Below are 72089 nucleotides of genomic sequence, written 5' to 3'. Positions count from 1 at the left end.
TGGCTACTCTTCTCCTTTGGGCAGAGGTTTAGCTAAGGTTTGGTTCCTGTGACTTCAGTCTTGGGCCTTTCCTCTCTTTAGTATGAGGCGAGTCCGGATGACGTCCGTTGGGTCGGGTTTCCTTACAGTCGCCCGGCTACAAAAGGCAACTTTGTCTAGGGCGGTTGTCCGTTTTTCTCCGCGTTGGACTCTGTCTTCAGACAGGGACAGACGCGCTCTGGGTTTCTGGCCAAACTCAGGTAGGCTCTTGATTTGGCTAGGAAGTTAACTGCCTGTTTTTTCCCTGAGAACTCTGGTTTCGGGAGTCTTATGGCTGGCTGGCTTCACGGTTTACGTTTACCAGTCTTGGTTTTCTGCTTTAGGTTTTTGATTCACTCTCGATTACCTTCAAGCAGACTGTTTTGGGAACATTCTGGCTTTTAGCCATTTTGTTTATGGTTGCCAGTCACATCGGTTTTTGACCACCGTGGGTCCTCACTTCCGGTAGCTTACGCACAGTCGTAAGTGGCTGCTGTCGGGTGCTACCTCTCTCCCTGCGTTCGCAGGGACTGGTAGGGGATGACTGGCGACCTTCTATTGTGAGTTTTCTCTTCGAGGTGGACTCTGGTACGTAGTGCTTGGATGTCTCTCTCTCGCTCTTTCGTGGGGATTGGTCACTCTTATTTTGAGCTGACTTCTTTCTCACAAGCCTTTTGGGCTTTACTACATCCCAAGGTTTGCAGACTTTGGCATGGTTGTCTTAAGGTCACCGCGGGGGTTCGTCCTTCTCAGTTGAGGGGACAACCTTACGCACGGATCTTCTCAGGACATTAGCATTTCCTTCCAATAAAAGGGGGGGGGGAAGCTTGTCTTTCCCTTGGCTCGCCAGGGTTATTAATCCAAGGCTTGGGTCTATTCCTGTGCTGTTTTTTACGGCTAGGAGATTGGAAGAAGTGCTGAGCACAGCTTTCTGGATCTCTGAGGTTGTCTCTTACGCTTTTGCCTGAGATACTTCTCGGCTGTCAATCAGGACTTTCCTCGGTTCCCTCACTGCCTGTTGGCAGTGGGCCAGCCCTGCCAAGGGCTTTTTGAGTGGGTTAGATTTTCTTTCCCACTGGGACCGCCCTGATTCTTTGGCAGCGGTCCAGGTTTTCGGCAAGGTTTTTTGAGTGAGTTGGATTTTTCTTTCCCACCGCCTTGTTGTTGCAATCTGCTACATGTGATTCGGAGTAGGAATATGTAATTTAATCGAAAATTTTATTGTAAATTTTCATTTAATAAATATACCTACCCGAATCACATAGTATATTCCCTCCCGCCAACCCCGCTTTTGATTTGGAGAATTTATTCTTTAGGTCGAATGATAGGAACCACGTGTTCAGTAGCAGTGGTGACGTGGCATGCACGAGGGGAGGTAACTCCCCGGGTGTATGGGCATTACCATGACTACGTTTACACTTTTGTGGTTGGGGTTGCTTCCCTTAGACGGTTAGCCTGTACAGAACCTAGCATCTCCGATTGTGTCAATGCTACATGTGATTCGGGTAGGTATATTTATTAAATGAAAATTTACAATAAAATTTTCGAAACCCATTCTTCAAACATCAATCTCCATGAGACGCACATGCCAAGCTTGTATCGCTCACGTGACTTCCGGTTACCAGCAATCGTTCCCACCCGGCCTCGGTACCAGTGTCAGCAGTACACCTGAGACTGCATCGTAATGAGGGGTTAAAAACAGTGTCAGTGAGGGTATGTTCACCCAACTCGACACAAAATCGAAACACCTCGTGGAGGCATGGGGCGGGTGGGGAGAACATGGACACACCACTCACCGAGGTTGACTCAAGTGCTGGAGAACGCAGCTGTCGTTGTGGGGCGGTCCTTAAACACACTGGCCAATAACACTTCAAACTCTTGTGTGAGTATAGGAACCACATCCGCTCCATCGCAGCTGAGTAAATATCATTCGACTTGTGCAATAGGTATACAACCACCAGTCCAGTGGCTTTAACACAATCGTTTTCATTCACCGTTCTGAACGCTGAAAACTAAAACTCAAGAAAATTGAACTGATGGATGAAAGGGAAAGATACATGTTAAATTTAATCATGAATCTAGACAGTAGACATCTCACAGCTGACAAACATGACAATATCGGCACCTTCGTTATAAGTATGAGAATAATCTATCAATCCTTGCAAGTCGCAGGCAGTATTAATTTAACTGCATCAGATCAGCTGATTTTTCGCGTTTGGTGTCTCGTACACTGAGACATTTTGGAAATATCAAATATCCAAGCTTTTGCGTTCAAAAATACACATCTGGTGACTTTCTTTCTTTATTTGGTGTTTAACGTCGTTTTCAACCACGAAGGTTATATCGCGACATCTGTTGACGATCTTGTGTATTTTTTCTAAAGGTGACACGAACCTCTTGGATTTAACGGGAATCTTTCGATCACCCGATTACATGCGTTTGCGCACTACGTGATCAAAGCATGTATGACATGTTTCACCTAAACATTACGCGTTCGATTACTAGGACAGGCTGAATCGATCAAGAATGCGGAACTAATTAATTCTGCAGGAAGCCTTCGGGCTAGCACATCATGCAAACATAGTTTAAAATCTGTGCAGCGCTTCCAGAATAGTTCACCACGTTAATAAAGACTTGTGAATGTCAGCATAGCAATATGAGCAACAGTGGATGTGATAGACCAGCACTACAAACCATTTGAAGCATTGTCACATTGTGTGGCCACGAGTGCGTGTCATCTTTTACATCACCAAATCCATGTTATCCAAACATCCAATCGTGTGTGATTAGAACGCTTTTTACTGTGTTCCTTGTATAGTAATGTTCTCGCGTGCGTGTGTGTGTGTGTGTGTGTGTATGTGTGTGTGTGTGTGTGTGTGTGTGTGTGTGTGTGTTTGTGAGTGTGTGTGTGTGTGTATTTGTTTGTGAGTGTGTGAGTGCGTGTGTGTGTGTGTGTGTGTGTGTGTGCTTTCCATTTTGAGTGCTTTCCATTTTGCCAAACAGGGCCAATAAACGATGTTTGGGTATAAATGTCGGGTTTGTATGGGTTGTGAAAGAGTGAATACCCTTGCCTTTTCAGGGACAAATTGATTTTCACGTGCTCCTGTCCACGTGTTTCAGACACACCCCTCGCTAGTGATTGGCCCGTGCAATGTTTGTCCCCGTGAAAGCAAGGGTTATTTTTAGTAATGTACACCCATAATACTTACATTAGGACTACGTGTGTGTGTGTGAGTGTGTGTGTGTGTGTGTGTGTGTGTGTGTGTGTGTGTGTGTGTGTGTGTGTGTGTGTGTGTGTGTGTGTGTGTGCCAGTGTGTATGTGTGTTACATCTCATACATTACCGAGATGTAATGTTCCTTAGCAAAAACAGTGCTCCGCCTAAAACTAAATATCTGGCGGGATTAAGTTGGCGAGCTAGGAATATATCATTGCATAATCACTATTTTCAGGGAGCCAGCGTCCTCGTGAGTATTTGCCTCCACCAACATGAGAGGTTTCCATACGAATTTCGCGTGCAAACAGGAAGTGCCACCCACAGGTTTACCAAAACTACCGTTTAATCCCATCGAGGTTTTACCCCGCATTTCACATTTCACGTTTATCCAAGCCTGTTGGCGATGTCCATCTCCGGCACAATTTGATCATCTTCTGTCCAGAAGAAGACCATTTTTACGGCGCGTCAGCTCCAGCCAGAGAGTCCTTCCAAAACAATTATCGTTTATAATGAAAGCGCCCACAGCCGAGATTGATTTTACCGTTTTCTTTATTTTTCCTTATGTAACAGCTAACCAGTTTACAGCATTATTTAGACATTCCATCTGTGTTATGACTTGCCTCTATTTTCAGCTACATCATATAAAGAAAACATCTTAATTGTGAACTTCAAAAATGTTAATAACGGATAATACGGTTTACTACTGACTTTGTTGACGAGCCGCAGGAGCGGCGAGTCATATGGTCTCGGCTCGAAAGCTGTCTGTGGAGGCTGCGTGCTATAATTAGCTGACCTGCTGCGCGAGCAGTCACTGCAGAGTTTTGAGATAACTTTGTAACACGTTTTATTTTATGCTCCTCAAGAATACAACTTTGGGCAACGTGCCACGTAAAACTACACGCAACAAGGATTCAGTAGGTACCAAACATATGGCATTCCGTTTGTCAAATAATTATTTGAATACTTTTTCATGTTTTTTTCACCAGTTTTAGCTAAATAATCATTATTTAGAAGCTCATGTGCTAAATAAGTAATTGTTTATAAACAATGTAAAACAATTCTAAATAATTTTTTGTTTACGTAAACCATTCATTATTTACCTAAACAATTCATTGTTTACGTAAATAATTCATTGTTTACGTAAATAATGATTTATTTACGTAAACAATATATTATTTAGACTTATATTACATTGTTTATAAACAATCAGCAATGTTTCTAAATAAATCATTATTTACGTAAACAATGAATTATTTACGTAAATAATTCATTGTTTACGTAAATAATGATTTATTTACGTAAACAATATATTATTTAGACTTATATTACATTGTTTATAAACAATGAGCAATGTTTCTAAATAAATCATTATTTACGTAAACAATGAATTATTTACGTAAACAATTCATTGTTTAGGGAAAGCAGTTTTCATTATTTAGGGGAATCAAGAATTGACTTCTAAGCTTCATTTTTTTTCTTTGTGTATATACTATAATTCAATACAAGGTATCTCCAAACATTATTTATCAGAAAATGTTCGTAAATTTGTTTATTTTACAAGCTGAAATTGCCGTACGAAAAGAACTGAATGCGAAAACAAACAAAAGGTGAAGGTCATGACCGGGAGTGTTTAGTGTTTGCATTCTCTCCCTGGAAGTTGTTGAAAAAAAGTTTTCCGTCCTAAGTGTTCTGTTCTGTCTCAACAAAAACTGTCTCTTTCCATTTCTCTTACTGCATGATTAAACTTTTTGTTATCTGTAGGTTACACAACACACCACAACTTGGTATGAGCTCTGACGCGATGAACGTCACACAGTCGTGTGCAGAGTTGTCCGGCCTTGCCCCATGCATTCCGGCGGAACTCGCGAGAAGGCAACACGCGAAATCTGCACTCTGAATCTCCCGCATTTATCGACATGGTCTCTAGTTGTAGTGTTAAACATTGCCATAACAGACAAGATAGAGATAGGGACAGAAGATTCTTTTCTGTTCCATTGGTTGTCAACGGAAAGGGCAAAGAGACAAGGGATTTGACTGCACGACGCCGGCGAGAATGGTTGGCACAGCTTCAGCTGAAGAATTTCAACAGCTAGGAGATCTATTACGTGTGCTCTGATCATTTTGTCAATGGTAAGTACTCATGCTTTTGTTCACCTGCCTTGGTTAGTCTGTGTTTTATGCAAACTGTGTTGTGATGGTAGTGTGCGGACAGTCGGTCAGTCCTGCACCGAGTGCAGTCTATGACTGAGTGAGTCAGTCTTACACTTACTCTCAGTGTAACAACTTAATAACGTCCTTGTCCGATTGAAACCTCGTAAATCGATTTCGAGTGTTTCGAGAAAAACACAAAAAACGTCTTTAAAAAATAACTTGTCATCAAAATAAGCCAATTTTTTTTGCACATGATCTACGAACACAAACAAATTACTGTGTGTAATTAAATAGTGTTGGTCACAATTAAAACGCACTATATTTAACAAAATTGCAAGATACGAGTTTTTCTTTTTTAAAACCCGACCAAACTTGAAGACTTACAAGGTTTTATAACATAGCCAAAGAACAAAAAAGACAAAAACATTTTTTAATACGCAGTAAACACACAATCGTTCTTTTGTCACAATGTTCATTTGTTTTTTGATTGTACAAACCGATGTATAATCATTCTTGTGTAAAATGTCCTTGCAGTCTCCTTGCAACCTTGTCAATTAACACACAAACAAAACCAAGTGTAAACTGAAGCTTATCAGTACATAACATTCTTTGCTTGCAGGAAAGCGTAAAGATCCATACAGGAGCCTTTTTGTATGCACAGAAAACAGAGTATTCCTTGAAAACAATGAGATATCTTAGTTTGAGTGCAATTGTCATCTAAATGTCCTTGAACAGCTAGTAGTTCTATGCAGGATGACCACTCATGAGAATGCAGAGCTTAACGACCATAGGGTAGACCATGTGTATTGGTATGAATCTAAACCTCCTTGACATGCTGAAGATGCTGCCACTTTATGTCTTTGATGGTCAGCCGTACTCAGTAGAGCTGGGGGATGATATCGGGCTCACCATGTGCTCTCCTTCTTCTTTGTGAAAAAGGCCACCACTCCTCAGAATAGATGAGCTTGTAGCGACAAGTACCGTCAGGCAGGTACTTCGGACTGCGAATATCCACCAATTATGGATCCCCAGAAATGTCTGAGATCAAGAAAGTCCTTGAAGAATGTGTGGGCTACCTGGAGAACTTTGTAAGGTTGCCTTTTTCTTGCAGAGGTGATGACTTCCACGTATTCGGCAGGCCAGACTATCTGCCTTCTCCTTAGTTTGTTTTTGATAGCTGGGTGTACAGAGTCTACTTTCATCCAGGTATGACCTTTCTCAGGAAACTTTTGGAAAACGACTTTTTCTTGACTGACTGCAAAGTAAAGATGGGCGTTTCCCAAGACTATTAAACTGCGGTTCTGGTACCCACAGCCGTCATTGTAGATAATGATTGCCTTGACGGTTGTTTCGCCAACTGTTGCTTTTGACTTCTCTTTTTGACTCATCCCAAAAGTAGCAAGTAACCTCTGTGTCACTCAAGTTGTACAATGTGAAGACAGTAGTGGCAGCACAGCTTGGCCTTGAAGTATTTGTCATTTGCTTATATACATAGGGCCAACAAGTCGACCTGCAGATACATGGTGAACACTTGGACATCACCATTCTCTTTAGCAACCCTCTTGTCAATGTTCTGTTATTTGCAAGCTTCGTCTTTGCATTGAATGTGCATCTAGTACACATGCTATGGGATGTTTCCGTACTTGGATTCACAGCAAACGTTGCATTCATAGTTTTTGGGGTTGGTGAATCACAATGTTTGGTTTGCTTCACTACTTCCATTACTCCTGGAAGATAGTGATTTTGTTTCCAAGCGAAATCTGCACCATCAATTGACTCCTGCTCGCTCATGCGGAGCTTGCACCAGACAGAGCAAACATGACTCCTAATGCAAACAAGTCGAGCAGATACAGTTTTTGTCATGCTTTACAGTTGTTGGGTCAATGCAGTCCACATGAAACTGACCATGATAATGGACACAGTACACCCACGAAACACAATCAGAGTCCATACGAACAGTGATGTCATCTATGATAAGTTCCGTTTCGAAATTCCATGGTATAGAACTTTTATTCAGGCACACACAGCACATCAACCTAAGATCTTCAAGCGAAGAGAATTGGCTTTCAGGTGTGAAGGACCCACTGCCAGACATGACGGACTGCATTCAGACACTATAACACAACTTCAGTACGTGACATATGCATACCTGCACATCTTCAGCTAACAAATAAGATCAGAAGTTCAGGACTGAACTGTTACATAGTTAAGAGATATTTCAGAATACTTTAACTGCTTAATCTCTCTTTGTAGTTATGCTTTTATACTTAGCAAAGGAAACTACTAACACAAAAATCATTTGAACAATAACTGATGTCGTAGAGTGTCATTTTACTACACAATACGTAATGTGGGCACTTCTAGCTTCATTAATGACTCTAATATTTAATTTTACCTAAACTCTGAGCGTACGGACATGTTACCGTAACCTCGTATCTAACGGAAACAGTTCATTTACCGCCGTGTTTAGATATTAGAAAACTTGTAAGTCGACATACGAGGTTTGCATTAGCCAAAACTGAAAAACACGCGAACAAAAAAAAGCTCGTAACTCAAGTTACGTGTAATTTTGGTTCGCGGTTTTGCCAAAATGATATACGAGGTATTTTTATACCCATTTTTAACTGACTTCCAGCGATCTTAGGATTTCACCACAATAACCAAAAAATAGAGAAAAAATCGTAGATTATATTGATGTAAAAAAGTAGATTTCGCAAAAAATCGAGTTACGAGGTTTTAATCGGACAAGGACGAAATATCATGGTTGCCCAAAACCATGACTTGTGAGAATGCCATAAATATATGTGTGAAATACTTGGATTTGATAATCAGAATTTATTTGAACACTAAATGGTCATTGTTGATACAACTTCATAGTTCAGTTTTAAAGGGTAGATCTGTGTCGAGATTTACTCATTCATTTTGTTTGGGGGACTTATTTTTAAAATAACTCCCAATCCATAATTTACAATATATTTGCCTTTGATTTTTTCTGCAGGGCAACCATCTGTGGGAAGTAAACAGTCCGAGCTGGACACCTACTTTGAAACTTGGGTATGGTGCAGGGACACAGCCTGACAGCCAACAAGGACAGTACCAGAGACTCAAGGACTGAAGGAGAGGAAGAAGCTTGTGGGGAGTGAGTCAACTCCTTCTCACCCTAATTTAGCAGAGGATGCTGGTGATGGCGACGGTGAAGGTACTTCCGATACAGCAGAACTGGCTGCTCCTCTTCCCGAGAGAGGTGACTGTGGCGGTACTTATTGCCAGACTGAAACCTATGACAATTTTGCCTGGATTTCTAAAGATGAAGAAAAGCAGCTACGGGATGAACTTAACAGGCTGGTGCTAGAAACTCGGGAACTTAAAGACGAACTTGCCAAGAAAAAAATGACACTTGAATCTTTGAGGGACAATGACGATACTGTACGATATTTTACTGGGATTTCTAATTTCTTCACACTTGTTACATTATTTGATTTTCAATCAATCAATCAATGAGGCTTATATCGCGCATATTCCGTGGGTACAGTTCTAGGCGCTCTGCAGTGATGCCGTGTGAGATGAAATTTTATACGGCCAGTAGATTGCAGCCATTTCGGCGCATATTTACCTTTCACGGCCTATTATTCCAAGTCACACGGGTATAGGTAGACAATTATTAAATGTGCCTAAGCAATTTTGCCAGGAAAGACCCTTTTGTCAATCGTGGGATCTTTAACGTGCACACCCAATGTAGTGTACACGGGGGGGGGGGTTCGAGGGGGGGGGTTCGGGGTTCGGACACCGAAGAGAGTCTGCACACAAAGTTGACTCTGAAATAAATTTCCGCCGAACCTGGGATCGAACTCACGCTGACAACGGCCAACTGAATACAAATCCAGCACGCTACCAACTGAGCTATATCCCCGATTTTCTTGCACCACATTTGCCAACACACTCGCGCAGAGCACTGACACAGTTTCAAGCTCTCATTCATGCATATACGCCTTAACACACCTCTGCAACACCTGGCATACATCTTTTCTGTGTCAAGAACATCTGCCAGCAAAGTTTTTCACGAGACTGTGCATATCATGTACCACTACCACAGACTGCAGCCACTTGTTTTCTGGCCAGACAGGCAAAGTATAAAGACAAGTATACCGCCACAGTTCCTTCCCTATCCATGGAACAGAGTAGTGTCCATTATTGACTGTTTTGAAATATATTCATTGAGAGACCCTCCAGTGTTGATGCTATAGCGCTAGTAGTAGTAGCCTAGTGCACTCACCTGGTCAAACTACAAGCACAACAATACAATTAACCCTTAGGCTGGTTGTCGCGACATATGTCGCGCTACTTTACGTATACTGTCACCTGGTTGTCATGTCACCTGGTTGTCACAACATATGTCGCGCTACTGGCTCAGTCTGTTTGGTCGGTTCCGATTACCTCCCATGGCTGCGAAAACCTATATGACCGTTTTTGACTCACATGCGAAGCAAAAGTGAGTCTATGTACTCACCCGAGTCGTCCGTCCGTCCGTCCGGAAAACTTTAACGTTGGATATTTCTTGGACACTATTCAGTCTATCAGTACCAAATTTGGCAAGATGGTGTATGATGACAAGGCCCCAAAAAACATACATAGCATCTTGACCTTGCTTCAAGGTCAAGGTCGCAGGGGCCATAAATGTTGCCTAAAAAACAGCTATTTTTCACATTTTTCCCATTTTCTCTGAAGTTTTTGAGATTCAATACCTCACCTATATATGATATATAGGGCAAAGTAAGCCCCATCTTTTGATACCAGTTTGGTTTACCTTGCTTCAAGGTCAAGGTCACAGGAGCTCTTCAAAGTTGGATTGTATACATATTTTGAAGTGACCTTGACCCTGAACTATGGAAGATAACTGTTTCAAACTTAAAAATTATGTGGGGCACATGTTATGCTTTCATCATGAGACACATTTGGTCACATATGATCAAGGTCAAGGTCACTTTGACCCTTATGAAATGTGACCAAAATAAGGTAGTGAACCACTAAAAGTGACCATATCTCATGGTAGAAAGAGCCAATAAGCACCATTGTACTTCCTATGTCTTGAATTAACAGCTTTGTGTTGCATGACCTTGGATGACCTTGACCTTGGGTCAAGGTCACATGTATTTTGGTAGGAAAAATGTGTAAAGCATGTGAGTCGTATGGGCTTTGCCCTTCTTGTTTGTTATTTTTCTCTCTGTTATTGTTAATTCACCAGTGGCTATGTAACATGTGTTAAAGAATTGCACCAGTGTAATATGGTGCGCCAAATTGATATTACTATCGTTAACTGTTATATAGGGTTTTGAAACTATCGTTAACTGTTATACAGTAGAGTTTCGAAACTATCGTTATCTGTTATATAGAGTTTCAGAGTAGTGTCCATTATTGACTGTTTTGAAATATATTCATTGAGAGACCCTCCAGTGTTGATGCTAGTGCACTCACCTGGTCAAACTACAACACAACAATACAATTAATATGGTGCGCCAAATTGATATTACTATCGTTAACTGTTAATGTTATGTAGAGTTTCGAAACTATCGTTATCTGTTATATAGAGTTTCAGAAACTCTATATAACAGCTAACGATAGTTTTATCAAAAGCGCGTTGGTATCGTTCCCAAATGGGAAAACCCTGAAATGCCATTGCAAAACTGTCTTTTTGCTATGAAATGTACATTTTAACTAGAAACATAATTTAAAAAACTACAACATTATTTAGTTAGTGACCGTTCTTCTGTTGTCGTCTTCTCAAATCATTGTTGAGTTTGTTTAATATTAGCTTTATCATTTGTACTTTCGGCCGTACTGTTTTCCACGTGTGCGGTTTGAAGACGGTAGGCCTACTGAATATTCGCGGAAAAGACCATGACGCACTACACAAAACAGTGGGTTTTTTTCAAAACAAACACAAAACAACGTGTTTCCCGAGTGACATCCCCCAAGGCGCGTTTTGGAAAACACTGCATGCTTTCGCATCGTGTACCGTTGCCCACTGCATGCATGCCAGCCGTATGTGTACAAACTGACCCGCACACAGCGTGGTAGCTAGAACGGGTCAAGCTGACACTGACCAATATTTCTGTGAAAACAGGAAGCGTCCTAGCTGTAACGAAGATTTGATTACTTGATTAAACGAAGCAGCGAAATGATGGACTTATCAGACGACAGTTAGTTGAATATGATCTACCAGGGATCGCGCTAGCTTTTTAAAAAACGCGTAAGTCATACGCAACGAAACAAAAAAAACGCGTCACGGACCAATATTTTTGCGTACTACAAAAACACATACAGACACAAACAAAACACGCACGAAAGACTTAAAGACATTCCTTACCTAAATACGGCGAGTTTTCCTGTCGAACTCCGCGCACGCCTGTCGAATAACACCCCTGCTGGCTCCAACCTTCGGGCCTTGCGAGTTTGTTTCCCGCTCTAATACGACTAGACACACTTTCCGCCTTTTGGAAGCGCGAGATGGGAGAGCAGCTAATGTCTGTTTCATTATCCGACAAGACATTATCTGGTACTACCCTCGTTACGTTCGTTTGCGATACTTCGATGCAAAAAGAAACGGACTTTAGTTTTGACGCGCAGATTTCATGTGTGTCGTCACTTCTCGAGCCCTATAGTCAGTTTCAGGATCGGGTGATTATTAAGTCAGAGTAAAAGCGCTGCGTGAAGACAAGAAAAAGTTACAATATTTTTGCGTATGGCTTACGCGGCGCGGCAAAAAAAACGCGTCAACGACTTTTAAAATGCGCCATACGCAAAAATCGTGCGTAAACGCGATCCCTGATCTACTAAATCATGTTGTAGTAATTTAGTGCAAATTCGCTCGAACCAGAGACATGTCTAGAGCTGCTCGAACGAAACGTTCAGCAGCCATTTTGCCGGCATCAAAACATCCGACCACGCCATCGCTATTTTTAGAAACTCTATATGACAGTTAACGATAGTAATATCACTTGCGCGCACCATGCCGCCGTTTTGCGAAACCCTCGTTATCTGTTATTCATAGTTTTAGCAATAGCGCGCACAAACGCGCTATTGATATATTATAACTCTAAATAACAGTTAACGATAGTTTCGAAACTCTATTTAACAGTTAACGATAGTTTTGAAACTCTATATAACAGATAACGATAGTTTCGAAACTCTATATAACAGTTAACGATAGTTTCAAAACTCTATTTAACAGTTAACGATAGTTTTCAAACTCTATATAACAGATAACGATAGTTTCGAAACTCTATATAACAGTTAACGATAGTTTCAAAACCCTGTATAACTGTTAACGATAGTAATACCAATTTTGTGCACCATAAATTAAATACCTAATATCAATTACACCTCAAGGCCATATTTCTTTTATTTCTAAAGGGTGGGGTGGGCTTTCAAGTGACAAGCACATCACTGCAAATAGTGGGTATCTAGACAATATTGTACAAAATGATGTCATTTTGGCCGACAGGGGATATGACATTAATGAACTAGTGGCTATGAGAGGTGCACAAGTGAAAATCCCTGCCTTTACAAGAGGGAAGAGTCAGCTTACAGCTTATGAGATAGTCAACACGCAAACTAGCTAATCTGAGAATTTATGTTGAGCGAGTTATCGGTATTCTTTGGGGAAAGTACACAATTTTGAACTCTGATATTCTGACTGATCTTTTGTTTGCAAGGGAAGAGGAAGAAGTGGTAACACTGGACAAAATAGTCACTGTATCATCTGGGCTTGTCAATGTTTGCACAGCCTAGTGTTCAAACTGAAGGCATTGTTTAGACTAAAGAATATGTTAATTAAACTTACTGTGGTGTCTTGTATCTGATTCTGATGTCTCCCATGAGCAGTAGCAATAGTCTTTCTGTTATTATGTTTTCACTGGACGGAATCTTGAATTTGAAGATAAAGGCATTGTTTAAAGAATGTGTTTTATTGAACTGTGGTGTATTGTATCTGATTCTGATGCAGGTGTCTCACATGAGCAGTAGCAACAGTTTTTCTGTTATGTTTTCACTGGATGGAATCTTGAATTTGAATACACATACATGTATCATGTGTATATATGATCTGACCTGCTGCTATTTCCTTCCATTTCAAGAGCAGATTTCACTCTTTCTATCACACACACACACACACCATTAACATACACTTTGAAATCATTTTGCATAAATGTGACATGTATTGACACAACTGACAAAGGTTGAATTATGCTGATTAACCTCAAAATAGCTCTACACAGGAAACAAGATGAGGAGCATTGCAAAATTAAATGGCCTACACTTGAAATGCGAGCACACATTTAAACTACCAATAACATGCAACTTCAAGCAACACTGAACATACCACTACCAGTATTGCAGGTATGAAGCCAAAGTGAATGGAAGAACACTTTCACTAAATGTTCAAAATTGAAATAACATACTGTGGGCATGTGAGTCATTAACTATTCATTATGATAAATAGACCTGTGCGTTTTTTTGCAGAAATAAGTGTGTTCAATTTTGTTGTCATCAAAACAGAACTAGTTGATAATAGAAACTAACTTTCAGTTCCACTGCCAATTTAAACACTGTATTACTTGACTGTACTGATGCAGAACTACGCTGGACCACACACTCTTATTTGTTCCCTAAATCAAGCAGTCAATCCGTGTCACTGGAAACATTGAACAAGGAGAATGAACAATATACCTGGCTGAATAAGTTGATAATCAAACTGCTCATGATTCTTTGTTATTTACAGCAGTGGATGTAAAACAATCACAAAATAATGTCCTGTATGCATCATAATTTATCTTGTAGCACTTGATTTTGTAGTGTGGTCGGTGATCCTAAACAAAATGTATGCCTACATCTGTGCATGATTTTACTTTAAGAATAAAATGAAACAAGAATGGAACAATTAATGACTTCTCTGTGAGTGTGAACTGTGATTTAAAACATTAAATGCCCTCTTTTCTCTCCCTCTTTACAACTTTACTACTGGCCACTTTATGTGTGTACAGTCATACATGATGTTTGTTTTCCCACACACATGAGCAAGCGAGTCTGGCATTGTCACTGTTTCTTGCTGCGTTTCACGGCTTGTGTTTGCAGCTGCTCCTGGTTCACATCCACTGCTTGTAGAGGCTCAGCTTCTCTGTCCAGCCAGTTTCCAACTAGCTCTGGAAAAACTGCGAGTCTGAACACTTTCAAAGCTTTCTCCACACACATTGCCCAAAAATCACAGTCAGGCAATACTCAGACAATAACTTTATCCACAGTAGTCCACACCATGAAATCGCAGTAGGAGGAACTGGTGATAACAATCTGGCACTGTACTCGACTAAAGTATTGGTGGTCTTTGCGCAGACAAAGCATCCCCTCACTGTTAGATTCCAAACAGAAATGGCGGTCTGCCACAGCACACTCAACAGCTGACTCTTTGAAGGTGAAGGGACGTGTGTGCAGGTTTCTCCAACTCCGGCCATGCAGGTTTCTCCAACTCTGGCCATGAAGGTACAGTGTGCTGACAGTATGTTGCCATCAGAAGTGGCGATGGTCCAAGGAGAAAGTGCTGGTTCATTAAGGCGTTGTGAATGAAGAACCTGAAACATAAATTGAAGATCGCACAAATCAGCATTCAGCTAGGTCAATCGAATGAATATAACTCTAAGACGCACATAATGTCAATGTGCTTTACAACATTAACAATGAAAAGTAAACAACAGATTTTTAACTGAATATGAACATGAAGCTCATTATAATTTAAATATAATATTTTGCAAGCTATTTCAAACTATAAATATATTCAAGACTATCTACAGCTTTTGTCGTAGTCCAGAATACAAACTGAAGCGAAGAATATATCAAAGACAAAGCCTCAACACAATATCCTGAACTGCAACTTACAAGTGAAATCTGCAACACAAGACAGAGAACACTCACGTTCATTCATTATTATATTTATAAACTGAAAGCACATTCTTACCTTTGCAGAAATTACAGAGTTCTGACAGCCATCAGGGCTGTAGCGCTTGACATCCCTCACCCAGCCAGAGACAAAAAGTCGGTAGGAATCCAAACGTTTGTAAGCTTTCAGCAACATGCACTCTATGACTCTTCTTGCCAAGCACAAAATAATTTACGATGTTGATGTAACTCAGCTCTGGCAGATCGTCCGGATTTGCTGACCAGCACCTGGTTGGAATGTCATACGGATCATTCCCGTCACTCTCCAAAATCTTCTGATGGTATCGCCGCCTCTCCTCCAGGGCCTCACATCCATGAGAGGTAGCATGGGACAAATGTCCTGGCCAATGTTAAAGTGATAGGACATTTGTCCTGAACAAAAACAAATCAATAGGACATTTTTTTCCCGTAACAAAACGTAAATATAATTAAACTTGACTAGTTTCTTGGCACGAGGGTAAAAGAACAAAAATACTTTTCTTGGCAAAAAGGTAAGAGAAAATATAAAATAAATTACATCGAGTCAGTGCAGTGTTTCTGTCTCTGAACTTCAACTACTGTGCTGGTTCCTTTCTTTTGCTGAAGAGCATTCGCTTCCTCGTGGATGTCCACTTTTCAACAACCTTCACCACCCTCTGTGACTTGTGAATGTCATCCTTTGGCCCCTCCAGGTACACACACATCAAGCTTGAGACGAAGTTACGCGTGGGGGTGAGGGAGGGGGTAGTGTCTTTCTTCGGCTCCGATGTTTGGCTATCGCGATCGACATTCTCACCTGGGCGATCGGGCTCTAACTGCTCTGGGGCTGGAGGAAGCTCAGTTTCCGTGCTACTGACAGATGATGAGGGAAGGGATTTGAAGTGTAATTTCTTCTGTCCCTTTTCTGGGATCAGTTTTCGTTTAGGCGGCATGTTTGTTTTTTTCGGGGAAAGCGCGAAGGGAGGCAACTCTCAACTGGCTTCGAGCATTCCGAGTTGCGAGCCTTGGAAACTCTTTGGTACTAGAGGCACAAAGTGTCTAATTTCGTCTGCTACACATCGCTTCGCAATACATCGATAAATTAGCATTCAAACTACTGTAAATTGAGAAGTACTGACGATGTCCGGATCAAATGATAGAATAATCGGACATTGACCACTTTGTGACAAAAACAATAGGACATTTGTCCTCCTGCATGAAAAATGTATAGGACATTTGAAAAAAATATCCTCATATGTCCGATGTCCGACGTGGATGTGAGGCCCTGCTCCTCTGGTAACAATCGCTCAGAATATGTTCGCTTCTTGCCCTGTCGCTGTTTCTCCATCTTGCTTTCAAGGCAAGGGAAGTCACTCCAGGAGGCAGTTTCCCGTTTTTCAACGGTTCACAGCTGTTTTTACTTTTCTCTTTGAAATGAAACGATGAAAGGAAGAGAAATGGAAAGACAGGCATGTTGTTGGGACATAAACAGAACAGAGAACACAAGGGGAAAATACTGTGTTTCAACAACTTCAAGCAAGAAAATGCAAACACTAAACACTCCCGGCAGAGAAAACCCTTAATTGACCTTGACCTTTGACTGTGTTTGAGATCAGTTATTTTCGTACTCGGCTTGTAAAATAAACAAAATAATATCCAAACAACAGCTATTTTAAGATAAGAGTGTGTGGAGAGACCTTGTATTCAATTATAGTAATCACTGAAAGACATAAAACTTAGTTCAGAAGCGAATCCTAGAAACCCCTAAATAATGGAAAATGTGTTGGCTAAACAATTCATTGTTTACGTAAATAATTCATTGTTTACGTAAATAATGATTTATTTAGAAACATTGCTGATTGTTTATAAACAATGTATTATAAGTCTAAATAATATATTGTTTACGTAAATAAATCATTATTTACGTAAACAATGAATTGTTTACGTAAATAATTCATTGTTTACGTAAATAATGATTTATTTAGAAACATTGCTGATTGTTTATAAACAATGTAATATAAGTCTAAATAATATATTGTTTACGTAAATAAATCATTATTTACGTAAACAATGAATTATTTACGTAAACAATGAATTGTTTAGGTAAATAATGAATGGTTTACGTAAACAAAAAATTATTTAGAATTGTTTTACATTGTTTATAAACAATTACTTATTTAGCACATGAGCTTCTAAATAATGATTATTTAGCTAAAACTGGTGAAAAAAACATGAAAAAGTATCCAAATAATTATTTGACAAACGGAATGCCATACAAACATGCCTTGGTCAGAAGTAGAATGTAAATGAATCTTTATAAAGAAGTAGGCTACTTCAAACGACAGCCACAGCCACGGTTGGGTTCACGGCATCAAACCGATGCGACTCTCCGTCATATCCTACACGTAATCAATCAAATAGATGACTAATAAACATGTAAACTACATGTATACGTCCATAGTCGGACATAAGAAAGGAGAGCTTCCCCCGGGCCTGTGCATGTGTTGTTCGTTGTGCGTGTGTAAATGTACACAACAAACTGACGACAAAACTGAGACAGACCTCTTTCGCTTCAGTCTTGCAGAATTTAAAGACGAATACAGGTAGAGCGTGCATTATACTAACTGTTTGGTAAAAGTATCAAACGTTTCTTTTTATAAATAAGTGGCAGGCTTACAGGAATACAAAGAGGCGCAAGTTGAAAGTAATGGATATATCTCTGGAAGATGCCATCAGTCCAAGTTGTCAAATGAAATCAAAGATGACAGAAACAGAAGTTTTCCATACAAATGTTGGTGTTTCAAAGGAAGTTTGCATTCTTTCAGATAATGATATAGACGAGGTGGCTGTTTGTTATGAAGTTTCAACAAGCCAACATTCAAATGATTTTACTTCATCTACAGATTTTCTAAATTCAGCACTTCATAACTGTCATTATGAACTTGGAATCAGAGAGAGACCGTCTTTCCATTGTCATTCATGCCATAGATTTTTGTTTCAGAATCAATGTTTCACATGGCGTTCACAAGAGAGCATGCGAAGTTTCCGACAGTCTTTAGGATTTGTAAAAATGGCCGTGTTTTGCTGTACATGCAAAAACTACCTGTCAAAAGGGAAAGTGCCTAACAGATTGCAACAACATTCCTATTTTAAGCTCAGCCACACGCCGACATGGAAGTTCAATGGTACTTTCAAACTTTTTCTTCTCTTCGTCGTATTTGATTTCTTTCTATTTCATAAGTCGAGTGCATATGATTTCGGCTCGTGTTCATCGTGAGATGGACTTAGTTTCTTGTGTTTACGGCTTGTTCTTGCAGTGAATGTGTACATGTGTAGCCAATGCAAGTGCACTTCGCTACCCTAAACACTCTAATGATCGTATACCGAAACAGCCTAGTACAGTACAAACGGAGTCACCTACTCCGTAGCATACGATGATGCGCGCCCTTGCATTCTCTCTTTCTGTACAAAATTTTCAGAAGCTTGTTGTTGAGGAAACTTTGCACAGAAAGAGAGAATGCAGACTTGGAATGAGGCGGAAGTAAGGCGAAAGTGAGAAATCGTGCAGTGTCGTTGTCATTTCACGTAATAGTCCAAAATAACCAGCTTCAAGTTTTACTTTCAATGATTTGTGAAGCTGGCATTTTTTGACTGTGTACGCTTTAACCAAGGTACAAACGCACGTTTGCCATAGCTGAGGTATTTAAAGACTGAAACTGGTAAGACTTCTCAGCTTCGTCCTCGCTCTTCTCTGTTTTTTAAAAATTATTATTTATGTTTTTATTTTCCCCAGTAATCCGACGGATACCGAACCTGTGAACCGTCGAACGCTGAAGAAGAAGAAGAAGAAGAAGAAGAACCTGTGAACACGTGATAGGCCCCTACATTGAGTTTAAAAATAATAGACTTGACCCAAAATGTTGGAAGGATGCGTTCAGAAATGACCGTTTTTATAGCGTCAATAGAAGTGACACAGACAGAGAGACACACACACAGACAAAGACACACAGCAGACAAAATGACAAATATATATATATTAGATATAAGCGGACCGTGTTTGTACAAAGCCCTCAAGATTAAAAACCTTATTTTTCTGTAACGTTGTTCTTTATATCTTTTCATTTAAGAGTTCAATTTTTATATCTGGTGGACGGACGGACAGGGTGCAATTGTCGAGTGTGTCTGCTTTTTGTCGGTGCTTGTTTGAATTTCTTTTCTTTCTTTTTTTTTTTCTTTTTTTTTCTCTCTCTGGTGATATGCTAGTGCAGCAATCTTGATTGCCAAAACTTACTGTTATTGAAGTTGCTAACCAAAGATACGATCAACAGAATAATTTAGTCCTTCTGCTGATGCAGACCTTATGCATAGGAACTTGATTTCTTGAAAGACTTACTCTTCCTTAAACTAATAGGCTACATCAGACAAGACTACATAATCTATTCAGAAGAATGAATCAGACGAACTCCATGCACAAACAACAATACGCTGCCGTCAGCTTGGAACTAAAAGCACTCACGCACATTAGACCGAAAGAGACAGATAAAAGTGGAGGCTAAATTAAGGCCTCGCGAGGTCAAGCGTAAAGTGATGTCAACTGGAAATCTGTCCCCCGCACAGTGATATCGGTGCTGAAAAATAATGCCACCGCGTCGTGATAAATAATGCAATAGCATCGTGATAACTAGTGCAATAGCATCGTGATAGATAATGCCACCACGTCGTGATAAATAATGCCATAGCATCGTGATAAATAATGCCATAGCATCGTGATAAATAATGCCACAGCATCGTGATAAATAATGCCACATCGTCGTGATAAATAATGCCACAGCATCGATATAAATAATGCCATAGCATCGTGATAAATAATACCATAGCATCGTGATAAATAATGCCACCGCGGCGTGATAAATAATGCTATAGCATCGTGATAAATAATGCCATAGCATCGTTATAGATAATGCCACCGCGTCGTGATAAATAATACTATAGCATCGTGATAAATAATGCCACCGCGTCGTGATAGATAATGCTATAGCATCGTGATAAATAATGCCACCTCGTCGTAATAAATAATGCCATAGCATCGTGATAAATAATGCCACCGCGTCGTGATAAATAATGCCACCGCGTCGTGATAAGTAATGCCACCGCGTCGTCATAAATAATGATATAGCTATAGTAAAAATAATGCCACAACACTGGCTCCGCTTGATTGGGATTCAAAGCGGGCGACCAGGCGATCGCCCGCCACGTGACGCGGGCGATTTGATCTAAAGTACCAATCAAGCGCAATCGGGCCATAAACATGGCTGCCAATTTGTTGCTGTTGGACGAGTTGTTCTTTAGTGATGATAGAAGAGATGCGGAGTACGCCTACAATATGGAGTGTGAATGCTTGGAAGTCACACATATATATTGGAAGTCACACATAATTATGTTTGATCTCCGGTTGAAATGGTTTGCAAGATATTGACCAATTGAAGGGACTGGCTGACTGGTCAAAAGCCTCGAATCTTGTGATCTTGTCATTTGACAAGTCATCTGCATGGAATCGTCATCGATTCACATTCAACTTCACTTGAAATTACTTCAATGAATCCTATCTAAGCCCCAAAACACACTTTAAACAATCACGAGTACTTAGATTCAACCCAATAATTAAGCACAGAAGCGTGAACACGGCCTGAAGGTACAACTTTCTCTTCAGAAGTAAAAGATTCACTTACTTTCCACCCGTAGCGGCCATTTTGATCTCGCATCAGCCGATGTGTTTTGGTCGGGCGAGGCGGGCTAGCCCGCCGGCTTAAGCCGGTTGATGACCCGATTGTACTTGATTGAAAATACTTCACCCGGGCGCACCCGGGCGATCGCCCGGATTCCAATCAAGCGGAGCCACTGTGTCGGCTGCGGCGACAGATCGCCCATGTGCGTGCAACAGAAATCAAACTTGCTTTTCAACTTGACACCATTCGCCTCTCTAACACCGCTCTCAATCCCTCCATAGCCAGGCTTGGGGTGTACACCCATTGGAAACCCATTAGGGACACTTAGCAAAAGCACACTGCATCATCCATCATTAGTGGACAGGTCAGATTGGTCTTTTTGTTAGGAACACGAGAGAAAAAACAAGTCGCGTAAGGCGAAAATACAATATTTAGTCAAGTAGCTGTCGAACTCACAGAATGAAACTGAACGCAATGCAACGCAGCAAGACCGTATACTCGTAGTCCACCGCTCACGGCATAGGCAGTGAAATTGACAAGAAGAGCGGGGTAGTAGTTGCGCTAAGAAGGATAGCACGCTTTTCTGTACCTCTCTTTGTTTTAACTTTCTGAGCGTGTTTTTAATCCAAACATATCATATCTATATGTTTTTGGAATCAGGAACCGACAAGGAATAAGATGAAAGTGTTTTTAAATTGATTTGGACAATTTAATTTTGATAATAATTTTTATATATTTAATTTTCAGAGCTTGTTTTTAATCCGAATATAACATATTTATATGTTTTTGGAATCAGCAAATGATGGAGAATAAGATAAACGTAAATTTGGATCGTTTTATAAATTTTTATTTTTTTTTACAATTTTCCGATTTTTAATGACCAAAGTCATAATTAATTTTTAAGCCACCAAGCTGAAATGCAATACCGAACCCCGGGCTTCGTCGAAGATTACTTGACCAAAATTTCAACCAATTTGGTTGAAAAATGAGGGCGTGACAGTGCCGCCTCAACTTTCACGAAAAGCCGGATATGACGTCATCAAAGACATTTATCAAAAACATGAAAAAAACGTTCGGGGATTTCATACCCAGGAACTCTCATGTCAAATTTCATAAAGATCGGTCCAGTAGTTTAGTCTGAATCGCTCTACACACACACACACACACACACACGCACGCACATACACCACGACCCTCGTTTCGATTCCCCCTCGATGTTAAAATATTTAGTCAAAACTTGACTAAATATAACAAGTCGCGTAAGGCGAAAATACAATATTTAGTCAAGTAGCTGTCGAACTCACAGAATGAAACTGAACGCAATGCAACGCAGCAAGACCGTATACTTGTAGTCCACCGCTCACGGCATAGGCAGTGAAATTGACAAGAAGAGCGGGGTAGTAGTTGCGCTAAGAAGGATAGCACGCTTTTCTGTACCTCTCTTTGTTTTAACTTTCTGAGCGTGTTTTTAATCCAAACATATCATATCTATATGTTTTTGGAATCAGGAACCGACAAGGAATAAGATGAAAGTGTTTTTAAATTGATTTGGACAATTTAATTTTGATAATAATTTGTATATATTTAATTTTCAGAGCTTGTTTTTAATCCGAATATAACATATTTATATGTTTTTGGAATCAGCAAATGATGGAGAATAAGATAAACGTAAATTTGGATCGTTTTATAAATTTTTATTTTTTTTTACAATTTTCAGATTTTTAATGACCAAAGTCATTAATTAATTTTTAAGCCACCAAGCTGAAATGCAATACCGAAGTCCGGGCTTCGTCGAAGATTACTTGACCAAAATTTCAACCAATTTGGTTGAAAAATGAGGGCGTGACAGTGCCGCCTCAACTTTCACGAAAAGCCGGATATGACGTCATCAAAGACATTTATCAAAAAAATGAAAAAAACGTATGGGGATTTCATACCCAGGAACTCTCATGTCAAATTTCATAAAGATCGGTCCAGTAGTTTAGTCTGAATCGCTCTACACACACACACACACACACACACACACACGCACACACGCACACACGCACATACACCACGACCCTCGTTTCGATTCCCCCTCGATGTTAAAATATTTAGTCAAAACTTGACTAAATATAAAAAGCATGTGACTGCACGCGCTCATGCAGAATATTCCGTTTTGCCTGCCCCGTGTCCCCTTGCTCCTCCTCTTTTTGTGTTTGTTTGATTGTTTGCTATTGTATTCAACTTTCAATTAGAACAATATTCGAAAAGTTTTAAAATCAGAATTCGTACGTCAGTCGGCTTCGTGTCCGTTTCTTCAGAAAGATGAAACAAACAAACCAATCAAGATCAAAAACTTGTAATAAAGCAAATCCTGTCTGTGACTGTATGTAATTGCGTGAAAGGATGTGCTTCTGGTGGGACTTATTCGGTAGATACGAGACATCAACATGTACTCTGGCATGTCTCGGTATTGTAAAATGTTGTTATATGTTCGGAATTGCGAAAACAAAATCATTTCTGACGAAGAGGAAATGTTGATGACAAAATGTTTTGCAGCACGTCACGGCTATTAAGACTGTAAATCGTTTACCAGAGCATGGTGCAGAACTGTGGTTTGACAGTGAGTCACGAAGGCCTTTTTTTCCATCAAGATGAACAGGTTGATGTCAGAGGATACCTCCATTTAGTGCTCGAGACTTGCATATTTCACTGATAACTGTCAGTAACTTGAAGTAGAAAACGTTGACCTACCTGTTGCCGGAAGCGTCATGTTGTAATAGACCTGTTCCTGCTGCTTCAGTGGGCACGTGCAACACACACTGGTGACATCATCACGACGAAATGAGGTCTACCAGCTAGTAGCCGACCGTCTTTGCGCAGTGTCCGACTGGAGCACAGGTCCGTTGTCATCACCTCACTGTTGTTACAAGGCAACGTGTAGAAAGAGCAGTTCCAGGAACAAACCTCCAACTGCACGTGAAGGCTGGTAAAAGAGATGTGTGGGGCAGTGACATTGTGCCAGTCTCACGTAGCTCAGCCCTGGTTGGAACCCCACACTTTGATTGAGTGCCGTGCACTGCTTTACCTCGCTCTATATATGCCACAGACTTGTTTTACATTTTTTTTCACCAAGTGATCTCAGTGCATGGTGTGACGGCATGAACGAAGGTTCCCAGATCTTCTGTCATCTGCAGTGTGTCTGTGCGGTGATACTAAGCAGGGTGGCTGTGTGTGATACTAAGTGGTATGTACTTGTTTCCCGAGTTCAGCAGACCAGGGGCGGACCTAGTTGTGGATAAGGGGGGGGTTCCAATTTGGAGCAGGGGTCCAGGGGCCGCTCAGGCCCCGGTGGGGTCCAGGGGCAAAGCCCTGGTGGGGGGTCTGGGGGGCGAAGCCCCCCTGATGCTGAAGGAATTTTATTTTTGTAGGTCAATCGGAGGCCTCTCCTTTGAGTTTCTCGTCAGTTTCAAGCATGTTGCATTTGGAAGGAAGGAAAGCACAAGCCCTTTATTTTTTTACTAAAAAAAAAAAAAAAACGGATAGGGGGGGGGGGGGGTTCCGGGCACCCAGGAACCCCCCCCTAGGTCCGCCCCTGCAGACACATAAAAATGTGCATAACTGTGCATTACACAAGATTTGGGACGAAGCACGTGCTGCTGCTGCTAAGCTGCTTATTCAGAACAAAATCTTGCGTACGTAAGAAAAAGAACACGACACCGAAAAGTAAAACTCAGATGTAAGGTTCGCATAAGACACTCTTCAAATCGGGGTTAAAACTGATGAGGATGAGAAAGTTAGGACAGTAGGCCTAAATGTTAGCAAGAATGACGTTTACTGCTCTGACACGTATGCCTTGATTTGAAATAATAATGTCGACCAGCGTTGCGAATTTGCTCAGTTCTTCCGCAAACACACACGTTCAGCTGTTATATTTATGTTGCTTGAAATACATTGAACTGCTTTTGGAATGTATTGATATCATACGTTTTTACAGCGGGTTCCATCGTTTTAAAGTGGAGAAACAGAAATTGAACTTGAAAACATCCAATCAGCAGTTTGAAAAGGCTGCTTTTGCTGAATGAGCACAATCACGGGTTGCAGACGACAGTACTTTTCCCTCAGCGAAATTGGTCCTTGGCGGCGACAATCCCGCAGTCGACGAGAGGCAGACGACAATTGTGGCGGTCCCCATGACTGGCAGTGGATCTGATAGCGCCGCTTTCATTTTGGCATGACAGGATGAAATATGTCTGTTTTGTCTCGCTTGGTCCAGATCCGTTGAGCGCTGACAAATGTGTGTACGTGATTGCTTGCTAAAAAAAATAATACCCACGGTCACGGTCGGCCGACAAACAGTATCAGTAGTTTTGTGTCACAGCTGTGATGACCGTGACAAAAAAACTGAGAACACGAGGCTCTCGTGCACAGACCACAACTTTCGGTGTGCACTGTGTTCACAGCAATGGCAGTGCACGGTATGGGTGATTAGATTGTTGCTGTGCCACCCTTATTGTGACAGTATCGACTGAGCTTGGCTGTTGCGTTCGATCCCTGCCTGCCTCAACCCTGCATGCCTCGCTCTCTGTGATATGTTATTGTGATGCAAAACACGGTCACCTCCTGGCTGTCCCTTTTTGTCTGTCGCCTGTTCTATGATATTAAACCGGTCCAACTTTGTGTCTGTCTGTTTTTATATTTAGTCAAGTTTTGACTAAATATTTTAACATCGAGGGGGTATCGAAACAAGGGTCGTGGTGTATGTGTGTGCGTGTGTGCGTGCGTGTGTGCGTGCGTGCGTGCGTGCGTGTAGAGCGATTCAGACCAAACTACTGGACCGATCTTTAGGCCAAAAAAAAAAAATAGGTCTGTTTACGGTAACCCGACCGACCCTAGTTTTTTCGCGCGACCCTAGACTTTTTTTTGGCATTTGGGGGAAAAAAAAAAAAGTCTTGGTTTTTTTGGCAAAATAACGTAAAAATATTGTTTTTTGGAAAAAAAAAAAAAAAAAAAAAAAAAAAATCCCGACCTACCGACCCTATTTTTTTGGCCTATGTTACCGTAAACAGACCTATTTTTTTTTTTGGCCTTATGAAATTTGACATGAGAGTTCCTGGGTATGATATCCCCGAACGTTTTTTTCATTTTTTTGATAAATGTCTTTGATGACGTCATATCCGGCTTTTCGTGAAAGTTGAGGCGGCACTGTCACGCCCTCATTTTTCAACCAAATTGGTTGAAATTTTGGTCAAGTAATCTTCGACGAAGCCCGGACTTCGGTATTGCATTTCAGCTTGGTGGCTTAAAAATTAATTAATGACTTTGGTCATTAAAAATCTGAAAATTGTAAAAAAAAATAAAAATTTATAAAACGATCCAAATTTACGTTTATCGTATTCTCCATCATTTGCTGATTCCAAAAACATATAAATATGTTATATTTGGATTAAAAACAAGCTCTGAAAATTAAATATATAAAAATTATTATCAAAATTACACAAAATTGTCCAAATCAATTTAAAAACACTTTCATCTTATTCCTTGTCGGTTCCTGATTCCAAAAACATATAGATATGATATGTTTGGATTAAAAACACGCTCAGAAAGTTAAAACAAAGAGAGGTACAGAAAAGCGTGCTATCCTTCTTAGCGCAACTACTACCCCGCTCTTCTTGTCAATTTCACTGCCTTTGCCATGAGCGGTGGACTGACGATGCTACGAGTATACGGTCTTGCTGAAAAATGGCATTGCGTTCAGTTTCATTCTGTGAGTTCGACAGCTACTTGACTAAATATTGTATTTTCGCCTTACGCGACTTGTTTGTTACCTTCTCAAGGATCGGCACAGGAATGTTTTTGCAACAGGTCACAATTTATGCAACGGGTCATCTGTGATGTCAATAGGTGGGAACGTTTCTGTCGAAAAACGATCCATCGCCCATGTCACGAATACTGACTGACTGACTGACTGACTGCTCTAGTTTATGCAAACACCTGCCCACAACGACCACTCCTTCCATTTTTGTCTTCTGCATAATTCACCTTTCCATAGCGACTGTCGTACGACCACTTTTGGTGACGGTCGTTATAAAAAGATCCAACTGTATTAAACAAACCCAAACAAAACAGTAGTAAAGACACACTCATGCAGATGGCTGTCCTGTCTCTGTTCATCCCTTTGTTGCCGGTCTGGTACCGCCACTTTTATCTTGGCACCACCATTCTCATTCTGGCAACACCATTTCCACTCTGGCACTACCGGCCATTCTCACTCTGGCACCACCATTCTCACTCAGGCAACACCCTTCACACTCTGGCACCACCGGCAATTCTCACTCCGGCACTACTATTCTCACTCTCAGTGGCAACACCATTCCCACTCTGGCACCACCGGCCATTCTCATTCTGGCATCACCATTCTAACTCTGGCAACACCATTCTCACTCTGGCACCACCGGCCATTCTCACTCTGGCACTACAATTGTCACTGGCAACACTATTCTCACTCTGGCAACACCATTCCCACTCTGGCACAGCCGGCCATTCTCACTCTGGCAACACCATTCCGCTCATCCTGGCACTTGGTTTGGCACCACCATTCTTACTCTGGCAACACCATTCTCACTCTGGCAACACTATTATTACTCTGGCAACACCATTCTCGCTTTCGTAACACGTACCATTCTCAACTGACCTGGCAACACCATTCTCAACCTGACACTTGGTTTGACACCACCATTCTCACTATGGCATCGCCGTTCTCTCTGGTACCATGCTCCATTCTTGCAACACTATCCTTTCTCCAGTGGCACTGGTTTGGCACGGGTCTGAATTCACCAATATCACTGAGTCGTACTAGTACACCAACGTTTGCACACACGAACACATTGATTCACACAACTCTGGTCAGTACTGGTCTGGAACCACCATTCTCACTCACCGGTTAACACACACACACACACACAACACACACACTCACACACACACACACATACAAACACACACATACATACACACACACACACACAACCATTCTCACTCACCGGTTAACACACACAAACACACACACACACACACACACAGTGACACACACACACACATAAATGTTGACAGAATTGGGATCCGAACCCACCCCTTGGGACCAGCATGTATCACGTTGGACACTGTGCTCGCTTGAAAGATTGAGGAAATTTAGTACACATGAAGTTTTCAATGAGCGAATGTTCATCAAAGAAACAACAAACATGGATCGTTGTATAGGCCACACAGTGATTCCCTCTCTCTTCTAACAGAAAAAAGAGACAAAATTGAGATTAAAGACTCCAACCTATTAATGTTCAAAATTAAATAGTGCTGGAAGAGGAAAACCACACGGTTTCAGGCATTTCAAGGTCTGATAACATAACTTGCAAAATTGTCTCTAAAAAAAAATATACCTTCCAGGTGCGAGAAAACTGTTTTGTATTTTCCAAGTTCACATTTAAAGTATTATTTGTTAGGCTTTGGCCATGTAAAACTTTTCAAAATACTTATTGCGACAATTTTCGGATCTCAACAAAAGCATTCATTCGACATTCCCGTATCAGATCATTTAAACTTGCTATGCCATTCAGTAAATGCACTCGACTTTGCTATTTGGCAACCTTTTCAGATCAACGATTTAAAAACACACACGCACACACACACACACACACACACACACACACACACACTCGCGCGCACATCCGTCAGTACACACGTAAGTACGCACACGGCTCACGCACATACACACACACACTCACGCACACGCGCGCGCACATACACACGTACGTACGCACATGATCACGCATGCACACACACACACACACACACACACACACACACACACTCACAGTCACACATTCGATTCTTGGTGCACGGGAAGCAACCGTCGTGTAAGGGCTGCTATCACATCGAGTTGCTTCCCTTATATAAGCTGCGAAGTCGACGTGCTGCCACTTCAGGCTAGTTGGGCGTGGATAGTCATGGCCGGGGGCCCGGGTAGCTCAGGTGGTAGAGCACTGGACTTGTGATCGAGAGGTCGCTGGTTCGAATCCGGGCCGGGACGGACACGGGTCAACTTTATGTGCAGACCCAGAGACGGTATCCATCTCCCACCCCCGTGTCACCACAATGGCACGTTAAAGATCTTGGTCATTCTACCATAAGTGCAGATGGCTGATACCACCTAAACACGCAAACATCAAAAGCCGTGAGGGCGTAAAAACTCGAATCGTATAAACCAATTCATGTCCAATATAGGCAATTAAGACCTGACGGACAATAAGCCCCTTAAAATTTACTAGATAGTCATGGTATTTTATGAAATCTGTCCACTTTCCAAATGTGCTCATGAGTAAGTATAAAATATGTTCCTCAAAAGGATACTTAATGTTTTCCCATAGACTGGGAAGCGAAACGATGTCAGTGTGTGCGTGTGTGTGTGCCGCATTTCTCAGGATATTAACGGACAGATGTTCATAAAACTTTTCAAATGAATTCTTACAAAAAAAGCTTTTTCATATTTTTGAAAAATGTCTTTAATTATGTCATATCCGCCCTCTTTAAAAATAAATTGAGGCCGCACAGTGGGGACTGCATTTTTCAATCAAATTAGGCCTACTTTCTTTTGTGTATAGGATTCGGTCGATGTGTTTGTTTGTTTGTGTTCGCATATAGATCTCAAGAATGAACGGACCGATCGTCACCAAACTTGGTGAACAGGTTCTATACATTCCTGAGACGGTCCTTACAAAAATTGGGACCAGTCAAACACACGGTTAGGGAGTTATTGGTGGATTAAGATTCTATAAGGACTTATAGAGGGACATATTAATGGTCAAAGGGAAATAACCTTCTCAGTTGATGGCAGTGAGAATGGTAAGGACGGGGGTGTTTTTCCTACCTCGGAGGAATTTCTTGTTTTAAACAATGTTTGACCCGGTCCGCAGGTAACGGGCGCAGTGGCGTGGTGGTAAGATGTCGACCTCCTAATCGGGAGGTCGTGAGTTCGAATCCCGGTCGCTGCCGCCTGGTGGGTTAAGAGTGGAGATTTGTTCGATCTCCCAGGTCAACGTATGTGCAGACCTGCTAGTGACTTAAACCCCTTCGTGTGTACACGCAAGCACAAGACCAAGTGCGCACGGAAAAGATCCTGTAGTCCATGTCAGAGTTCGGTGGTTTATAGAAACACGAAAATACCCTGCATGCCTCCCCCGAAATCGGCGTATGCTGCCTGAATGGCGGGGTAAAAACGGTCATACACGTAAAAATCCACTCGTGCTAAAAACATGAGTGAACGTGGGAGTCTAAGCCCATGAACGAAGAAGAAGAAGACCCGGTCCGGACTATGGGATTGTATTTCAAATTTAAAGCTTCAAAATTTACTAATTAATTCAATTGAAATTTCAATAACAGATTAAACCGCATTATTATTATATTAAAACGTTCAGTCAATCTTTCGGCCTGAAACTAAAAGATCAACATTGAGAAAAAAACAGCCATCACTGAGACTAAAATTGTCAATGTCCTTAGGCTTCGCGAAGCATGCAAACGCAGTTCCCAATTAACCTAATACATTTTCAGAGTAAACATGGCATAATAAAGAATAAGATGAAATCATTTTCGATCGATTACTAACATTTTCTAAATTAATTAAAGCCATATGTACTCGATGACTATACACGCTAATTGCTTTACCAACAGCTGGAGACAGACTAAATTAAGTTCCCTGCAAAATATTGTGGTCTAGGACCCCTTAAATGTTGAGATATTTGGATTTTCATTTTGATCTGGATCGTCCTATTTATAGATTTGGCAACACATGTAACGTTGATGCAAGGGAGAGAACACCGCGGCTTTGTTGACATCCTCACTTTTTCAGAGGCTAGAACAAGCTGTAATGCATGTATTATGGTCCGCGCATGGTGACGTATCGTCATTATATGGTCTTATGGTGCGTTTGACATCGATTGTGGGCAAACTACACTTTGTAAACACGGGAGTGCGTTAGTATGCCTTTAAATGTTTGAGATTTTTAGTGACCAAACTTATTTAACAATTTGTAAGCTTCCACGCTGAAATGTAATTCCAAAGTTTGGGCTTTGTTTAAGATTGATTGACCAACATTTCAAATAATTTGATCAAGAAATGCATGGCGGCGTGAGAGTGCCGCCTCAAGTAGCTTTCACTAAAAGCAGAATATACCGTCATCACAGACATCTATCGACAAAAAGACAAAAAATGGTCTGGGAATATCGTCTGGAAGAATGTGTATGTAAAGTTTCATGAAGATCGGTCTAGTAGTTTTCTCGAAATCGCTCTACTCACACACACACACACACACACACACACATAGAACAGATCAGAAAGAAAACAAACAGATCTTGAAAAACTATTGTCTCCTTCAGACACTCTCCACGGATGCAAATCTATCAAAACGTCTGTACGTATCGTTCCAAAACAGAACGAATGTCTCTGGAAAATATTTGCAGTCCTACAGTTGAGGACAGGAAATCCTGCTAAGCAATGCCAATGACGCTCAATCAATAGGACACTGCCCGTGCGTCTTCAAAGTCCTTAAAAGAGCTGTTCAACACTGCTACCCTTACGCCTTGGTAGCAATTTTTCTGAAACCAATGTGTACGCTTTCTTTCAAATAATCAAAGGAAACGCTGATCATGATACGGATGCTAATTTTGTTTTGCATCCGTTTGGTTTCACTTTTTGAGGCAGAATACGAGTGGACAAAAGAATGATAGAACTATGATAAAAGAATAAGAATACACAATTGAAAGCAAAAGCAATCCAAATTGGCTCAAGCAAAATGTGTCACTGATACCACACACACACGACCTAACCGTGACATATAACACACACGCACGCACTTCCGAGTTTTTTCCTCGTGTTTGCGTGTGTGTGTGCGTGCAGGCGTGCGTGCAGGCGTGCGTCCGTGTGTATGTCTCTGTGTGTGTAGAGTGAGATTGCCTGTATGTGTGTGTCTGAGCAAACTGTATGTGTGTGCTCACTCCGCGCACTTTCCCAATTTTGAAGCTTCCGCGCATGTGAAACTCCCGCGCGTGGTGTATATGTAAGATGCGCGCGTGTTTTAGCAAAATGTGATGTGAAACTAGCGCGCGTGTCTTTGCTCGGTCAAATGTGAGACATTGAGACATTAACAACTGACACTTGTATATCCATGAAAACTGACACTTGTATATCTATATATTGAACACGTCTTTATTACACAGACAAGTCGATAAAAACGAATGAAGACTTAAACCATGCGTATAAGAATATTTTGTTCACTTATTATATAACAGAAATTACAGAAATTTCGGGTGTCTGGTATCACAGTCACAGAGACTGCAGCAAAGGTACAAGAGGGGGGAAGTCACAGCATGGCCGGCAAATTTTTCCAGGCCATGGACTTGACGTATTCCTTCCTGTCGATTTCCCCCGTGTTGTATCGTTGCTGCAGTCTCCCCAGTTCCAGCAGTTTCTGCCTTCGTTGCGGCCGTAGGGACTGTGAGTACGCGCGCAAGTTGTATGAGCCGAACCAGTAATTCGTGCGCGGAAGTTACAACCCGATATTGCGCGGAGCATACATGTATTTTACAAGCGCGGAATTTACATATGCGCGGAAATTACCGGCTGCGACTATTTGGACGGAACTGTGAATTAGAAGTGTTCACAATCGTATCGCTACTGCTATACAGTACATCGGCCCCTAGCGATGTGAGGCCCCGCCGATGAGAGGACACCTCCCAACTAAGGACACTGTTGGCTATTCCTACCTTTTCTATCTCAGTAGACCAATTAAAGTACTTGTATAGCCTACCTAACATGAAAGGCCACCTGCAACGCAGGAACGCTTTTGCTTGGCCAGTCGGAAAGTTTTCCGGCCTTTCACCGAGGCTGCCCACCCCAAAATCACTGCACCCTGTTTACCTGCCCAGCTGATATATAATCTTCGTGTTCGTTGCTTTCACTCCTTAGCGTACAACCACCTCATGTCCCAAATAGATTCTTATTCTGGGGACAAAAATAGAAATTTAGCATAGCATAGCTTTCACTGTGCGCAAAAAAACCACTCATTTCAAAACATAGCCTATCCAGCATGATTTTTGTTCCAGTCAGTTCTCGCAAAATGTCTGCTTGTGATAAACCGGCCCGCCCCCCAAAAGTCCAGTAAGTCCGGTCTCCATTCCCAGTCTATCATACTCTATGTTAAAAAATTTAGTCAAAACTTAAATGTTTAAAACAAATAAATGAAAGCCCGGCTTAGTCAACCAGTGTACACGTACGTGCCCTCAGTTCGGTTTGCTTTGAGGAGGTCAGTATGGCCCCGGGGAATTGGCCTTGCCAGGCACAAAATGTATTTTCCCTACCCCCTTGCTTTTACGAGTATGCACAGCTCAGAATTATCACTACGCATGCACGCAAAACAGAACGGGTTTTGTTCCCAGTCTCCGCCAGCCGGATAATGACACCTGTTCTTAATCATGGTTTGCGCAGAGTTTAATTCGTTTTATATTGATTTTTACCAGGCCTCATTCCACTGAAGCGCTCGACTCGGCACAGGCTCCAGAAACAGTCATCCAGATTTGTTTTTCAATCTGAACTTTGCAGTAGTTCAATCCTTCGAGATACTTTTTAAAAACTTTAGTTGAAACCCGAACAGATCGAGCCTCACTTATTTATGTTATGAATTAACATGCAACTTTTGTTTCCAGATGGAGGAAAATGGAGGTTATCGCTGAAAAGGAAGAAAACTGAAACACAATTTTGTGATAGCGGTTAGCTCGATGAGTACAAATACACTAATTCTATTGTCAAGGAAGGTATATAAATATGTACTCCTCTTTCTCATTTAGCCTGTCATTAATTGGGCGAAGTCGACTACCCGAAGTGTACTTCGCGAAGCTTGCTGCGGCACGGCGAAGCTATAGCACTCAATTTTGGGTAAAAAGACTTCGCGCAGTCTTCGCGAAGTCGACTTCGGGCTCAATCAAGGACAGCCTCAACTTTTTCTTGCATGCTTCATTTACTTCAGGGTAATAGAATATTATGCACTTTCAAGTCCTTTTTTACATCTAACCCTCACCCAAAGTAGGGAAAAGATGTTAATCTTTACACGAGGCTTATGGCATTATAAGCATATAGGCCTACATAGTAATTTTTGTTTATTTCAACCAGCCCTCGCCCGGAGAGGGATTACTCTACCAGATACAGAAAGAGAGAGATAACAGACAGACAAAAAGACAACTGAGATTAGTCGGCGTCACGAGAAAGTCGGACGAAGAGTCTCCGGTTTGTCTGGATACCAAGCAGCACAGATGAGACAACAGACCGGAAAGCTGGTGCCTGTGGATCAAGTGTTCTGGCAACATCAACGTCTAAACAACAAAGCAATGCCTGTTTGTACACGTCACTGACTTGACTGCTACTGCTGAAGGAAACCGCCCAAGACAAAGAGCCAGTTTCTCTCTGCTTGACCGGTGAGAATGGCTCAGACAGACTGTGCTTCACTAACTCAAGTCACTGTATTGCTGCGCACAACTGAGTCATTCCGGTGGATGGCCAGATTCCACTGCCCAGGCTTCCGTTAGTGTTGCCTTCACATCATATGAAAATAAAGTTGCAACAGAAAATTGACACCGTGACTCAGTTTGGTTTCTGTCTAGGCCTTATATTTCGCCAAATTCGGACAAGTGATATTTGTCTTAATACTGAGACGTCCTCCGTCGGGTTTGTATAGGATGTGAAAGAGTGAATACTCTTGATTTTATTGAGGCAAACTTTACACACGTGCTCCATGTCCACAGTGCCGCCGGGTTTCAGACACATCCTTCTCTTGTGACTCGGCCGGAAGGGCTCATGTCACATTGAAAAGTTTGCCTCAATAAAAGCAAGCGTATTTACTCTTCAAGTTCACAACTTGACCCACTGATACAAACCCGCCGACAGAGTTATTTCCGAACATCATCCGTCGTATACAAATGTACTAGGGGGGGGGGGGGGGGCGGCGGCGGGGCTTAACGCACGGTCCTAACATGTAACTAACCTATTGACTAGTATGTATGTGGTGTCCCTAATAGGTTAGTTATTTCCGAACATCATCGTCTATTGTCACTATGCTTTTACCTGGGGCCACGGGGCCCGGCCGCGAGCATGTCACAAACGGCAACTAGTTAGTGATGGGCGGCTTTCACAGATCGGTTTAAAACAATCAGAACAAGCGCGAAAACGTCGGCAAGGAGTCCCGGCAAATTATGTGTAGCCAAGTGCTAAACTGGCTACTAATTCGTTATAATGATTGTATGTCATTCCTGTTTTGTGTAAGTTAAATTTGTATATGCTCTGACACCTGGCGGTCGTAAACTCGCTCAGTCGGCTGTGTCCACTAGGGAACGTAAAATGTTTTCCTTTGACGTCAAGCCGCCCTCCCAGAGAGAGACGCCGGGGTACCTTGGGCCCCAGGTGGTCGTTATGCAATATGCCGCCAGTCTGGACTCGGCGTTTTGTCAAGTGGGTGTCATTTCTTTTGACAGGGTAGATCATAGAAGATGCCAGGTGGCTTGGAGGTTTTAGTCTCCCCTTTTTCTTGTCTTTACTGACCAATGAGAAGTGATGTCAGTTTTGTTAGCTAACTCTTGATTGGTGGCTTTTGACGCCACCCATCCCCATTTACATGATAGCATTTGAGATTTTGGAAGAGAACTGAGAACTATCTCGGAGAGAGAGAACTGAGAACTATCTCGGAGAGAGAGGACGTACTTGTTTTGTACTTTGTTATCATGGAGACATACTGATGTAGATTGCATTGTACTATTGGTGTGGCCTCCCGGCCTTCGGGTTGGGAGCTGTGTTGGTGAGGAGAAGAGAAGAATAGAAAATAAAGAGAAATGTGAATCGACAGACATGGTTTTCCAGTTTCATGTTGCATCAAGTGACTCGTCGGTCTGTGCCAGTGAACTCTTGTCTATCATTCTCTACATGTGAGTGAAAGTCCATTACGAGAGCAAGTGATGTTCGTTCAGTGCAAGACACTAAAGAGGCACCCACCCCCTACTCCTGAACTTCGGGGTTTACTTCTACTAGGTGACTACATTCACCCAACTACTACATCAAGAGGCTACAATCAAATATTATCCTCATTCCTTCCACCCCATCACAAATGGCGCTGCGGGCAAAGATCGTGTTTTGCACAGAATGGACTTTTCTTGTGACTCGTTTTCCATCATGGAGTACGGTAAATCTTGCTGGTGCGACCGACACCGGAATCCTGACGTCTGCCTGGAAGATATTCAACCATGGTCAACATAGTCTGCTTCTACCTGTTCCTGCGGACCATGCCTGTCTTCAACCTGTTTTGCATCGGCGGTTCCTGTCTGTTCCTAGGTCTACACTCAAGCAGATCCTGTCCTGTTTGCTGTCTTCGATCGGCGATTCCTGTTTGTTTACCCGTGTGCTGTTTCCTGATTCCGAAGTGTTACCTACGTTATTTCATCTTAGCGATTATCTCGTAATATCGACGAAGTGTTATTTTGCGGTTGTGTGACCGTGATGGAACTGTGTGGTGCCCATTTGGTGAGTGTGACTATAGCCCTTATTCAACGGACTGTGTATGACGGTGTAGAGAGCCTACAGGACTCAGCCAGTGTATATACTGTACTCGAGTGGCTGTAGCGCGTGCAATCCCATTCTTAGCTAGTGTGACACGTCATATCGGACTTGACGGATACAGACTTGGGCTGGTGACGTTAGCCATGTGGTATTACATAAGACTTTCCTCGGTGTTCGCGGCAGTGAAGTGACGCAAGTGTTGCGTCCACGAAGAGACTCGCAGGTGTGTTTACTGCCGGGTGTTTTGTTGCCGTTTAATTTGTTGATGTTTGATAATGTTCATTTTCATGTATGCTATGCCATGTTTCTTGTATTGGTATGATTGATATTGATTGTTGCGATTATTTGTCATGATGCTTTGAGTGGAATGTGTTGGCGGATGTTTGCGCTTATTGAAAGATTTTTTTTTGGCACAAGCAGATACTACAAATCTGATGGTAATTGCCACCTAGGGTTGAAAGTAATTTAGTGAATACTTGCTGACCTTCAAATAAGGCCCTGTATCATCACTTTCTTAATTGCTCTCTTAAGCGTAAACTAAGTTATGATTTACCTTGTTACCTTTAAATAGGCTTGGTACAGATCATTTGTAATGTTGGATGTCATTGCATTGTGTCAGGTGTATTGTACATGATGTATCATTTTAACAGTGTCAGGTAACTACGTCATTCATTAGTGAATCTGTCCATTTTGTAACTGTTACGTTTTTCACCTAAAATACGTCTTAAACACAGCCTTTACCTCCCTCTCTTCTTTAACTCAATTGGTTTTGATTGATCTAAGTTGTCTTGCATATCGCACTTCATAGACTTTCGTTTGTCCCGCTTTAACTCAACGTCGACCTCAGGTCTTTCCACTGTAGTGACGTCGACCTTAGGTCTTTCCACTGTAGTGACGTCGACCTTATTTCTTATCCGTTGTTTAATCAGCGCGGACGCTGATTGTTAAAAGCTTGGGGGAGATGTAGCCAAGTGCTAAACTGGCTACTAATTCGTTATAATGATTGTATGTCATTCCTGTTTTGTGTAAGTTAAATTTGTATATGCTCTGACACCTGGCGGTCGTAAACTCGCTCAGTCGGCTGTGTCCACTAGTACTAGGGAACGTAAAATGTTTTCCTTTGACGTCAAGCCGCCCTCCCAGAGAGAGACGCCGGGGTACCTTGGGCCCCAGGTGGTCGTTATGCAATATGCCGCCAGTCTGGACTCGGCGTTTTGTCAAGTGGGTGTCATTTCTTTTGACAGGGTAGATAATAGAAGATGCCAGGTGGCTTGGAGGTTTTAGTCTCCCCCTTTTCTTGTCTTTACTGACCAATGAGAAGTGATGTCAGTTTTGTTAGCTAACTCTTGATTGGTGGCTTTTGACGCCACCCATCCCCATTTACATGATAGCATTTGAGATTTTGGGAGAGAACTGAGAACTATCTCGGAGAGAGAGAACTGAGAACTATCTCGGAGAGAGAGGACGTACTTGTTTTGTACTTTGTTATCATGGAGACATACTGATGTAGATTGCATTGTACTATTGGTGTGGCCTCCCGGCCTTCGGGCTGGGAGCTGTGTTGGTGAGGAGAAGAGAAGAATAGAAAATAAAGAGAAATGTGAATCGACAGACATGGTTTTCCAGTTTCATGTTGCATCAAGTGACTCGTCGGTCTGTGCCAGTGAACTCTTGTCTATCATTCTCTACATGTGAGTGAAAGTCCATTACGAGAGCAAGTGATGTTCGTTCAGTGCAAGACACTAAAGAGGCACCCACATGGTGTAGGCTCTTACTCCTGAACTTCGGGGTTTACTTCTACTAGGTGACTACATTCACCCAACTACTACATCAAGAGGCTACAATCAAATATTATCCTCATTCCTTCCACCCCATCACATATGAACTAGTGTCAAATGAAACAAGCAAAACAGAGCGTGCAGAAATGTAGGCTACACATCATTTAAGATGCTGTCACGGAACTGAGGCTCAGTGTTCAGTCAGTCATGGCGAGCCAAATCATCATGTTAAGAGAAACGTAAGTAGACTCTTATTGAGCCTAAATTGTAAGAGCAAGTAGAGGATTTATTACCTGAAAAAAGTAGAAGTATCAAATGTTTTGGGTGCAATGTGGATTTGTTCAGTCAATCTCTTAGTCTAAACGAGTGTCAGTGTCACCATTGCGTCACGTTGTTCAAAATTTAATCTGACTGCATCATTACATTCCTGAAAAAGTTACTTTCATTCCAGTACTGTCAGTTACCGAGTCAGTACCGAGGGGCTGGGCCGCTATTGCGTGGCGGGTCCGGTATTGCGCGGTGACTATTTGTCATTCAACCAATCTCTCACAGTGTAACAGAAATACACAAAGCCAAGAGACACAGCCTAGAGAATACTGTGCTGACAATCATTCAAACGTGTTCCAAGTCGGTTTGATGGCAAAGACTATGTATATTATTAAACAACAAAATAAAATAAAGAGGTGTCACAGAAAGGCCGGGGAAAGAACCATTTCTTATTCCACAAGGTGCACTGGACACAAAAATTGCGTCGCATGTTTTGTCCGTTACTCTGACAACTCCGCTGTGTGAGTCTCAGTTCAGTGTCAACCACAACTTAATTGAAGGCTAGTCGCAACTTTAGGGGAAGAAAATAAAAACAAATAAAAAGAGAGTAACAGTTTTCACTCAATTAGTTTTACTTTATCCCGGCCCTCAACTCCAAATCTAGGGAAAACAAACGCCGGGTTTCTCAACTTCATCTTCTAATCGCATTCAATAAGAGATAAGAGCTTATCGCAATTGTGCTCAAAATCGTTTACCATACAGGTCGAGCCTCGTTCTCGACGCTTCTTTCGGGGCGAGTCGGCGAAGCGAGTGCAGTATTTTTAGGGGAGTCAGTCGACGAGCACACCACACGCAGCATCATGTCGACATGTCTTTTGTGGAAATAGCTGCTACAATTCTAGCTGTGGCTTTGTTCCTTGGATCGTTATTCGACTGGTTCATTCATGCCTTGGCTCTTTCATTTGGGTAAGTACGAATTGTTTTTGAATGATCTACGAGGTTGAAGCGAAATAATACAAAGCTGGAAGACTACAGCGCATCACCACCAGTAATGGCGGAAGTAAAGAGATAGAAGATGACACACACTGCGCATTCTCTGTTCACAATATCGTTCATTGTGGAGTCCTCGGGGTTTGTCTGGTACTATAAGCCAGATCTTTATTACAGATAAGCATGCAATCTGTTCGATGATCATTTGTCTTTTCTACGTGAGAAATGCGAGGACCAGACATACTCACATAGCCGTGTTGTTGCGTGCCGGTTCGATGCATCATCAAGGCTCAGTCTCATTCATTCCCTCCCTGCCCCACCCCCTTCTCGGCTTCAGAGGTCAAGTGTAGGTTCGGTGGCGGGGGATGGACGTTGTGGTATGTGGGGCACGCTGGAAGCTTACACGGTTACCCAGAGATGTAGAAGATATTGATTAGGCCTTAAGAAATATGTTGTTAATACGGTACCCTCAACTTGTTTCTGTGAAGATTTTTTTTTATATAATAGGCTACTGATTTACTGAAAACAATACTTATAGTAAACACATTACAGAAACAAAACTAACCACAGACTTTATGTAGCGCTGTAAGCACACAGAAATTGTTTGAATAACAATAACATTCTGTCAACAGTTTGTCTACCCAAGTACTTTGCTTGGTCAGTTGGTGTCCAGCTCTATCCCATCCCCCTTTCCCCGTCGCGATATAACCTTGAACGGTTGAAAACGACGTTAAACACCAAATAAAGGTGTTAAACCATCTCCTTGTGATGTCAGTATCAGTTCATATTAGTTCCTACTCCTGAGTGGATTATGCCTTTACTATTGATTTACAGTTACACAGGCATGAAATCTGTGTTAGGGAAGGCTCTTGCGTCCGGTCATGTTAGGCGAGGGTTAAGCACAGTAGGTCAGTTTCTGATCCCAAAGTTTATAAGGACTGTTTGTTCTGTTGGTCAAGTGTTGATGTCAAGCGCCATTTGCCGATCAGCGCAATCTTAAGATGGCGCAGAACCATATGACGATCCGCAGAAAGCGTGCCCATCTCGAGATGGGCCAAGCCGTTTTGGACGGCAATCGATCGGCACATTGTTCTGCGCAATCTTAAGATAAGCAAAACAATGACTCGTCGGGTTTAAATAGAACCAACATATTTTGAAAATTGTCGTCACAGACAAACTTTCGTCGGTTTGTTCAGTGACCACCATCTTGGAAATGACGTCAATTCTTCACTTCGTCATACATGACTCGGTCGCAAATAATAAGGTCTGCCCCGTATGTCCTTAAAGGCACTGAACCGAACCCTTTCATGACGTTATTGTATTATTTTTTTCATGTGTTACATTAAATGCATTGATTGTTATAAGTTTGTCTCAATGAAGAAATGAAAAAATAACCCAATGTGAACTCTAAAATATCGCTATTCTGTTCATGCAAAATAAGTCACCTGCAGTTGAGCTTTCGTCTTTGTTTGGACCCTTTTAGTGATAAGTATGTGTGTTTCCAAGTGATCGGCAGATGGCGCAATTCTTGCTTGGTTTGCACAATCTTAAGATCGCACAGCTCTATTCATTTTCGGAAATAATCCATAGATGGCGCGCCCATCTCGAGATGGGCGCGCTTTCTGCGGATCGTCATATGGTTCTGCGCCATCTGAAGATCGCGCTGATCGGCAAATGGCGCTTGACATTGACAGTCAGTTGACCTAAATGCCCCTGGCAGCCCGGGTCACACTAGCTGTGGTACTGGTAGTAGAATTACTACAGTGGGGCAATCCCTTTAACCCACTTTTTCAAACCTGCTGGTGACTCACCAACTTGTGAGACTCATTGAGAGTTAGACTATCCCCTGCTGAGTTCTATCAGTCAGGATATTACCCCCACCTCCCCTCTCTCTCTACACTGAGTAAGGCCAAGAGCTTTGCCTTATTGTAGTACTTTTGCTGTAGTACATGTATAAGTTTTTCACTATATTAATACTGTTTCTCTTTCTAGCTACATGTAAATTGAAACTTATAGCTTTACTGTTTACAGTGTACATGTACTGATGTAGACATGTACACATCATTCACTTGCTTTTAAATGTTTTACGCATGTGTATAATAAGTAACTTAATGATACCACTGAATCTATTACAGTATTAGCAGTTATTACATCATGTATGGTTGTATTTTTATTTGTATGTGACATGTGTATACAAACTAGTATAACATGTATACAGTGAAGTTCGGCATACATACACTATCACCAATAGTGATAGTCCTGATACAAGTCATAGGGATACTGATAGTGATGATAGAGTCAGAGTGTAGAATGCAGCACTGAGATGTATACTGTATTGCATAGAAATAGATTTCTATTGTTCGGTATAAGTTAAGTTGATGTGTTTCTGTTTCAATCTGTTCTTAAATCTCCAGCTATGAAGATCTCATCCGCTTAAAAAAATGTGTTCTCTATTCAGTGTATGTGTTGTCTCAGAGCAGAAAACTTGCATGGCAACTGGCATTCTGTAATTAGTCAAGGAAGGGCACTGTGGTATACATTTCTTTTTAAACTGAGGAACAATTGCTGATTCTTCTCCATTTTCGTGTGTATTTTTTTTCATTCCATGAAGTATTTGTATTTTATGTAAAGTAAAGATGTCAAGCATTGGGTCTAGTACTTCACGGTGAGAAAAATATGCTTTGAATGAGTATGACTGAATGTTAAAAGTATAAGTAATGAGTAATATGACAAGTAGCCTGTAAAATTAAAATCATTTTGTACACTTTAAGTTTTAAAACTCTTACAATTTACATGCTACTTTTTAAATTTAGTTTTTAGTTTTGACTTAATGTTTTAACATTGACTGGGAATGGAGACAAGGGTTGTGGTGTGTGTGTAGATCGATTCTGATAAACTACTGGACCAATCTTCATGAAACTTTACATACAAATTCTTCCACATGATATCCTGAGACTATTTTGTCCTGTTTAATTTTTTCGATAAATGTTTTTGTTGACGCCATATCCGGCTTTTAGTGAAAGTTGAAGCGGCACTGACACTGTCACATCCTATTTTTTCAATCAATTTTGACAAAGGCTAGACTATGCACCCTACGTACGATGTGTCTGGAAACACCTCCGCGCGAAAGGGTTTTGTGGCCAGCACAGCTAAGATAAAGAGGGAAAAAAATCGGCTCGCGCGGCAGCGAGCACTATGTCTCAAGACTGTATGGGATTGTATTTCAGTTTAAAATCTTACAAATTAATTAATGACTTTGGTCATTAACGTTAGCCTAAACCAACTTCTTTTTTAGGAACGAGCTGGACCCATCTCAGCCTTCGGATTAGTGTTAGCGAAGCCTTAATAAGTTAATTGGTACATGACATTAATGTAGTTTCAGGGATGTTGCCTCAAATTCACACCTATAGGACAAATGTCCTGAGCTTTTCAGCATCAATAGGACATTTGACTGCTTTCAGACATTTTAACAGGACATCAATTATAATTTTGTGCAAAACACAAAATCATGTGCACACACACATATGCACCAACATTGTGTGCGTATATTGTTTTATTACTTTTGTTCCAAACAGGACACACACAAAAAAGAAACAAACAAACTGAAAAGCAACCAAACACTTCAGCACTCTTACTTTGATTGGCACACAAACTGCATGATTTCCTGACAGAGCTTTTTCTTGACAGATTCGACAAAACAGTTTGCCTATAGATGGTCCCTTTGCTGTCAAATTTTAACCAACCAGTACTAAACAGGGTCAGCCATGAATAGTTTAGGCCCCCCCCAAAAAAATAGTCTGTTTACTGTATCCCGACCGACCCTATTTTTTCGCACGACCCTAGACTTTTTTTTGGCATTTGGGAAAGAAGAAAAAATCCATAAAAAAAAAATCTGTTTTTTGGCAAAATAACTTAAAAATTTGGCCTTACCTTATCAAAAGACCGTTTGTGTGAATTTCCAGCTGTACCGACACCATCTACAAGTGACGAAACTTTACTTTCCGTGATTGTGGAGGTTTCAGCGGCCACACTGTCATTGGCGCTGTCATTTTCCAGAATTATGCTATTGCTAGCCGTGTTTTCCCATGTTCTTGGCCCTAACGTAGCACACGATGCAGTTGAAACGCCAAACGTGTTCAGCTTTTGCTGTTCTTTGACATGCTTTAGGTTTTTGACTCACATGCGAAGCAAAAGTGAGTCTATGTACTCACCCGAGTCGTCCGTCCGGCCGGCCGTCCGGAAAACTTTAACGTTGGATATTTCTTGGACACTATTCAGTCTATCAGTACCAAATTTGGCAAGATGGTGTATGATGACAAGGCCCCAAAAAACATACATAGCATCTTGACCTTGCTTCAAGGTCAAGGTCGCAGGGGCCATAAATGTTGCCTAAAAAACAGCTATTTTTCACATTTTCTCTGAAGTTTTTGAGATTCAATACCTCACCTATATATGATATATAGGGCAAAATAAGCCCCATCTTTTGATACCCGTTTGGTTTACCTTGCTTCAAGGTCAAGGTCACAGGAGCTCTTCAAAGTTGGATTGTATACATATTTTGAAGTGACCTTGACCCTGAACTATGGAAGATAACTGTTTCAAACTTAAAAATTATGTGGGGCACATGTTATGCTTTCATCATGAGACACATTTGGTCACATATGATCAAGGTCAAGGTCACTTTGACCCTTATGAAATGTGACCAAAATAAGGTAGTGAACCACTAAAAGTGACCATATCTCATGGTAGAAAGAGCCAATAAGCACCATTGTACTTCCTATGTCTTGAATTAACAGCTTTGTGTTGCATGACCTTGGATGACCTTGACCTTGGGTCAAGGTCACATGTATTTTGGTAGGAAAAATGTGTAAAGCAGTTCTTAGTGTATGATGTCATTGCTAGGTTAAGTTATTTGACCTTGACTCTGAAGGTCATGGTCATGTCAAGGTCAAGCATGTGAGTCGTATGGGCTTTGCCCTTCTTGTTTTCGGTGGCATAATTCAGTGCCGTGCGCTTCATCTCTAAACGAAAGCAAATTAATGCAGACACGAGCCTTGGTCAGTTGGAGTTGTCTCCCGTACTCCTAAGTTTAGTGTGCTGTAGAGGGTGTACGCAAACGGTTCGGAAAACGCAAGATCTGCACTGCACAACTTCAGTGCACCTGTACGCGAGAGCACTCAGTCGCTTTTTGAAGATTTCTATCATGAAAGAAAAATTATCAAATAATGCGCTGTCCGAAGGAATGGAGTTCTTGTCGGACAATGACAGCGCTCAATTGAAAACAATAGGACATCTAACCGCCATGCGGCTATGTGAATCGGACATTTGAGCCTTTTAATCGGTCGATGTCCGACGCCTAACGACATCCCTGAGTTTAGGCAAAAGGTGTTGGCTGTTTTTTAGTGTTGATCTTTCAGTTTTTAAGCTTTTTATATCGCTTCACACAACTTGTTTTTAAATGAACTAGCAGTCTGGCCCGAAGCCCGGGAGTTTCTGATCTGTCAGCCAGACAAACACACTTAGATCTACAACTCAGCTCCCTTCTCTCTCTAGCTCTCTCTCTCTCTCTCTCACACACACACACACACCTGCACGTGCAGACACACGCACGTACAGGTTCAACTGATATTGCTACACCCCTTGAGAATAACACGGAATACTGGTATGATAAGAGTTACCTCCCTTCCGAGGGTAACAAAGCATGACTGACCTCCCTTGCACTAAAGTCAGTTAATGTTCTTTGCGTACATTACAGTTTAACAGAAGGAAACGAAACCAAGTGAGATCGGAAAATCGTCTGCGTTTATCGCCGATCATTGATATTTTTGAAAGATCTATTGCTCAATTAATTAAGTAAGTTATAATCCAGCATACAAAATAATGTTGTTGCTGTAAAGTGTGCGCGTTTGTACTTCAGACAATTCATTCTCCCTGAAGCATTTATGGAAACAAAAGTAACTTACGACAAGGCTTTTTTCAATTCCATCTAACTCTGAAATAACTATGGGTTATATTATTTTCTGTGTTTTTATTGGAAAAATGTGTCCTAACCTAAAATCATGTGCCCCAACAAATGATCTTTGGAGTTTCTAATAAAAACACCAGTGCATAGAAGTGAGAAGCTTTGTTCATGTCCCACTTTCAAGCGCCATATTGAGGCCATGCTTCGATAAACAAAAATATTTTTAAAAATCACAAACACAACTTTTTTGACAAACACGTTTTATTTTATCAGACAAAGTTGTCATACATCACATGAAACCATCAACTGAGTCCAAGGCTTTGTGATAGCAAGTTTATAGACCAGCAAAGTTAGTCACTCACTGATTTTGTAACTGTTACCCAGTATCATGGACGTGCACATTGTGCCACATGTATATGCTTTTTCTTGTTTGATCTCTTTTTAGTCAGTATTTGATGGTACTTCACTTACCTTTTTTAAGGGTCCGTCATTTCTACAAGAAAGTCGAGCCACAGCCTGATGAGGAACTACCAGGAGTATCCATCATCAAGCCTTTGATGGGTGTTGACCCACACCTAAAGAGCAACTTAGAAACATTCTTTCAACTCGACTATCCCAAGGTCAGTGTCTGTCATAGTTATTGAAACTTTATTTTTAAGGACAAGCTGCTTGAACTTTAGGTATACAGTTGAACCTGTCTATAACGACATCCCAAGTGACTGACCGAAAGTGTCTGTGTCATGAAGTTATAGACAGGTTGTCACTGTCAGTAAAAAAAAAATTTAAAAAAAATTTATACACGTGTACTTATTGTGCCTTTCATTAAAACACGTTGACACAAGCCCTACACTCAATTGCTTTGTATCTGTAGGAACCTACCTGGGAAACAAAATACTAATTACCATCTAGTAGTTATGATGACCCGTAATTAATGATCTAAAGCATTAGCAATCATTAATTATCTGGTTTACACTTACAGGTAAAGAAAACAGAAAATTGTTGAATGTGATCCATGAAAGAATACCTGCAGTGCAGTAAAGGAACACTTTTGCCTTTTTTGAATTAGATGATTTCTTGACATCACAGGCATCCTTCATTCCTTGTTGCTCTTGCTCTGGTTGTTCATATAGTGCATCATATTTGTTGTGTTTCAGTATGAAATCCTGTTCAGTGTACAGAGTGAGAACGACCCTGCCATCCTGGTTGTAAAGAGTCTCATTGAAAGCTACCCCAAAGTTGATGCAAAGCTATTTATTGGTTAGTACACAGTCAACTCGCACTAAGCCTAAGGTGGTGCCACAGACTGTTTTCAATCAATCAATCAATATGAGGCTTATATCGCGCGTATTCCGTTGGTACAGTTCTAAGCGCAGGGATTTTTTCTGTGATTTTTTTTATGCAATTTATATCGCGCACATATTCAAGGCGCAGGGATTTATTTATGCCGTGTGAGATGGAATTTTTTTACACAATACATCACGCATTCACATCGGCCAGCAGATCGCAGCCATTTCGGCGCATATCCTACTTTTCACGGCCTATTATTCCAAGTCACACGGGTATTTTGGTGGACATTTTTATCTATACAATTTTGCCAGGAAAGACCCTTTTGTCAATCGTGGGATCTTTAACGTGCACACCCCAATGTAGTGTACACGAAGGGACCTCGGTTTTTCGTCTCATCCGTTTTGGGTGTAAGGCACCAACAGTGCTGTGTCCTTAATTGCCCATGATGTGAGGTTCCTGTGCAAAATTAAGATCAACACACAGCTATTAGGCCCCCCCCAAAAATAGTCTGTTTACGGTATCCCGACCGACCCTATTTTTTCGCGCGACCCTAGACTTTTTTTTGGCACTTGGAAAAAATAAAAATAAATTTTTAAAAGTCTTTGTTTTTTGGCAAAATAACTTAAAAATATGGTTTTTGGGAGTAAAAAATAAAAAAAAATTCCGACCTACCGACCCTATTTTTTATTTTGTTTGGCCTTAGAATTTAGATTAGAAGCAAACCAAAAGAAATTCAAAAAGTTCTGGTAGTGGTACTGGTAGGATAAAAATACAGCCCACCCTGTTCTGATGGATTTTGGAGAAGAAAGTTGGGATTTGAAATTGATGAAAAAGAATTTGAATTTAGCAGCCGTTGTCACTTATGAAGTTTGATTACGTGTACTGCATTGGAAAATATTGCAAAACATTTATCCAACAAATATTTTATTGTGTAAACTTAACCTCTCCCCCCCCCCCTTCAGGTTAGTACATGTACCGTAACTGTCCTTGCGCAGGGCGTGCAAAAAGACCAAAGCAAAGCGAAGGCTTGGGTAGCCACGCAAGCAGCCCTCGCCCGCTCGCACAGTCTGATATAATGTCTGAAGGGTGTGTAGGCTTTCTGCCTGGGTCATTTTTCCATATATGGCCAAGAATCTGTCAAGGAGTCCAAAAAGTGTTACAATTTTTAGACTTTTTTTAATCTCCTTAAATTTACATGAATAAACATCTCGGTATTCCTGTCCTTCAATTGCAGCATTTTATTTTCCAGTCAAGTGTTCGGTTTATCAAATATTTGCAGATAAAGCACAAATGACTGTATGTTACATTTACACCATAGCATAATTTCAAGGTGCTGTCATTTTCAGCTTTAGGCAACTGTTTCACTATCCAATGGCTTGATGGCTGAATGTAGAGTTGATCTGTACTAAAGCAACACTTGAAAAAAGTTTCTCCTGTCTCAATATAAGCAAAATCATTTATCCGTTAGTTACTTTATACCAAAGCCCAGAATCAAAGTTACAATTTAACATTTACCTATTTACACTGTTTTTAAAACAATGAAATTTTCTATGGAAGTGCAGAAAAGGTTCCAGTAAATTTTCATGTCATTTGTTTTGCAAACCTTAACCTCAATCATCAGGTTATTACTCAATTTGAAAAAAGCACGGTCAGCGGTGTAGAAATTATTATCAAATCACCGTCTTTAAATATTTTTACACTATTTTGGTCTGCAGTTTTTTGAGTTACAAACAAGAAATCATAACAAATCCTTTTCACGATAGAATAGTCAGGTTGGTACTCCACTACGGTACCAAATGTTAATTTTACCCATGATCTGTACGTTACTTTACACCAAACAGCAAGTACAAGGTACTGAATTTACATTTAATGGGCTATGCTCACATCAGTTAAACAGTATTTCTAACTTGTTTGTTCTAAGCTACCTGTCTCAAGTCAAAATAAAGGGTTAAATTAATGGTTGTGTGTACATCTTTACACAAAAGGATGGTGTAAAGTAACATACAGAAGGCTCCGAAGATCTGCAGGTCCATTTGAAGGGTAATTTCTCTTTTATTTAGCTCATAAACCCTCAACAGACTGTTATGTGCTGTTTTTAGCATTATTATGTGCTGCATATGGTCTCAGTAAAAAAACAAGGTGATGTATGTTACATTTACACCAAAATGTCCCAACAGTGGTCCTTCTGAGGTAAATTTTGTCATTCAGTGTGCTTGTTTTCATGTTGAAACAAAGGTTTGGTCTTGCTGGTTGTTCTTAAGCACTGATAAGTTATCTTCTGTCTCTAAAACAAATTCATTGTCATTTTCAAGTATTCTCAGTATGTACGTTACATTTACACCCTTGTCAGATGGCCTCACTTAAGTCTCTCTACAAGCCAACAGGTGCAAGCACTAGGAATCCTGTGACCATAGTTTAACTACCAGGTGTCTGAGGTATAATAAAACACACACTTTTGTGTATTATGGCATTATTTAAAGACTGTGACAAAACTTGTTTGGGCAAGTAGATACAATTTCATTTACACCAAACGCATATTTTTAACTTAGAAGTACAATTAAACTACATCAAACACAACTTTTTCGCTCAATTTAAAAAAAAAATACAATCATCCTACCTAATGACTTTCCTCTGCAATGATTTTTAAGTAAGTTTGACCAGAAACATTTTTTTTAAGATAGTTTCCCTTTTTTCATGATTATTTAAACCAAAGATCAAACTTTCATTAATCTAACATATGTTTCTCCATCCATTTCTGGACCTATTAAAAATTAGATTGAGATGATACCCTTATCAGTAACTTGGTTATTCAATGCCCAATGTACCATGCGTTTCGCGTAACGCCTTGTGTGCCCAAAAAGGTGCTTTTTTTCTTGAACAAAGTCAATTTTCTCAGCATCCAGACGACTGACAGATATAAATTTGGTATGGATAGAATCTGCATGAGGAATACTTCATAGCTGTATTGTTTATATTGTAGTCATTTAAAAACAGAATAAAATACAAAGTAATAAAAGTATCCAGAACAGGATTTTTGCATTTGGACACCATGACAGATTCCTGACCATATATAGGCCTACTCACTTTCCTGATGCGCTCTCTCTCTCTCTCTCTCTCTCTCTCTCTCTCTCTCTCTCTCTCTCTCTCTCTCTCTCTCTCTCTCTCTCTCTCTCTCTCTCTCTCTCTCTCTCTCTCTCAGTCTGTCTCTCAGTTTCACTGGTATCATTTATGTTTGTAGGAAACAGTAGAAATATGAAATATAATCTGCGTGCAAACTTAATATACCCTGCACAAGAAATAAGTCAGTCATGCTGAAGTTTTATTAATTAGAAACAAATTCTTGTTTATTGTCCATGATTTAAGGTAAAGACAGGCAAATGTTATGATGAGAATATTGTTTTTGAATAGACCCACATATGACATACGATCATTTTGATGCTAGTATTTGCTACACATGTTGACACCAGCAGACACAACACTATAGTGTCACGTATGATTAATTTTTGTCCTTTTGTATGATGTAGAATTTATTTTGATGAGTAAGACTAAGAGTAATTACAGTTGGTGGGTATATCGGCACCTTATGTAAATGAGAAAGTATGTGTACAAACAAGAACACACACAGAATGTGACAGATACCATGTTTGTTATCACTTATTTATGGATTGATTAAAATTTTGGAGAAGAAAAAAAACCAATGTGATGAGCTTTTGTGATTGTTTTCATACCTCTGAGTGTAAAATTCACTAAATATCATGTGTAAAAAAAAAAAAAATCCAGCACTGTTCAAACCAATGTGATGATCTGCTTTTCATAATAGAAACGGCATTGGTTACTGTCCACAGTAGTTGTGCTTGTATTAGAAACTGTGTTTGTGTACAGCTCTTTTTTTTTTTTTTTTTTTTACTTTTGAGACTTCTGAATTAGAAAAAAATTGTATACATGTATTGTGACTGTTAGATATTTCCTATTCTTTTAGTTCTGTAGAAGATTTCATGTGTATACTTTTGTGTGAGATTGTGTATACAGTATGCTTTTTATCCCTATTCAGGTATCCAAATAGTGGGGGCCAATGGCAAAGTTAACAACATGGTCAAACCCTATGAGGCAGCAAAGTATGATGCCATTGTCATATCAGACAGTGGCATTAAAAGTAAGTCTGTGTGTGTGCGTAGAGGTCCTACAGCTTATAATGCAATGCAAGTCAGAACCGGGTCTAATTTTATCTCATTCAAATCATCTTCTTCCTCTTTTATCATTTTTTTTATTTGTTATTTAACTTTAAAATAAATAAGATGGCATACAGGTGTTTATTGAATAAGAACATTAGTCAGTGCTGTACTGGTATATGTGATTTGTTAATCACTTAATGCACAATACCACTCATTCCAACGCGGCATTTTTGGAAACTGTTTCAGTGCAGTCTAGAAGTTGCTGCTTTATTTGTGAGCCTGGAGGCATTAAAACTGAAAGTGAGTACAAATGGTGGAGGTGAAGATGATAGTGATGGTGGTGTTGTGTTGTTGCAGTGGAGGAGTCGACACTGAGCCAGATGGTGGCGGAGCTGACCCCTGAGGTGGCCCTCGTCCTACAGATGCCTTTCGTCGCCACCAGGAAAGGCTTTGCATCTACATATGAACAGGTGCTTCTTGTACTACAAACACTGTCATTAGATCTGATGTCTTCTGTGTTTCACTGAACAAAAGATGCATTCTTCAGTTAAAACTAGAAGTCAGGAATGGCTTACTTGAAAGATGCATTCTATAGTCATAAGACGTCAGTTGCTGCCAATATGAAATAAAGTTATGTGATGGAAGAAACACAGGAGGAGATTTTGGTTTTCTACAGATTAGACCATGTCATACTCATAACTAGGTCCCTTTTTGTTTGGAACTTATTGAGTCCACATCATTCTCCTTCGAGTGTAGGATGTTTGACGTTTCATGATCTGGAACAAATTTATTTCTGTGGTCGTGTAATAAGAAAACACTCACTGAGAGTAAGATCCATTGTTTGATAAATTCTGACAGGTCTCAACCTATGTGCAGCCATATGAGCACAAATGTTCATCCCTGTGTAGACAATAGAGTGCAGCATGTGCTGTGACTGTTGCAGGTGTACTTTGGCACCATGCAGGCCAGGAACTGCCTGAGCGCCAACGCTGTGGGGATCAACTGTTCCACAGGCATGTCCTGCCTCCTGCGCCGTGACGTGCTAGACAAGGAGGGGGGGCTGACTGCCTTCGGCAAGTACCTGGCTGAGGACTACTTCATTGCCAAGGCCGTTCTCAATCAGTAAGTACTCCACGTCTTGTCTGGCCGCCAGCTGCTGGCTAGAGTGTGTGTCTGTATGTGTTTGTTGACTCTCTCTTCTGTATAAGCAGTTCACCCTCTCTTAATATCGGATGGTACGGTATTTGACGGATTACAAGACGCACCGTTTTATAAGCCGCACCCCCAACTTTTAACAAAAAAAATTGGGACGAGCCACGTATAGGCCGCGTCACTATATTAGCCGCCATCGAAAAAATTATAATCAGATAGTGTCAATCAATCAAAACAACCAGGCAAACGAAAGTACAGTATTTGGCGAAATCGGCTCCGAGAATAAACAAGTGAAACAAAGAAGAAAAGTGAAAAAGTTTGAAGAAAAATATCACACACACAATTTGTAACCAACACGCACATGTAGTCCCGCCCGGAATAAGCTTTTTTGGGATGATTTTCGACTTTTGCGCACATTTAGAGCAGACGAAAACACAACATGGCGGCTCTCGCTCCTCCAACTATCGCGAGACACAAAAAAACCAAAATCTCGCGCGCGCGAGATCCTGATACATCCGGTGTTTCTCTGTACGCTATCTTGTCACGACGACTTGTTGACAAACGAAGATTCGCGAAAGAAAGAGAAAAGCGCCGAGTCTTGAGTTGAGAGCTAATAAAGTATCGCTAATCGAGCGAAATGAAAATCCGCGGCGACTTCCATTAGGTGAATGCTATTCAAGTTTAGGTGACATTTTAGCCGCATCTTTTTATAAGCCGCAATGCAATTTTTTTTTGAAAAAAAGTCGCGGCTTGTAGTCTGTCTAATACGGTACTTGCATCCCAATGCCCAAAGTAAGGTCAAATGGTTTGGCAGGGAGGTATAAGATTGAAATGTACAAAATCTTGTTCTGGCAGAATGAATACATACAGTGTTTGTGCATGGCAGGTAATGGCAGGACTATCCGGCTCCTCCGGACTAATACAACCAATTACCTACCCATACAAATCTTCATTTGACAATGCAAGAGGTAAAAACCTCTCCCATTCAAACACAACCAAATACCTACACTTACGCACGCAGATAAAGTGGAGAAGAACAAATCTCCCGCTCATTCACAATCACAACCAGATACCTGCCCACTTCATAGAAAAAGATCATAGACATAGAAATAGTGTTTGAAATGATAAACAAAAAGACAAAAGAAAAGAAACAAAAAAGAAATGGGGAAAAAAGTATGGCAAGCTCATGATATTAAAACACAACACTGAACAGATCAGTTTTCAATTTGGTGATGTGTGTGTTCCAGGGGCTACAAGATTGGTCTGTGTAGGACACCAGCCTTGCAGAACTGCGGCCAGTACTCTATAGGACAGTTTCACGATCGCCTTGTCAGGTAGCTTGCTGCTTTCTCTCTGTTTGGTTATGGATCTTTGATGAAGCACTTTAGCTTACATTTTGAGATTTTTTATACTTCTTATATGTTAACTGAGAAGTGTGTGTTGCTTTGTTTCACAAGCTTTTCTTCCAACCATTGCTGAACAGTGTGGACAGTTTTAACATGTCACGTCATAAAAGAACCATTTGAAAACTCCCATTAATGGTATCATAGTTTATTATCCTTGTGATTGATGTCAGCCGTAATGTATACTCCAGTTAAAATAGCAAGCCCAAATGAAGAGGGTGTTCTCTTACAGAGTGTGGCAAGAAGAATAGAACATTTGTATTGGTGGTTTGATTATACTCATATTGATTGGCATTCTTGGAACACAAGTTGTTTGTATTTTTCAGATGGGCTCAGCTTCGTTTTTCCATGCTGCCAACGTTGATAGTGTTAGAGCCGCTGTCAGAGTGCATGTTGATGGGTGTGGCGGCATCATGGGCAGTGCAGTACCTCTTTGACTTCTCTGCCATGGGATACTTTCTGCTGCACGTGCTGCTGTGGTTCCTGCTAGACTACCTCATGTTCCGCGTTGTCATGGTCAGTACCACTTTGTTCACCTCTTCCCCTTCCTGCTCAGTCCTCTCTCTTTGTTGTCATGGTCAGTACCACTTTGTTCACCTCTTCCCCTTCCTGCTGAGTCCTCTCTCTTTGTTGTCATGGTCAGTACCACTTTGTTCACCTCTTCCCCTTCCTGCTCAGTCCTCTCTCTTTGTTGTCATGGTCAGTACCACTTTGTTCACCTCTTTCCCTTCCTGCTGAGTCCTCTCTCTTTGTTGTCAATGTCATGGTCAGTACCACTTTGTTCACCTCTTCACCTTCCAGCTGAGTCCTCTCTCTTTCTGTCCTAGACATCTCTACTGTATCAGTGCATGCTTCTCTCTCTGTCCTTGCCCATTTCAGTTCAAAGTCATTGTTTCTTTCTTTTGAGTTATAAGTGTAATATGGTTCTACTTCCATATATACCCTGTGTGTTCGATTTTGTGTGTGTTTTTGTTGTAAATTGTGTGTTTACATACGTGACTGCAGGCTAATCTGTAAGCAAGAGGCCAAGCTAAGAGTTCAGTCACTTTTTAGAATAGCCTACTTGCTCGTGTTTGGCAATTGGTGGGTAATGTGTGCCCTTCAAGATTCACATTGTCTCATATTACATGCATTTATACCAGAATTTTACAGTTAGTGATATAAAGTCATGACCAATTTGCTGTCAGTGTCACCCGGTAAAACGGTAAGGTAGGTAAAATTAGCGTTGTCTTAGTTAATGAAGAAGTGGGGTTGAAAGGAGCATTTGAAATCTTAATATAATATACTTTTGTGTGCAGCTAAGGGTAGGAAACAACTGCATGTGTTTTTCTTGTTGTTTGTTCTGATTTTGCTTTGTTTCTTGCAAGACAACACCAGGTATTTAAATATGTTATTATGTTCTTGAATTTTGTTAAACGCTGAAGAAGAAAAAGCTCAGGGTGTGTTGAAACAAAGTGATTACTGCACAACAGAATGCAATTGTCAGTGACCACGCCAGACTGCAATCACTTCTCATGCTACTTAACTTTGTGATGACTGTGACTTTGAAATTGTTGGTGTTGACAGTCATAACTTTGCTGTGTGAGTCACTGAGTATAGCGGAGATTGGACCAGCCATGTAGCACCTGCTGGCTTAGAGTAGGGTTTGCCAGGTTAGACATTGCCTTGCATTGATTGGTGGCAGCAGCCTGCTGCTTGGCAGTACAGGAGGTGACAGGTGGTTTGATGTGGCCAGAGATCAGGTACAGGGCTTTGTCACATTAGGGCTTGCTTCACAATTCCCCTCTCCCCCAGCAATGATTGCTAATGCTAGGTCACTGATACACCTAGTCGGTTCACTCGGAACATCTGTTTCACCAGGCTTGCAAGAAATATAATTATAGTGGCAGCATCTAATGTTTTGAATTACATGAGTTGTTCAATAATGTTTAGCATATGTGTATAAATCGTTTCTTCACTCTGGTCTCTGACTGTGAGAGTTCAAGACTTCACAGTGATCAAAGGACATGTGGTTTTTATTATGGGATGTTGAACTTCATAGAAGGGCTCTTCCAGTCCTTGGTCCTTTTCAATGTTGCCCCTCACACTGACAGGTACATCTAGCTACTTAACAAGACATAATAGTAATACAGTCGAACCTGCCGTTAAGACCACTTGTTTAAGGAGACCACCCAAAAGTATCCCCTAGGGTTTTTGAGTCACTTGAGAAAAAGTGACTCTATGTAATCGGTTAGTGTTAGTCTGTCCGGCCGGCCATCCGGCCGGCCGGCCGTAGACACCACCTTAACGTTGGACTTTTCTCGGAAACTATCAAAGCGATCCGGCTCATATTTTGTTTAGTCGTGACCTCCAATGACCTCTACACTTTAACGATGGTTTCGTTGACCTTTGACCTTTTTCAAGGTCACAGGTCAGCGTCAAAGGAAAAATTACACATTTTATATCTTTGACAAAGTTCATCGGATGTGATTGAAACTTTGTAGGATTATTCTTTACATCAAAATATTTACATCTGTAGCCTTTTACGAACGTTATCAGAAAAACAAGGGAGATAACTAGCCTTTTCTGTTCGGCAACACACAACTTAACGTTGGGCTTTTCTCGGAAACTATAAAAGTGACCGGGCTCAAATTTTATGTGAACGTGACTCCCAGTGACCTCTACACTTTGACGTCTGCTTTGGTGACCTTTGACCTTTTTCAAGGTCACAGGTATGTCTTGAAGGAAAAAAATTGAAATATCATATCTCTGAAACTATTCATCGGATTTGATTCAAACTTTATAGGATTATTCTTTACATCAAATTATTTACATCTGTATTGTGTTGTGAATAGCAATTTCTTCCTGTCCATCTGATGCCTCATATAATATTCAGAACTGCGAAAGTGACTCGATCGAGCGTTTGCTCTTCTTGTTACTATATAAATGACCTGTGTAAAGAGACACCTGCCTGTCAAGACCAAAGACCACCCAATTTCGGTCCCAAAACACGGTTTCAACCCGTCGTGGGAGACCACCCGACGTCTTTTCCAAAATTAACCAAATTCACATTACAGGGCAGAACATGAGGTCAAGTATGGTCCATGACAGTTTTATGGTCTGACCTGATCTCATTGAGGCTTGACAGTCAACCATCTCACTTTCCCAAAGAAAACATCCCGGCCACACGTAAGCCCCTGGGCGTCTTGACTGCTAATTGCAATCGCTTTGTGAGTGACTTCCACATGTGAAAAGAGTGTTTCTGTGCAGCGGGAGGTGTGTGTGTGACGTGTGACACTACGTTCAAGTGTTTCTGGAAAGATGTGAGTTTGCCACATGGCGAACCTGTCTAAGAAGACCACCTGTATAAAGAGACCACCTGTCTAAAGAGACCACTTTTTCTCAGTCCTTTGGGTGGTCTCTTTAGACAGGTTCGACTCTATCCTCTTTTTTTCCTTCGTTCATTGGCTGAAACTCCCACGTTCACTCATGATTTTGCACGAGTGTGATTTTACGTGTATGATGGTTTTACTCCCGCCATTCAGGGAGCCATACGCTGCTTTCGGGGGATACAAAACATATGATATTACAAGTGTTACACAGTGGAACCCCCTGTTTTACTATCTCAAAAAAGGAGTGTCTAAAAATAACAGAGGTTATGAACAGAACATTTGAAAAAATAAGTTCTTAAAAGGGGAGTCTTAAATTGTTTTTGTGAACACTGTCAGACGGGCGCAGTGGCGTGGTGGTAATACGTCGGCCTCCTAATCGGGAGGTCGTGAGTTAGTATCCCGGTCGCTGCCGCCTGGTGCGTTAAGAGTGGAGATTTCTCCGATCTCCCAGGTAAAAACAGTCATACACGTAAAAGTCCACTCGTGCTAAAAACATGAGTGAACGTGGGAGTCTAAGCCCATGAACAAAGAAGAAGAACACTGTCAACCATCTGACATGGACACCACTCACCATGATAAGATTGTCTCCTTTGTAGCTAGCATGGAAGTAAGGAAATCCATTAGCTGTCCTATTTTTAAGACATAAGACAAGATCATTTATTGTCCATACAATTAATTACAATGGATGGAAAAGTGTAGTTCATCTGCTCTTAAAACAACCAAAACAACATATGACAACAACCTTAACAAACAAAAATAAGAACAATAAAACATACGAAGTAAGAACACCCAAAGTACTCCAGACAGGCACGTCCGCCACATCCATACTACACACACACACACACACACACGCACATGAGTTGCTGGTAAGAGATAGTAACCAATGCATTGCACTTCTATCACAATCTTAAAACGTATAGATAATAAAAACTTTTGGCCATAAATATAAACAGTACATGCGGCATCACAGAGGGTTTCAAATTATTGTGATTACATACACACAACACACACACACATACACACACGCGCAATATGCACGAAGGTGGTAAAAGATAAAAACCAATACATTGCACTCTATTTTATACTCATGCATCGCAGATGATCAAGATTAACCTATTTACACACACACAGCAATTTAACAGCATGTGAGTAAAATATCACTCAAGCATGATACTCCTTAAAAATCCTACAGGTTGCAATCAAAGTGTGCTTCAATAAGTGTTATCCAGACCTGGGAACCCATACGATTTCACCGTATTTTGTAGGCATGATTGTCTAGAATATGATCAGTACAGTCGGTTAAAACAAAAATACGAGAAAAATTCCTGGACTACTTTTCTTCACAAGCGCATTCTGAAGCCAATTCAGTATTTTAACACATGATTACCGTTTTTGTCAGTAAACATTGAAAGAAGCATTTGTTTTAAAGGCACAGTAAGCCTCCCGTAAACCATCACAGAGCTCCCCGAGCGTCTACATATAGTACAAGCATACTTCCATTTGAACGCTCACCGAACGGGAACATCCTGGCTGCTTTCTGTCGAGCGTGAGACATTTTCAAAGAATTTATTTTTGTGGACTTGGCCTCAACAGCAATGGCGCCTCGTTTTGGTGCTGGACGGCTGTTATGAATACCGGAATTCACGCCCGGACAGTAAGCCTCCCCTAAACCATCACAGATACTGTCAGGCTTTTACACACAGTACAAACACCCTTCCATTTGAACGCTCACCAAACGGAAATATCCTAGGTGCCCTACGTAAAGAGCGAGCAATTTTTAAAGAATTAATTTTGCAGATTGTCTCGAACACTTTTTGGACCCATCCTGAACTCAGGTCAAACATGAGTTACTTCCCTTCGGGTCTCATTCTATCGATGGAATCGATGATTATCAAAATGTTTTTGGACCGTGGTGCGTTTTTGCGCTAGACCTAACTTTTAAAATCTAAATAATAAATTGACAGCTTGTTACACAAACATTCTTTAATCATAAAAGAATTCTTTTTTCATCAAGACAAGATCAGTACAATTCGAAGTTGTGAAAGTTTGAAAAAAGAAAAGCCCGGAAGCAGGGTCACGCAAGGGTCGTAGCAGACGACGCCGGTTTATCAGTGCATATCGCCGTTCCTCTCAACAGTCAAAAGCCATCGCTAGAGTTCTTGTGAACCACAGCCGTTTGTTTCGTGCATAAAAACGTGCTATTGTAAATAGTCGCATTCAAATAACTAACTGACGACTACATTGTGAAAAAGGGAAACTGGATCACACGGGTTCACGATGGCTCAGGGGTAAGATAAACCACGCAAAAATAAATTCTTTGAAAATTGTTCGCTCTTTACGGAGGGCACCTAGGATGTTCTCAATTGGTGAGTGTTTAAATGAAAGGCTGTTTGTACTGTGTGTAAAAGTCTGACCGTATCTGTGATGGTTTACGGGAGGCTTACTGTGCCTTTAAATGTATTGGTAAACTTAATTAAGGGTACGATGGATGCGTTTGAAGCCTGGATGTTTAAATGCTGTGTTGAGATCGCTCATTTTTCTGAAAATGCACCAAGTTTGTTTGAGAATACTCCAAGTGCAAAACAGTGGTTCCCAGGTCTGGTTATCCATTATTTCCCAGTTGAACAAACTATGTGGTAGGGTATAGAGGTTACAAGTACAAAAAGACATATCTTCCTCACAGTTGCTAGAGGTCTAGTTAGTACTTGAAATGGTTTTCTTAGTTTTTCTAAGTTTACTTTTTAAAAGGATTAACTGTCTTGCTAATGATAACTGAAGCCATTTTCTGGCAAGATTAGATGCTTTTGGATTGCAGCATTTAGACTCACTTAGAGCAACATTTATTTTGATTGAATATTATCTTTTAGTGAGTACTCAAAGTTTCTTTTCTTTATGCAGGCACTGTAATGTGTAGTAGTGCGATCCTGATTTAGGCGCAAACAATTCCCGTTTCTGATAAATCCAATCCTCATATCGCAGCTTCATAAATGACTAGGAATTGTACACTCTTCAAAAAAAGTTAAGGATCGGTTGAAAAAAACGGATCTAATTATAAAAAATTGCCAAAAAATTAAACATTGACATAATAATTAAAAGATTAATGTGTTTGAATTAACAAATGAACAATGAGTCTTGACCTAGAATTTTGTTTAGCAGGCAGTGTTATTTCCCTTTGTAGGACTTCTCAAAAGCTTCTGCATTTTGGAAGAAAAAGGGTGTTTTTTATAGCCCCATGAAATTTGCGGAACGCATGCCAGGGCAAAAGGTTGTGATGCACGTGCTACAACAGGGTCCTGGCTATGAACATCGCTCATCAGCTTGTGTTTAAAGGTTGACACGCTGACACAATTATGCACAGTAGCAACATGCCCCCACGAAGAAAACTGAGCAATTTGGATAGAGGAAGAGCAATATGATGGCTACAAGACGGTGTTGCTGCCAGGCAAGTGGCCCAGAGGCTTGCAGTGGCTCCCTCTGTCATCATCAGACTAAAACAGAGATTCCACGCAACTGGAAGAGTGCAGGAGTGACAACCTTCTGGTCGGCCCAGAGTCACCACACAAAGAGAGGATCGCTTCATTCAGAGGCAGGCCATGCAACAAAGAATGGTTACGGCAAACAACATTAGGCAACGCCTACAAGCTACATGTACCACCAACACTGTTGTTAGTGGTCAGTCTTGTATAACGAAGCGCCTAATCCGTGTATGAAATACGAAAAAAATCAAAGAGACCGCCTGAGTACCAGTCAAACAACTTGTGATAATGCATGTGTCAGCTACTAGGTACTACCCTGGCCAAGTTTCCTCTCAAGACATCAAAGAGACCGCCCCATAGGTTAAACTCGGTCACTGACCCCGGTGCAGGAAGTGTTTACTCTCTCAGATCTATGACAGGGGAACCACCTCTCATAGCAAAAACTGGGTCTAAACAAGGCAACCCAGCTATCACAATGGACCTGCCTTTGATCTCGCCGCACACACAGAGCACACATATTTTCACTCTGTATTCTTCCTTTGATGTGCGGCTTATTTTCATTCTTCGACCGTTTGTTACCGGTATACTTTTTTAATTTTGGTGCGCCCTATCGGCCCCCTGCGCCCAATGGGTGACTGGAATACAATTTTTTTACTCACATGCGAAGCAAAAGTGAGTCTATGTACTCACCCGAGTCATCCGTCCGTCCGTCCCCCCTGTCCGTCCGGACGTCCGTCCGGAAAACTTTAACGTTGGATATTTCTTGGACACTATTCAGTCTATCAGTACCAAATTTGGCAAGATGGTGTATCATGACAAGGCCCCAAAAAACATACATAGCATCTTGACCTTGCTTCAAGGTCAAGGTCGCAGGGGCCATAAATGTTGCCTAAAAAACAGCTATTTTTCACATTTTTCCAATTTTCTCTGAAGTTTTTGAGATTCAATACCTCACCTATATATGATATATAGGGCAAAGTAAGCCCCATCTTTTGATACCAGTTTGGTTTACCTTGCTTCAAGGTCAAGGTCACAGGAGCTCTTCAAAGTTGGATTGTATACATATTTTGAAGTGACCTTGACCCTGAACTATGGAAGATAACTGTTTCAAACTTAAAAATTATGTGGGGCACATGTTATGCTTTCATCATGAGACACATTTGGTCACATATGATCAAGGTCAAGGTCACTTTGACCCTTATGAAATGTGACCAAAATATGGTAGTGAACCACTAAAAGTGACCATATCTCATGGTAGAAAGAGCCAATAAGCACCATTGTACTTCCTATGTCTTGAATTAACAGCTTTGTGTTGCATGACCTTGGATGACCTGGTCAAGGTCACATGTATTTTGGTAGGAAAAATGTGTAAAGGCAGGTTTCATGGTATTAGGCCATTTTGATAGTCTCAGATTTGCTTAGTCTTTTAAATCCATATCTGTGAGAATCTGCTGTATTTGTTGTATTAACATGCAAACTAGTTGTTGTTTAAATACTTTTTTGAAAATAAAAGTTGAAATTTTTGATAATGTGTTTATTTATGTGCGTGTGAATGGTGGCGATCGTCAAAATACGGACGGATGAATTTACTTTTGCCACAGCATCACTAAACAAAGAACTAAATTCCAACACACACATGCACAAGTATCAATGCAGTGGTGGTTGAGAGTGCCAGAACACATTGAAATGATTGTTTTTCAACAACAATCGATATCCATAACACAAATTCTAACTTATACTAGCTCCGCAAAAAAAATGTATGGGGATTCGGATCTGTCCGTCCGCATAGCGATATCAAGAGCATCGAAACTAATTGTGATTTCACAGGACAAAAACACAAGTTTACCTAATTTTGTATACTGTAAATACAAGTTTGTGCACCCTTGAAGTGAGTTATAATGTTGCCGAGGTCAATTTGCCCTTGATCGACGCACGGTGACCCGAGTTTCAAAGTTGCAATCCAGTCCGTCTAAACAATGTAGCGATCGCCACATTTTCTTTTCATTCAAAAACTAACCGTTTGGGGAGGAAGTGACCTCACGTTGTTTTACGTTGACGCTCGCGCTCGACAGAAAAAGACCGCAACAGTTTTTCAGTTAAAAAAATCGCAAAGTAATTACATTTTCTGAGGTTTTCTAGTGTCCGTCTAGTAACAATCGCCACTCTAGCGATCGCCACTGAGTGTTGAAGTCACATTTAACTCCATTTTCGACTGTTTTAAGAAACTATTTTGACGCTCAATCGTCACGTTTCAGTGTCGAAACACGTACTGTGCATTTGCAATCAGCCGGTGTGTCCAAACTGAAATGCGAGTGATGCCTCGATTTGTGGCGATCGCTCACGTGGTTGACGGACAGAAATACCTTCTTAGGGGGTAGGGGAACAGTTACTCCTCCATACAATAATGGTGTTTACAAATGATTGCAAACTTGTCTCTTTATAAACTGTTCAGACATGTCTTCTCTTCAATAATTTTCAGTTTTGCTCGGTTTGTTAATCAGGAGCACCCTGCAGTAAATGTTTCATCTGTGACAATGCTCGAAATGTTGACGTAATTCCAATGCCCATATCCTTCTCTTGTTACCTCATCTAGCCAAAACCATTGAAGATAGAAAGACATTTATTGAACAAACTAGATGCACAACACCAGTCTTAACACGTTTTGGTCTTACATGTATATGAAAATATTGATGGCCATGGAATGGTTTGAAAAAAAGACGGTTTTTTCCTTCAAAACGGTCTAGGTCTGCCGGAAGTCGTATTTTTTCAAACCATTCATTTGAGAATCAATATTTTGATATACATACAAGAACAAAACTTGTTAAGAATGATGTGGGGCATATTTTTTGTTCAATAAATGTCTTTCTATCTTCAACGGTTTTGGCTATATGAGCTATATGCATGCATAGGATGACCGTATTGCTTTTTTTGCGTTTTCAGGGTATGCCGCTTTGCGCCTGGTTTTTAGATATAAATAAGGACCAGGACTATAAAAAAAATTACTGTTTTTAGTTGTAACAAACTCACTTTGTTGGAAAAACATGTCCTTTGAATTGTGTGCCAACATTTATTTTGTAGAATTTGAGTGTGTAAATAGTAAATTGCTGAACACAATACTGTGAAACCTGCCTAAAGCAGTTCTTAGTGTATGATGTCATTGCTAGGTTTAGTTATTTGAAGGTCATGTAAAGGTCAAGGTCAAGCATGTGAGTCGTATGGGCTTTGCCCTTCTTGTTTTAGAAAGAGGGGGGTGCGCCTTATGCGCTGTAGCGCCTTGTAACCCGGAAAGTACGGTACAACCCTGACTGCTAATCACCAAGCAGCTCGCCAAGCCTGGTGCACTCATGTGAGGTGGCAACGTCAGCAGTGGGCTCAGGTGTTGTTTACAGATGAGTCCCGCTTTTGCTTGGAACCTGCTGATGGTCGCATCCGAGTGTGGAGGCGTCGCAGAAGGCGCTGTTTGGGAACGACAGCGTTTTGGCGGAGGCTCTGTGATGGTCTGGGGAGGGATCAGCACACGTCTAAGGACACCTCTGTACCATGTAGTGGGCAACTTGACCGGTGTCCGCTACCAGAATGAGATCCTGCAACCCCTGGTCGTTCCAGCCCTCCAAGCGATCGGCCCTCGTGCAATTCTTCAGGATGACAACGCACCTCCCCATCGCTCTGCAGCTGTAAACACCTTCATCCAGCAGGCCAGGGTCAACAGGATGCTGTGGCCAGCCAACAGCCCGGACCTGAACCCCATAGAGCACATGTGGGATGAGCTTTGTCGTCGGGTACAGCAACATCACCCTCCTCCTGCCAATCTGGGTCAACTGCTGCAATGGCTCCAGCAGGAGTGGAATGGAGTTCCCAGAGCATTCATATGCAACCTGATCCACTCCATGCGCCAACGATGTGTTGAATGCCTGGCACACAACGGTGGGCACACGTGTTATTGACACTGATTCACATTGTTGTGAATTCCATTTTCGAGGGTTGTCACGTTTGACACACTCTGGCTAAATTGTCGCTGCCGCGTTCGATCTTTGCTTTGTTTGTCATTACTCCTTGGTTGTTCAATTATAATCCCAGCGAAGCTGGAGGTATCCCGTGAACGCTATACTGTAATCGATTTGAGAAATGTGCATACCGAATAATACATGATAAAGAAGGATTCTTTGTGCCCGAAAATGGGCCACAGTTGGAGATGGAAGTTCACCAAAAATTGGGACCATACTAACAAAAATACGGTGGGTAAAATTGGCGCCCCCATTTTTTTAGCAAACGCCACCCAAGGCCGCTTTGGACGGGTAGAAATTCCGTAGTTTCCAAGTCTATGGATAAAGCTCGCGTAAGAAGAATACGTCACGGTCGAAAGTCTTTGACGTCAATTAATGCATCATGACGTCATGCCTCCCTGTAGTCTTTCTCTCTCGCGCGGTGTGTGTGTTTGTGTTCATTTTGTGCACATATGTTAGTGTTACTGTTTGTGTGTGTGTGTGTGTGTGTGTGTCAGTGTGTGTGTGTATTTGTGTGTGTGTGCGCGCACGCGTGCATGAGTCTGTACTCGTGTGTGTGTGTGTGGTGTGTGTGTGTGTGTGTATTTGTGTGTGCGCACGCGTGCATGAGTCTGTACTCGTGTGTGTGTGTGTGTGTGTGTGGTGTGTGTGTGTGTGTGTGTGTATTTGTGTGTGTGTGTGTGTGTGTGAGTGTGTGTGTGTGTGTGTGTGTGTGTATTTGTGTGTGCGCACGCGTGCATGAGTCTGTACTCGTGTGTGTGTGTGTGTGTGTGTGTGTGTGTGTGTGCGCGCGCACGCGTGCATGAGTCTGTACTCGTGTGTGTGTGTGAGTGTGTGTGTGTGTGTATTTGTGTGTGTGTGTGTGTGTGTGTGCGCGCACGCGTGCATGAGTCTGTACTCGTGTGTGTGCGCACGCGTGTATGAGTCTGTACTCGTGTGTGTGTGGGGTGTGTGTGTGTCACTGTGTATTTGTGTGTGTGTGTGTGTGTGTGTGCGCGCACGCGTGCATGAGTCTGTACTCGTGTGTGTGTGGTGTGTGTGTGTGTGCATAAATGTATGTGTGTGCGTGTATGTGTGTTTGTTTGTAAAGGTGTGTATGTCCGTCTGTCCATATGTGCGTATGGGTGTGTGTTTTGTGTCTATGAAGTTTTTGTGAGAGAGTGAGTGAGTGCGTGTGAGTGAGTGTGTGTATGTGTGCGTATGTGCGTATGGGTGTGTGTTTTGTGTCTATGAAGTTGGGTGTGTCTGTGTGTCTGTGTCTGTGTGTTTGTATAAGAGAGAGAGAGACGGAGAGTGGGTGGGTGGGTGTGTGTTTGTACGTGTGCGTAAGTGTATGTGTGTGTATGTGTGTTTGTTTATATGTGCGTATGGGGGTGTGTTTGTGTGTATGAAGTGTGTGTGAGAGAGTGAGTGAGTGAGTGTGTATGTGTGTACGTGTGTAACTTGGGGTATGTGTGTGTGTGTGTGTGTGTGTCCGTGTGTGTTTGAGAGAGAGAGAGAGAGAGAGGTTTGTCTTTCGCTGGGGTATGCAGTGCCTTGGCGTTGCACATCTACTTAATTTATATAATTTTTAAAAATTGAAAGAATTCGGTCTTGTCTGTTTTGTGTGGCGTGCTTGTAAAAAAGTGATCCTTAACTTTTTTTGAAGAGTGTATTTAGCCGTGGAAAGCAAATACTTGGCAGTGACAAAATAATGTGTAAAACTTTACATTGTAACATGATAGGTGGGACATACATGTGCAGACAGTTCCGTGTTACTGTGCTTCCAAAGACTATAGGTAATAGCTGCCGTGTAGTTCACTTGAAATAGTGACAGGATTAAGCAGTAACCAAGCCGCTACAGGTCACAGCGGCTTTGACAGTGGGTATTTTTACCCCTAGTGTAACCAAGAAATGATAGGTGTGCACCATTTTGCTGAGCTAAGCACTGCTGCTAGGTCATAGACAGGTGCAGTCCTGACAGTGGTTGTGTGTCTCATATTTCCAGTTGTTGTGGTAGTTGTGTGGAAACCACTGCAACATGATTCCAGCACACAGTCTAGTTAAGACAGTGGAGACAGTGTCAGAATTAACTGTGGCCATATGGTTGCCAAGGTGGACAAGCTATGCTGTTTCAGTGTTTGCTTGCTCAGTTGTTGTTGGGTATCACTGTGTCATGCACTACTGCTGCTGACAGGACAGAACTGCACTGCTCTTTATAGGCTGGTTTCTCACACTCAGGTTGCAAAGCCATAAGTATGAATAAAACATGAGGCTATGATTTTTGGTGCTGAAAGAATTTGGGCAGGTGCAGGGAATTGCAAAGAATGGGCTTTGTATTCCGTATGGCACTTGGCATATTGTTGTTAGTTTTGTTGTTTGTTTTTTTATTTTTTTTTATTTATTTTTTTATAAAGCTGTTTGATAAGTAACTGTTCTCTTGCCCCTTTTTAATGCAGTGAGACAACTATTATACACACGTTGCCTATTGCCGTGTTTCAGGGAGGACCACTTCCCTTTTCCAAATTTGAGTTCCTGGTGGCATGGTTGCTGCGCGAGACTCTTTCACCCTACCTTCTCCTCACGTCTCATCGCAATACCAACGTCACGTGGCGCAACAAGAAGTACCGCCTCAGGTGGGGTGGGGTGGTTGAGGAGCCAGAAGCCCCCAAGTCTCCCCCGCTGCAGAGTGTCTCTGTAGTATGACACTGTCACTGACATCTCACATGTTCATCACACACACACACACACACACACATATTGATCCTTTGTGAAAACTCATTGGGCATTCTCACCAAGTTGCATGTGTTTTTCAGCTACAGATGTTTGACCAGTCATGTGTATTTCATGCCGTGTGATAAAAACTATTATTTCAGCCACAGTCACATGACTGGATGGTTCTTGACACCACTTGGAAGTATTGTTTCTGCCGATCTTATATACATCTTCGCTCTTCCATAGTTTTAATGAAAGAAGAAAGTTACAACTATCTTTAACTGTACCAGTGCTACTACCACTTGCTATTTTAGAGCAGACACACAAAGAACACTTCTATTCAAACCAAAAGGGTGCTTTGGAACTGACATGTAAAAGCCACCATTCAGAACTTGGGGAAGTGGTCTTGACGGTCATAAAAGAGATTATAATGATGAGACCTGACTTTTTACTAAGTATGTACATTGTACTTCAAGAAAAGCTAAAAGAAAAAATATGACAGCTGGCACTGGCAGCCTTTCTAGTTCATCAGTGAACTCCACTGCTGCCATTACTGTACTGAGTTTTCTCAGTTGTCTACGCATGTCGAATGTCCATCTTGCCTATACGTGTGTATGGTAATGTGTATGTACAGTAGTGTGTCCGGTGCTAATGTTAGTGGGTGTTTTGTGTCCTGTTGCTGCCATCATTGCCACAATACCAGTGTTCATTTGTTGTGATGCTCAGCTCTGTTCAAAACCGTGAGTGACATCTTGCAGTCCACCATGCTACTGAGGTTTGCTGTTTCCTTCTTGTGTGTGGTTGGCTAGGGGAAGGGGACGGGGCATAGTCTGTGTGACTTTGGAAGGCTGATATGGATAAGTTTGGGGCTTGTAGATTGGGCTCAGCAATATAGACTGCAATTTTTCTGACTGTTCTTTTGATTATTGTTGTTATTGTTATTATAAGTATTATTAATATTATAAACTTGGCTTATGTTATATATTTTTCTGAACATTCTTAAAGCGTCCAGTTTTTGTGTGACTGGTAGTGGTAGTGAATGAAATCTGACAACAGAAAGAGTAACTCTGTGTTGGGCATTGATCACTGTCCACTCAAAGCTGAAAGTTGTGCTGTCCCCGATGTGTCCCTGTGGAGAAGCAGAGCAGGACACCCACCACATCCTACAAGACTGCGGGAACTTCCAGAAGGAAGATGTGGCCGGAGCCGACTCCCATCCAGGATAAGCTGTACGGCACGGCGGCGTCCCTGCAGATGACAACTACATTTCTCAATTGGACTGGTCTCCACGTGTAGCGGCAACAAGAAGAAGACTGTGCACCCAGCTTTTGCTGGAATAAGGGCTTCTTATCTATGGTTTCCCCGAAGTTTAGCCTGTGCTTGCTTTGAATTGTTTGCAGCAATGTTATGTGTGTACCAGGCTGTGTGACAAAATTGTTTAATGTTTGTTTTTTCCAAGAACTCGTACAGTATTATTATTTAAAAAATTGCCATAAATTGATAAAATGCACAAAGGGTGCACAGTGTATTTCTCCAGAAGTCAGACTTGGGCCCTGGTTTTATGTCAGAGATTGATTTCTTGTCTTTTCTCTAAAACAGAATCATGTACATGTCACAGCATAGACAGATTAAGCAGCCACTATCATCACCCTCCCTTTTATCACCATCTTGTTAGTATACTGCTCTCTTCCTCTGTCCCTTTTATTTCTTCTTCTTTTTTTAATGGTTGTTAGGGGTTGGTTTGTGTCTGTGTGTGTTTTTCCTTTGCTGTCGACAATACCTGGACTGTTTAGATCCAGGGTAAGACAGAGGTTTGTCCAGGGTATACTTATGCATGACATCTCCGAAGCAAACCAAAAGTCAAACAATTTTGGTATTGCGAAGAAATTGTCAGTTAGGAGATGCAGAATCTCTAAACAAATGTGTTATTGCAAGCTTTTTTGGATGGTCCCTGGCTAGTGGAGATGTTTACATGTACTTCTCAAGAGCTGACTGGCTGATCTTTTGTCCCAATGGGTTTCTCCTCCTCTCACAAGTTTTTTTTTTCTTTTTTAATTTTTGTTCCCCCAGAAGCTTTACCTCCTGACACTTCCATTGTGTGTGGTATGAGTTATCAACTTGGTGATATTGTTGATATTGTTGAGCAGGTGGGGGTGGTGTGAGGGCATGTAGCGTGTGTGTGGAGGGAGGGGGACAGCAGACCCTGTGTTCTGTGACCACAGCCCTGTGTTGATGATGCCTGCACTGACTGGTGACAGGCGGAGACAACGCTGGGTCCTGCTGTCTCTGCTGCCTCACCTTTGTACTTGTCTTGAGAAATGATCGCAAATCATTCAACATTCAATGTCACATCCCTGCCTCTTGCGGTTCATGTCACTGTCACACATTAGACTAGCAAAGCAACCAGCTTTGACTGGCTTTTTCTACCTCTTTTTTTTTTTTTGGGGGGGGGGGGGGGGGGTAAACAGTACAGACAGGGACAAGCAATAAAGAATTCAGGGACAGTACTAATAGGGTTAGTAAGGATTTTGTTAGTAAGCTTTATCCATTGTAAGGTTGATTGTAACATTTTTTTAAAGCAGCTATTGCCAACATTATTCAATGTTTACCTGTCTTTTTTATTCTGATTTTTATTATGATTATTGCAGTTTGACATTGTGACAATTTTACTGCTGGACTTCTTGTGTATTTTCCCTTTTTGTGAGCTTTTGGAGTAAGTTGGTCATAACTGTATTAGGAATCAAATAAAATCTGTTGTTGAGAAAGTATATATTTTTTAGAAAATGTATCTATCTTGTTTGATGACTCATCTAAAGATAGAAAAAGTGACACTGTGAAGTTCAGTATCTGCATGTGTGTATGTTTTTTCTTAAAAATGTTTTGTTGTTGTTAGGTTTTGTCAATGGTCGTTTCTGTTAGTAAGGTGATGCAGAATGCACTCACTTTACGAAACAAAAAGACTTATTTATTTTGCTGGTTTCTGTTTTGCCATTGTGTCTGAGTCCTAAATACGTCCCAAGTGTTTGGTGAAATGACGAACACAGTGATTGAATAACCCCCTTCCCTTACTACTCTTTTACTTTCAATTTCTCTCTCTCTCTCTCTCTCTCTCTCTCTCTCTCTCTCTCTCTCTCTCTCTCTCTCTCTCTCTCTCTCTCTCTCTCTCTCTCTCTCTCTCTCTCTCTGCGAAGGACAGATTGTAAGAAAGGCCTAGCCTTAAATCTTCATCCTTGTAAAATAAAGTTCAGTTCTCTCTTGTCTCGGCTACATTGGAATACAACTGCCCGATTCTTACCAACAGGGCAGTCACTTCCTTGCAAAATCATTTCTTGTGTATAAATTATGAACACAATTCTTCGTTCCTCTGTGGAATTTGTATTTTTGTAATGTAAAGTAACTGCATGATTCTAAGCAATTTAATGTTGTAATAGCCAGTGGCAATTTTTAACAGGCAGTTGGAAGCATTATTTTGCGTCCAATTTGTTTTAAAGCTTTCCTGATTTTGACCCCACTTTCTGTGGCAAACTGTTGTTTTTCTGTGTATTCCTTTAATATTCCTTGCATGCCTTTTGTACTGATTTTCTACCTAACTGTGTACTGTTGTGTATGATGCTGTATCATGCTGAGCATTCTACAAAATCTGATACTACTTTCTACTGACTGTACAAGTATGTCCATTGCGCTTCTTCAGTCTCTTTGCCTTTCTATGCTGAAGTAAAGTGGACTGAAAGAAATCAAGAAGTATTCTTGTTTGTGTGTTTACATGGGTGTGTTTCTGAGGTGGTGGAGCTTGGTCAAACTGTGTGTTGGTGTGTGTGTCACTGTGTGTGTGTGTGTGTGTGTGATCTACAAAAAGTCGTCTTCAGATGGCCAATGTCGTCAAGGTGCTAAACGCCTGACTTGACATTGACATTGGCACCTGTTCTTCGGTGACACAAAAATGGTAATGACATAACCAACACGGAAACATCCCTGAAGAAATGGAAGTGATAGCAAATTTTCACGACCGCACACCACATCACCCGGACTTCCGCGTTGGACTGAACAATAGTGACGTACACTGTACAGCTGACGAACGCACACACTTTTTTTCGGGGTCGGCCCGCTATTGCGCGGGGCCGCTATTGCGCGAATCTTTAGGGTTAGGGTTAGGGTTAGATTCGCGCAATAGCGGCCCCGCGCAATAGCGGCCCAGCCCCCTTTTTTCAACCACTTGGAAAAAAAGAGTAGAAAGTTGAAGCAAGAAGGAAATCGGTCGGACAGGCGTTGCCGGTTGTAAGGAGGGAGATGAGTTCATTTCACATTACATTGTGTCAATGATATTTTTTCAGCCATCGTATAACAACAGACTATTTCTCAAAGAGGGTGCGGGAATTTGCAACCGAGAGAGCTCCATCACTGTTAGCGACCTGTCACGGGTGACGTTCATGTTTTCACGTCGTGTGTCTCGTATGTCCCTGTCTGAATAACAGTTGTCTCATCTAGTCATTTCTCTCTCCTCCCACAGCTCCCAACTTTCCAGGCTCAACACTGGGCCTGTCAGTGTCACTCACATGACCTATTAGTGAGTTGTTGGGGTGTTTTTTGGGGTGTTTTGTGTGTGTAATACTTCAGCACTTTAAAAGAACGGGGCGCAACCTAAGGGGGAGAGGGTTTACACCTACCTTTGTGCATGTGACCCAGCGAGTTTCGGCTTCCATGGGGGCGGGAATGGAAAAGGGCCAACATGCAGGGGCTTGTCGCATGTGACATGTCTGGTATTTTAGGCTGTACAGTCTCGTGACCAGATCACGTCTTTCAGTAATGACCCGACAGGACGGGCGAGAGGGTGGTGGACAAACCGACAGTGAAAT

At 41.3% G+C, this 72089-nt stretch overlaps 1 protein-coding gene across 1 annotated transcript; it reads left to right on the top strand.

Moving 5' to 3' along the window:
* Nucleotides 1-39534: 39534 nt before the first annotated feature.
* Nucleotides 39535-70977, top strand: LOC138975920 (ceramide glucosyltransferase-like). The gene is made up of 9 exons (XM_070348683.1): nucleotides 39535-39691; nucleotides 46159-46297; nucleotides 46832-46934; nucleotides 51016-51117; nucleotides 51494-51606; nucleotides 52080-52258; nucleotides 53536-53622; nucleotides 54018-54207; nucleotides 67024-70977. The coding sequence occupies exons 1-9, from the start codon at nucleotides 39594-39596 to the stop codon at nucleotides 67225-67227; spliced, it is 1215 nt and encodes a 404-aa protein (XP_070204784.1). The 5' UTR covers nucleotides 39535-39593; the 3' UTR covers nucleotides 67228-70977.
* Nucleotides 70978-72089: the final 1112 nt, after the last annotated feature.

This window comes from Littorina saxatilis, linkage group LG9 (assembly GCF_037325665.1).
Source record: "Littorina saxatilis isolate snail1 linkage group LG9, US_GU_Lsax_2.0, whole genome shotgun sequence".
In the NCBI taxonomy this organism is placed as follows: Eukaryota; Metazoa; Mollusca; class Gastropoda; order Littorinimorpha; family Littorinidae; genus Littorina; species Littorina saxatilis.
The sequence above is the reverse complement of the archived record's forward strand: the minus strand, read 5'-3'. Positions and strand labels throughout refer to the sequence as shown.

What these genes read in the sequence shown, in the direction of transcription:
- LOC138975920 (XM_070348683.1), top strand. Translation starts at nt 39,594, where the DNA reads ATGTCTTTTGTGGAAATAGCTGCTACAATTCTAGCTGTGGCTTTGTTC. An exon ending in TTCAACTCGACTATCCCAAG is followed by an intron (nt 46,298 to 46,831) that starts GTCAGTGTCTGT and finishes GTTGTGTTTCAG; the next exon opens with TATGAAATCCTGTTCAGTGT. An exon ending in GCCAAGGCCGTTCTCAATCA is followed by an intron (nt 52,259 to 53,535) that starts GTAAGTACTCCA and finishes TGTGTGTTCCAG; the next exon opens with GGGCTACAAGATTGGTCTGT.